This window comes from Thamnophis elegans, chromosome 1 (genome assembly GCF_009769535.1).
Source record: "Thamnophis elegans isolate rThaEle1 chromosome 1, rThaEle1.pri, whole genome shotgun sequence".
In the NCBI taxonomy this organism is placed as follows: Eukaryota; Metazoa; Chordata; class Lepidosauria; order Squamata; family Colubridae; genus Thamnophis; species Thamnophis elegans.
The window spans coordinates 176931550-176994830 of NC_045541.1; the positions used below are offsets into that span (position 1 = coordinate 176931550).

At 45.0% G+C, this 63281-nt stretch overlaps 1 protein-coding gene across 1 annotated transcript; it reads left to right on the plus strand.

Annotated features, from left to right (window-relative positions):
• The first annotated feature begins 10596 nt into the window (after window positions 1–10596).
• GNA11 (G protein subunit alpha 11) lies at window positions 10597–39676 on the plus strand. Its single transcript, XM_032226706.1, has 7 exons — window positions 10597–11108; window positions 20968–21152; window positions 22669–22823; window positions 24557–24685; window positions 29818–29947; window positions 32197–32350; window positions 35875–39676. Exons 1-7 carry the CDS (start codon window positions 10973–10975, stop codon window positions 36063–36065), a joined length of 1080 nt encoding a protein of 359 aa, XP_032082597.1. The 5' UTR covers window positions 10597–10972; the 3' UTR covers window positions 36066–39676.
• The last annotated feature ends 23605 nt before the right edge of the window (window positions 39677–63281 follow it).

Here is a 63281-nt window from a genome sequence, read left to right on the forward strand (position 1 = left end):
ATAGAATGGAATAGAATAAGGAATATGGAATGGAATGGAATGGAATAGAAGAATGGAATAAAATAAGGAATAAAGAATGGAATAAAATAAGGAATAAAGAATGGAATGTAATAGAATAAAATAGAATAGATTAGAATAGAATAAGGAATAAAGAATGTAATAGAATAGAATAGAATGAAATAGAATGGAATAGAATAAGGAATAAAGAATGTAATGGAATGGAATGTAATAGAATAGAATAGAATAAGGAATAAAGAATGTAATGGAATGGAATAGAATAAGGAATAAAGAATGGAATGGAATGGAATATAATAGAAGAGAATTAGAATAGAATAAGGAATAAAGAATAAAGAATGGAATAAAATAGAATAGAATAGAATAAGGAATAAAGAATAGAATAGGGAATAAAGAATGGAATGGAATAGAATAGAGAATGGAATGGAATAGAATAGAATAGAATAAGGAATAAAGAATGGAATAGAATAGAATAGAAAATGGAATGGAATAGAATAGAAAATAGAATATAATTGAGAATCGAGAATCAAATAGAATAAAATAGAACATAACAGAATATGGAAGGGACCTTGGAGGTCTTCTCGTCCAGCCCCCTGCTCAAGCAGGAGAACCTATACCATCTTAGATAACACCTCCTTTAGATCAGGGGTGTCAGTCTCAAGGTCTGGGGGCCGGATGCCGCCCACGGGGTGCTTAGATCTGGTCCGTGGGGCTGCTCTGTAAACAGCAAAGGACCAGCCCGCAGTGCCTCCGCCAGCAAAAAATGGAGCCCGAGAGCTCCGTTTCCGCTGGCACAGGGGGTTGCAGGAGGCTGTTGCAGGCCAAAAAAGAGCTCAGCAGCCTGTATTCACTGGCAGAGTGCTTGGGCCACCAAAGGCACCCCCAAGACGAGGGACGTCGAGCTGGGCATGAGTGAAATCGAGTTTGACACCCCTGGTCTAGACTCTTCTTAAAACCCTCCAGTGATGGAGCACCCAAAAACTTCTGGTGGCAAGCTGTTCCACTGGTTTACTGTCCTCGCGGTTAGGAAATTTCTCCTTAATTGCAGGTTGCTTCTCCCTTGGGTTAGTTTTATACCTCCTGGATTTCCGGTCCCAAGCAAAGGACCCAGGAGGAAACCTTTGGTGGAGAGGGTTTTCCGGCTTTGAAATTGGGGAGGGGTGGAGGGAACTAAGGAGAACTTGAAAGGAAAAGATGTGCCACCCAAACTAATTTGGGGCAGCCTTTTGCTGCACACAGCTGCTGAGTTAGCAAAAAAAAAAAAGGGGGGGGGGCTCTTATTTATTTACCGTGCTTAAAAAGCGATGCCCGGCAAGGCAATTTGTAGCTTAGCAAAAACAGTAAAATACAGACATCAGTAGAGGAAGTCCTTGACTTACAACCATTCATTTACTCAATGTTCGAAGTTAAAATGGCCCTAGGAATATCACATCCAATTTTCGTCGCCATGATATAGAGGAGAAGTTGAGACTCTAGAAAGAGTGCAGAGAAGAGCAACAAAGAGGATTAGGGAACTGGAGACTAAAACATATGAGGAACGGTTGCAGGAACTGGGTATGTCTAATGTTTAATGAAAAGAAGGACTAGGGGAGACATGATACCAGTCTTCTAATATCTCAGGGGCTGCCACAAAGAAGAGGGAGTCAAGCTCCCTCCCTCCCTCTCTCCCGGCAATAAGTGGCTGCTGTTGGGTGGGGCAAGGAATGGAGGCTTACTAGACTGGCTTGGAAACTGTCACAGAATATGGAAAACAAAGTTTACTTAACCACAGCAATAGCATAGCAGCACAGCAGCAGCCAATAGCACTGAAGCTGCCACAACTTTTTGGTCAGTTTTGGTCGCCACGCTGTAAAAAAGATGTGGAGACTCTAGAAAGAGTGCAGAAAAGAGCAACAAAGAGGATTAGAGGAGTGGAGACTAAAACATATGAAGAACAGTTGCAGGAACTGGGCATGTCTAGTTTAATAGAAAGAAGGACTAGGGGAGACATGATAGCAGCCTTCCGATATCTCAGGGGTTGCCACAAAGAAGAGGGAGTCAAACTATTCTCCAAGGCACCTGAGAAAAGGAGAAGCAGCAATGGGTGGAAACTAATCAAGGAGAGAAGCAACTTAGAACTGAGGAGAAATTTCCTGACAGTTAGAACAATTAACCAGTGGAACTACTTGCCTCCAGAAGTTGTAAATGCTCCAACACTGGACGTTTTTAAGGAGAGATTGGACAACAATTTGTCTGAAACGGTATAGGGTTCCCTGCCTAAGCAGGGGGTTGGACTAGAAGACCTCCAAGGTCCCTTCCGACTCTGTTATTCTTAGGCATGAAAGCTGGCTGGGTTACTTTGAGCCAGTTACTCTTTTTCAGCTCACCCCAAAGGATTGTTTATTGTTGTTGGGAGGGGGAGGAGGAGGGTATGGTGGATATGTTCACTACCTTGAGTTATTCATAAAAAACAATAAAAAGTGGGATAGAAATAAAATAAAAATTAACCAGTGGAACAGCTTGCCTTTGGACATTGTGGGTATTCCATCACTGGAGGTTTTTAAGAAGAGACTCAACAGTCGTCTGTCTGAAATAGTATAGGGCAGGGATGGCTAGCCTTTTTGGTGCTGAGTGCCCAAAGCGCATGCGCGCAAACCCCCCAAAATGCAATCCGTGCATCCTCCGCATGCACCCCAACCCACACGCATGCATGGCAGCGACCTGAAGACTATCTGGCTGATGGGAGGCACCAGGGGTGGGTTCCTGCCAGTTCTAGCCTCTTCTATAGAAAAGGTTCCACAAATCTACAGTGCCGTTTAGAACCGGTTCCAGCTCCCTCCCCTCGCCCATCCGCACATCATCAAGACGAAGAGCGAGAGGAGGAATTCTGGGAGTTGAAGTCCACAAGTCTTAAAGCTGTCAAGTTTGAACACCCCTAGTTTGTGCCAGTTTTTAAAACAACATGAATGCACTTGTATACTGTTGCCCTTTTTAAAAAATTTTTAGTATAAAATAAGAAGCTGAATATATCGATGAATAGTAGAAATACACCGAAGTGAGGAGCAGAGGGAAAGAAGAGGGAGGGGCAGAGAGGGAGTGAGAGAGGTATGGAAGGAGGGTGAGATGGAAGGGAGGGGGAGAAAGGAGTGTTAGAGGGGGAGAAAAAAAAAGTTTGAACACCCCTGGTTTTTTTTCCCCTAAAGGGTTAGGGGTGCAAGGGTCTTGTAACTTGACAGCTTTAATGCCAGAGTTCCTGAGCCAACATTTTGGTTGCTAAGCAAGAGCGTTGTTAAGTGAGTTTCACCACATTTTACAAGTTGGCCACGCCCACCCAGTCACATGACTGCCAAGCCACTCCCACTTGATCACATGGCTGGCAAGCCACTCCTACAAAGCAGACCACACCTACAGAAGAGATTCTAAAAAAAATTGAAACCCACCACTGGGAGGAACTCACTCATGTGCAGTGGGCTGGGCTGACGGCTGGCGTGCTCCCAGAGAGGGCTCTGCGTGCCACCTGTGGCCCGCATGCCAGAGGTTCGCCCTCAGGGGTATAGGGTCTCCTGCTTGAGGAGGGGGCTGCGCTAGAAGACCTCCAAGGTCTCTTCTGGACTACTGCAACGTGCTCTACATGGGGCAGCCCTTGAAGAGCATTCGGAGACTTCAGCTTGTCCAGAATGCAGCCGCGCGAGCGATCGTGGGTGCACCTCGGTTCACCCACGTAACACCTATCCTCCGCGAGCTGCACTGGCTGCCTATTGGTCTCCGGATACGCTTCAAGGCGCTAGTCGTCACTTATAAAGCCCTTCATGGTATTGGACCTGGGTACTTGAGAGACCGCCTGCTGCCAATTACCTCCAATAGACCGATTAGATCCCACAGATTAGGCCTCCTCCGAATTCCATCCGCCGGCCAATGCTGACTGGCGACTACCCGGAGGAGAGCCTTCTCTGTGGCTGCTCCGACCCTCTGGAACGAGCTCCCCGTGGAGATTCACACCCTCACCACCCTCCAGGCCTTCCGCAAAGCCCTCAAAACTTGGCTGTTCCGACAGGCCTGGGGCTAAAGAGCTGTTGCCCCCGTCTCAAATGGTATGACTGTTGTGAGTTTTAAATTATATATTGTTATGTTTGTTTTTTAAATTTTTGTCTGTATCCCCCTTCCCCGGTTCGAGTTGTGAGCCGCCCTGAGTCCCCCTTCAGGGGTAAAGGGCGGCATATAAATACAATAAACTGAACTGAACTGAACTTCCACCTCTGGTCTGATTCTGTGGAAGACCAAAGGACCCATGACTCAGAAGGGGTGGGCTCCCTTCTTCTGGGGAATTGATTCAACCAGAGCCTGGGTTTTTCAAAATCTTTCTGCCACAGAGAAGAATGTAGGGAAATGGTGTAACTGGTGCATTCTTCGGAAAAGCTGAAACAAACCCTGGTTTATGAAGGGCTGCTTTTGCAGAAGAACCACAGCGCCCTCTGCTGAGAAGAAAAGGCAATGGCGGGGGGAGAGCCAGGAGAGGGAATTGAGAATGGGAGGGGGGGATTGCTGAAGAAATGGGGGTATTTGGGGGTGGGGTGTGTGTGAACCTATTGGGAAGAACATCCCTTTGCTTTACTCCCTACTTGGGCTATGCAAAATACAATACAATACAATAGCAGAGTTGGAAGGGACCTTGGAGGTCTTCTAGTCCAACCCCCTGCCTAGGCAGGAAACCCTATACCGTTCCAGACAAATGGCTATCCAACATCTTCTTAAAGACTTCCAGTGTTAGGGCATTCACAACTTCTGGAAGCAAGCTGTTCCATTGGCTAATTGTTCTAACTCTCAGGAAATTTCTCCTCAGTTCTAAGTTGCTTCTCTCCTTCATTAGTTTCTACCCATTGCTTCTTGTTCTGCCCTCAGGTACCTTGGAGAATAGCTTGACTCCCACTTCTTCGTGGCAACCCCTGAGATATTGGAAGTCTGATATCATGACACCCCTGGTCCTTCTTTCTATTAAACTAGACATCCCCAGTTCCTGCAACCATTCTTCATATGTTTTAGTCTCCAGTCCCCTGATCATCTTTGTTGCTCTTCTCCACACTCTTTCCAGAGTCTCCACATCTTTTCTACATCGTGGGGACCAGAACTGAATGCCGTATTCCAAGCGTGGCCTTACCAAGGCATTATAAAGTGGTATTAACACTTCACGTGATCTTGATTCCATCCCTCTGTTTATGTAGCCTAGAACTGTGTTGGCTTTTTTGGCAGCTGCTGCACACGGCTGGCTCCTATTTAAATAGTTGTCCACTAGGACTCCAAGATCCCTCTCACAGTTACTACAAATACAGGTTTCTGGTTGCAATGTTACAAGAATGCGATAGGAACAGGAAGGGTGGGGGGAAAGAGATGTGGTTTTAAGAAAAAAAAAACTTTTTTGCAGCCAAATGATACTGATCTGTCCCCATTCATGCAAAAATGGCTCAAATAAAGACAGTGCTTTAAACAGAGGTGAGTTCCTACCAGTTCACACCTATTCGGTAGAACCGGTTTGTCAAATCTACCAAACCGGTTAAAAGAGGTTCCACCAGTGGACCCGGAAAGCAGGCCACACCTACAGAAGAGGTTCCAAAAATTTTTGAAACCCACCACACACATACACAGACAGAGACAGACAGGCAGACTGACAGAGAGAGAGAGAGAGAGAGAGAAAGAGAAAGAATAGAAGAAATAAATAAATAAAAAAGAAAGAAAAAGAGTGAGAGAGAGTTGAAAGAAAAAAAGGACAGAGAGACAAAAGGAAGAGAGAGAGAGAGAGAGAGAGAGAGAAAGGAAAGAAAGCACATGGCCGGCAAGCCACTCCTACCAGGTCACATGGCCGGTAAGCCACACCCACAAAGGAGGCCACACCCACAGAGTAGGTTCCAAAAAAATTAAAAACCCACCACTGGCTTTAAACAATCATTTGTTTAGTTCAATCGGTCCGAAGCGGCTGAATGCCACCTCTGGATTGATTGACTGATTCTGTATCATCAGGTTGGTGGCGATTCTTAGCGACAGAGGTGATCAATTCCCAAACTGGTCTTCCACCCATCACTGCTGTAACGGAGTCCATCTCCATGGATGCTGATCGTCCTCTTCTTCTCTTTTCTTCCACATTTCCCAGTATTAGAAACTTCTCAACAGACTGGGATATTCTTATTGATGGATAATGCGCTGTTCTTAGAAGCCACCTAGATAGACCTTCTCCAGGAAGATCCGTCCCAACATTCCTTCAGGTCTTGCTCTAAGTGACCGGATCCATCTTGAGCTGGGCTTTTGCATTACATGCCAACCCGTCAATGTCAACCTTTAGAGACCACATAGATTTTCTCTACGTCAATCTGTCTCCAATTTGATCCTTCCGTTCTTACATTGGTACCCATCACGGTGGTAACAGAGTCCATCCACCTTGATCCATCTTGAGCTGGGCTTTTGCATTACATGCCAACCAGTCAATGTCAACCTTTAGAGACCACATAGATTTTCTCTACGTCAATCTGTCTCCAATTTGATCCTTCCGTTCTTACATTGGTACCCATCACGGTGGTAACAGAGTCCATCCACCTTGATCCATCTTGAGCTGGGCTTTTGCATTACATGCCAACCAGTCAATGTCAACCTTTAGAGACCACATAGATTTTCTCTACGTCAATCTGTCTCCAATTTGATCCTTCCGTTCTTACATTGGTATCCATCACGGTGGTAACAGAGTCCATCCACCTTGCTTGTTGTGGCCTGCCAGCGGATCTGGCAGCAGATTTGGACAGTGAGGAGGTTGGGGAGGAACCTGGGCCAGTCCTGGAGTCTGGGGAAGACTCTGATGAGGGCTGTGTGGGAGGCAGAGAGGGAGGCAGGGCCGTCTGACAGTTATCACCTGCTTTCAGAGTCAGAGATCAGTGAGGCAGATGAACAGCTGGAGCCTGTTCCCAGTGTGCGCATGTACAGAGTGGCCAGAGGAAGGGAACAGCTAAAGAACAAGGGCCGACTTGGGAGTAAAGGCATAGGTGGACGGTGAATGTCCCCTCACATAGGGAATAAAGAGGAGCAAATGGGGAGTGGAGTTTGCAGGAGACAATTGGTTCAATTCCTTAGGGTGAAGATCTGTTCCTGACTTCTTGCCAAGTATTGTCTGCTACAGAGTGGCGTTTGGAAGATATTGGCCTGTTGTCATTTAACTCCTTGTGTAGGTGTGGGTCACCCATGGCCTAGTGCATAACAAGGCATGCGCAGCCACGCTGAACCACATAGGAAAAAACAAACTCCTAAAGAACATAACATCCTGATAGTTCGTAACATAACATCCTGATAATTCACTCTAGATGTGCCTTACCCAACGACGCCCAGGATTTGACCATATATAGACAGAACTTCCCTGAGCAGTAGATTAGCAATTGTAGTTTGACAGGCTGTCTTAAATCACATGCTGATTGCTCCTCCTGCCTTTGTCCTATCTCAATAAAAGGGGGTCCCAGACCCCAATCTGGGTCGTCCCATCCCGAGAAAGCTCGTGTCCGTGTCTTTTCTCAACATTGGCCTCATGGGCGAACCACGGGTACATCACATTGGCCTCGCCGCTCTCCAAGCCTGATCAAGGTCTGTAGTTGTGAAATCTCTTGAAAGACTCCTGGCCGGGACTTTGCTGGAGAGGAATTCCCTTTAAACTAAATAAAAGGGGTTTTATTGGGACGAGGAATCGGCTTTGTGCTTTTGGTAAGCCTAGGCCAGCCATCCACCTTGCTGTGTTAGTCCTCCCTCTTCTTCTCCTTCCTTCCACCATTCCCAGCATGAGAACCCCCTCAAGAGATGTTGGTCTTTACATCAACTATTAGAAGTAAGATAATTTTGAGCTTGGTCACCAACACCTTGAACAAGAACTTCGGGCTGACTTGTTTGAAGATCCATTTGTTTGTTTTTGTGGCTGTCCATGGTAGTCTCAGGAGTCCCTCCAGGTTCAGAGATAACAAGAGTCTTCCTCTAATGTTTCTTCAAAGTCCGAAGTAGGCTAAATTTGAGGCTGGACGTTGGTACCTCGAATGAAAACTTTGGCCTGACCAGTTTGCTTTCTTCACTGTCCACTACAACATCAGATTTTCATTTCAAATATCTTCTCTTGTGTTACACAAATCCAGCCCGTGGGGGTTAGTTTATCCTTCGGGATGTGAGGTAGACACTGAGCTGCTATGATAGCAGTGTTCCAATACCTCAGGAGCTGTCCCAAAGAAAAGGGAGTCAATTTATTCTCTACAGCCCCTGATGGCAGGACAAAAGCAATGGATGGAAACTAATCAAGCAGAGAAGCAATCTAGAACTAAGGAGAAACTTCCTGAGAGTGAGAACAATTATTCAGTGGAACAACACGCACGTGCCAGAAGTTGTAGGTGCTCCATCACTGGGAGCTTTTAAGAAGATATTGCTTGAGCAAGGGGTTGGACTAGAAGACCTCCAAGGTCCCTTCCAACTCTGTTATTCTGTTAGCTGAGTAACCAGGGCTCAGTGTCAGCTTCTGCTTTGCTATCGCTTCAGCTGCCATGAAACGGGGAGGGAGGGCATGGTATTTGGGAGGGGTTACTCATTGTGCTGGTGGAAGGTTCTGGAGTTCACCGATTGATCGGACTGCGCATGCATGGGTGTTTCCCGCCAGGTCTAACGGCACTGACATTCCATCTTCATGATGCCTTTTGAAGTTATCTTGCACCTGACATTTGGAAGACTTATGATTGGGCTGGGACTGTGATGCCAAGGGGTGGGGAATGGGCTATTCTATATATCAACTGCTTTCGCGCCTAATTAATCAGACTTCGCTATGCATTGCCTTTAACCATTATTAATTAGTAAAAGTACATTTGATTTCTACACATGGAGTCTCATGGTCTTTCTTTCCTAATTAACTAATGGAGAGGAGCTGACACTCAGCACCTCTGTGCGTGAATTCAGCTTTGGCTACTTCTGTCTCCACTTTGGTAGGAAAATGATGAAAACATTCGGATTTACACAGCATCCTTTGGCAGGTCCAGATCAGTGGTGGGTTGCAGGCGGTACGCCCCGGTACGGGCAAACTGGGGCCTGCCCAGAGCACTGGATACCATTCCGGTATGGTGCTCCAGAGGGCCCACCCGAGCTCCTTACCGGTCTTTTAAGTCTTCCACACATGCGAATGGTGTGTACAGCGCCTGCGCAACGCTCTGCTGAGCAGCTGGAGCGTCACAGAGGCACTAACACGCATGTGCGTGCTGTGCACATCCATGTGGAGACCGCCGGGCCCGTTCCAACCATACCGGAAACCATCACTGGTCCAGATCCTGAAGTTGCATTCATATGATATGTAAGGTCCCTCAGATGCAACCTTGGATACAGGTAATCCTCGACTTATTGATTCCCAAATTTCCATTGCTAAGCAAGACTGCTACATGAGTTTTGTCTTATTTTACCACTTTCTGGCCGCAGTTGTTAAGTGAATCATTGCAGTTAAGCTAGTAAAACACAGTTAAGTGAACCTGGCTTCCCCATTGATCAGGGCGCCAAAGGGGATTACATGACCCAGGGACACCACGACCGTCATAAATGTGAGTCAGTTGCCAAAGATATGATTTTTTTAAATCACGTGACCATGAGCATGCTGCAATGGTTGTACGTGTGAAAACGGACATAAATCCCTTTTTTTCAGTGGCGCTGTTAACTTTGAATAGTCACTAAACAAATAAGTTGTAAGTCGAGGACTACCTAAAGTCCATGATTTTAGCCTATTGTTTCCAAAGTTTCATGAAAACCCAGAGATTTGGCTTAAATCAGGGACCAAGCCAAGGATGCGCCCTTGAAAGGTACACTCATCAAGAAAACTGGATTCACACAACACCCTCAGGCACAAGTTAGGCCTTGTTGCAAAGGCGTCTGTCAAAGCCTTGTTGGGGGGGGGATTCTATTTAAAGTTTGAATTATTTCCCCGTTTGCAGCTGCATACGTATATATGTTGGCAAATCGGGACCGGGAAAAGTCAAGGAAGAGAGGGATCGTCACTCTGCACGTGCACAGAGGCACTATTTAAAAATACAAATAAAACAAAACGCTTGGGCTCCTCTAGCCCTTTCTACTCGATACCCCCAAGTCCTCCACCGGCCCATAATGCCGCGCGACCCATACTCGCCCCGCGCATGCGCATCCCCTACTTTACCCAAGCCCTCAGTCCGTATATATTCCCCACCCCTCCCCAAATCTCTTATCTAACAACCAACCTTGCTTAAAATAAAATTAAAAAAAACCTAAGGAAGAAAAAGGGCGGGTCCGACATAATAATTAAAAAACCCTCTCTGCCTCCTCACACGCCAGCAAGACCTCTCGGGCTTCTTCCCACCCCTCCCCCGCTCTCGGATTGGTCGTCGCGCGGCCGGCGGGGCCAATCCTTCCTTCGCTCAGCGGCGAGGGCCCGCCCGTCCCCACCTCCCGCCTGAGGGGGCTCGCTCGCCCATTGGGCGAGTTACGTCACGTCTCTCTCGCTCCCGCGCGGCCAATCAGGCCCTCCCGGTGTTTTCTGTCCGTCACTGTGTGGTGGTTGGAAGGGAGAGGCGGGGTGGGTAAGGGGGGGGGGGGAGAGCCGTTACGCACCCACCCACCCGCCCGCGCGCCCGCCTTCCTATTGGGCGCGGCCGCCGTCCGTCCCCGCTGGTGCCCGCAGGAAGGTTCGGTTGACCGCGTGTTGTGAGGCGAGCTGGGAAGTTGGGTTGGCGTCGCGGGGCTGGGTCGCCGTCGCTGAGGGGGCGGCGGAGTAACAGCAGTAGCCGCCGTTGCGGCCGGGCGGCCGGGAACACGAAGCCACCGCCGCCGCCGCCGCCACCTGAGCAGGCCGAGCCTCCCTTCCCTTCCTCATCCGTCGCCTCTTCCTCCTCGTCCGCCGCCGCCTCTTGTGGCGGCGGCTGCGGCGGCTCCGCCCGCGCCGGTGGCAGCAGCAGCAGCAGCCGCAGCAGCCATGACGCTGGAGTCCATGATGGCCTGTTGCCTCAGCGACGAGGTGAAAGAGTCGAAGCGCATCAACGCCGAGATCGAGAAGCAGCTGCGGAGGGACAAGCGCGACGCCCGCCGGGAGCTCAAGCTGCTCCTGCTCGGTCAGTTCGGTGGCGGGGAAGGGAGAGGCCGGGTGGGAGGGCCTGTCTCCCGGGGAGGAAAGGCGGAGGCGACGCTGCCTCGGCTGGGGAGGGAAGGCCCCATCTTTGCTCCCCCACCCCAAGCTCTCCGGAAAGGCCGGCTCCCCCCTCGGCTGTTCGGCCGGACTTATTTCTGCTGCGCATTTCCCTGCCTCGAGCGACGCCCGGCCGGAGGGTCTTCCTCCCGGGGGCCTGCGGTGCCCGCTGCTCCTCCGTAGTGTCGGGGGGGGGGGTTTGCTTTCCCCCCGGGTGGGTCCCTCGGAGGGCTAAGTCTGAACGTCTCCCCTGTGAATGGACCCGTGTGTCGGCTGGGTGACTTAAATGCGCCTGCAAAGGAGATAGGTGGGGGTATACTTGCATTCGTATGTATGGTCAGGTATGTGTGTGATATATACAGTTATATGTATGCATGTATGTCTGTGTGACATGGGCACACAATTATATGTATACATGTGTACAGGTCTGTGATATATACACACAATTGTAAGTTCCTGTGTGTGATCTATACAAACACGTATGTTTGCAATCATGTATATACAGGTGTGATATATATATACACACACATACATACATACATACATACATACATACATACATATATGCATACAGGTATGCATGTGATATATACATGGCTTATATGTGCATGCAATTATTTGTATACATGTGTATGTGACATATACACACAATTGTATGTATACATATTTACATGCCTGATATGTGCACACAATTATATGTACACGTGTGTATGATATACAAAGAAGTATATATGTTTGCAATCATGTATATACAGGTGTGTGTGTGATTATACAACTATATATACGTATGCATGTGCTATATGTATACTGATAGGCGCAAACAATTATTTTTATGTGTATATGATATATACAATTGTATATGTGCAATCATGTATAGATCTGTACAATCATGTATATGTGTGCAAATAGGTATATGAGTTGTATACATTATATATATATAATTATGCAATTTTTTATACACAGTTATAGATTAGTGTGATATGTGCAGTATTGTGTACATACACAGACATGCATCTGCCAATGTTTGCATGTATCTCTGTGTGCCTTTTTCATTACTCTACTTACTATTTCCTTTCTGGTAGATGTTTGTCTTCCTCACTTTCTCTGGGTCCTGCTGGTTTCAGTTGGCTTTTCTGCTTTTCTTATTGGTGTTTATGAGATAGATGCTTCTTTTTCTGTAGCCCTGCCTGCCTTTCTCTTTGCCTTCTATCTAACCCACCCTGCCCACCTCCCTGCTCGGGCTGAGTATCTCAAGGGCCTTTTCCCATTCTCTGCTTTTTCATCCTCACAAGAAAGAGAGCTAGGACAGTACTCAGAAGGGGTTCAAGGCTTCTTTGCTGTCCAGGTAGACCGTCCAGGTGCTCCTTTTCTTAAGGGGAACTTTTACATCCCTATTATATAGGGAGGGGATGGTTTCTTTTAGGCAACATCCTTCATCATCTTTGTGGGTCTTTAATATTCACAGCAGCCCTCTGAGGTAGGGTCAAAAAAAAAAGGGAAAATTTCATTTCCTCCCCAAAACTTCCCCAGAAATTTCTTGAAATGGAAATCTGTGCAAGGGCCTTTTTCTCTTCTTCCTGCATTTGTCATTCCTCCTTCCTCTGAATCCCATGTGATATTAGGGTGGGATTTATTTGGCTTCTATTTCCATCTCTCCCTCATTTCCTGACAGATCAGCTCAACGTATTCTGAGCATATATGATTGCTGGGCCTGTTTGATCATCAATTGTGTGATGTTTTACTGAAGCGACTGTAATTGGCAGCGGGAATAGTTTTCTAGGATTTATGTGCATTAAAATCTTGTTGATTTTTATGTCCTCATTTGCACTCTTTTTCAGTCTTTAACTTTCAATCCCTGTCATCCAATTTCTTCTTATATTATTTGTGAGGCTTTGCATCCTATTTCAACCACCCTTATTTCTGTCACTTTCCCAAGTCTTTTCTCTATTCCAATTCTGTGGTGGTCAGTTTTTAAAAAAAATAATATTATTGTCAATTTGTTTTGCACTTTGCCTTGCCTGACTCTTATTGGGTATACATATTCCAAAATATTGGAGTTTAGAAAAGAAGATTGAGAGGAGAGGAGAGGAGGTTACATTGATTAACATCAAACTCTTACAGGAAACTCTGCTTGTTCATTTGCACTCTGAGCAGGAGTTTTAGAATGTAAGGAACTGCAGTCAGTTTTATAAAAAAAAATTTTTTTTGCTTCAGTTTATTACCCATTAATTTGAGATTCATATTCCGCTATCTTCACACCTCTTAGAAATAATCCATGTTTGAGCATACACTTTTCTTGTTCATTCCATCTCTTCTTTCCATAGAAAGAATGGTAAAAAGTTCAAACATGCATAATTTGATAAGGCACAGAGAACCGGTTGATAGGATTATATGCAGGTTGAGGATGGCATTTCTCAAGCAGGACCTTTAAGAAACAGGAAAGAAGTTTTGAAGTAGCCAGGGTAATAATTATTAGATGCATGGTTAAAGTAATGGGAATTGGCTCATCCCAGTGGGAGAGGAACCGGATATCAAGAAGAGCAGGTACAATCAGAATCTTGATGGAGGCAGCTATAATTTCACTGAGGGACATTGTCTGATGTGGATGTGCTGGGATCCATATTCCCTAGCCAATAACTCTCTTGTTAGGGACTCTTCCTGACTACTAGCCAACTTCCTTTTATGTAAGTGTTGCATTCCCCTTCTCTCTAGTAAAAAAAATGCCCTTCCTATGTCAGACATAGATTATAAGATATCCGTCCTGTTGCCCATCCTCCTTTAACCTTGTTTGCAACCCTTTAGATTTCTTCCGTGTTGTTTTTCTATAATTTATATCCTGCTTCCTAGCTAAGCGGATCTCCCAGTGCCTGTTCTTTGCCCCCCCTCCCCCTGTTCCAAAGTCACCCCCTTCATAATTGTCTCCATCTGTAAGTGTGGAATGTTTGCCTTACTTTCAAAAAGCATGAAGTATAAAGCCTCTGTCCTCTTCTCCTCTCCACCCTCTCTGGTGACTTTTCTCTTCCTTTGGTACAGTGTCTGCCAGTGTTGTTTAGATGCATTACTTCCTCATACCTAGCAACCTTATTTTCAGTCTTCCATGCTTTCAAAGGAATTTGCTCTCCTTTCTTTTCTCTTGAGCTATTCCTTCTCCTCTATGTCATTTTTGACAGCTTTCATCACTGATGTTTGCAGTGATGCACTGAGCCCCCCCCCATACAGCTTTATGCAGTCTTTCTTTGGCTTCTCTTCTACCTGCCTACCTTGTGTCCCAAATGAAACCATACCCAGGTGAGCAAAAATATTTATGAACTTTAAAGCCTTAGCAACATTTTTAAAGATTTGGTTTTAAACTTTAACTTTCAATCCTAAATAAGGCTGAAAATAGGTCTGAGGAGGGTTGTGTTCTTGTTTGGGGGGCTTCTGCCTTGGAGGTTGGGTTTTTAAGTCTTTTAAGGCCTGCGTTGGGCAGCAGATGACTTGCTTAATTGTAAACTTCAGACTTTGCATTCTGGGTTCACAAAATGGTGAATTTTCTTTCAGTTGCACTAGTAATCCATTTCTTAGTTGACATAACCTTTTGGGGGAAATAAATCTCTGTCACTTCAGATCTTATAGGACCAAGATGTTGGTGGTGTTAGTAGAACATTTTTTTTTTTTTAAAAAAGTGAAGAACTGATTTGTAAATCTCTGGTGTTCCTAAGAGTGTTGGACTCAGATTTAACTCAGGCTGGTTTTCTGTTTTGAATTAGGGATGCAGTCAATCAGTCTCAGAATTAATTTTCAACTACATTGATGTTCTGTTTATACAGCCCAGAGCTAAAGGGAAAAAACCTATCAGTGGATTCAATATTTTACACTTTTTCAAAATCTAATGAATATTTTTTCCATGATAGTTTTTCCTTGTGAAAAGAGAAATTTTGAAATGCGGATCTTTGTTGCATCTTTGTTGTTATTATAGTTGTAGAACAGGAAATTTCCAGATACAATAACTACATCTTTTTTTATTAGTGTTTCTCAACCTTGGTAAGTTGTTGGTGAATGGACTTCAGTTCCCATCCGCCTTCAACTTGCCAAGATTTAGAAACATTGTTTTATATCATTAACAAGACATTATCAGTCTTCCCTATAATTAAACTTTGCCTTCTCATGTTTTGTTCCACAGTGTTTCTTGCCAGACTTTAGCCCTCATCTAAATGATTGTGGTGTTTCTGTTACCTCTAGTAATAACGATTAAAACAAATCTTTTGCAATTAGTTATTGCTGTGTAGCATGATATTAGTATTACTGTGTATTTTAAATGGATGGATCCAGAGGAAACATTCATTAAAAACATATCAATGATGACATTACTTTTGAAATATACCTACTTTGATAAGTATCTGATTCTGTGTTTGTAAGACAGTTTAAATTACAGGCATAGTTATTGGCGTGCTGACTTCAACTCCAGGTTTTATGTCAAAGAGCATAAAAAGTGGAACATGAAATAGGCAGTGAATAACTCTTCTCCATCTCTGGAAGACACAAGAATTTCAACCTCCCTGGCAAGGACACGTTATTAAAAATTTGGTCTCATATAATCAAGGTAGTTGGCTACAAAACAAATTTGCAGAGCAATATTTTTTTGAAATAGCTTATTAGATTATGGAAGAGGACTAATTGAAAGCAAGTGAACAAAAGGTTAATTGAATACACTGTTGTCTCCATAATGTAGACCTTTTATTCTATGATATTTCTTTGTATTCCTTAAAATTACATACACATTAATGAATGGTTACTGTTAGGCATTTTTCTAAAATGTTGAAAGAAATCCTACATCTTTTTACTTTGTTACTATTGCCAGCCAGAATGATCATGGAAATCCCCTCAGATCTTGTCTCACGAGTGTACACAAATTCTTGCACCCATATTATGTTAGATTATTTTGTGTTCTTTGGTGTTGTTGTTTTGCCCCTTATCCTTGTGATTGCATTTGTTAGTAACCCTTAAGTGACACGGTATGTATCTTTGCTCGGTTGGGATAGAAAACATTGTGCTGTTTTGTCAGGAAATAATGACCTTTTTTAAAACACATTCTTTTTTTAGCTAATAGTGTAATAGAAATATGATCTGACAATTGAAATGGATATAGGATTGAATCCTTGTAAATAAATTCACAGCAATTACCGACCTTAAGAATTGTTTACTTGACTAGTCTGAGATAGTGACATGGCTATTAGATTCTTAGCAAGTGAGCTAAGAGAATGCTTACAACTATCCAGGCCAAATCTCCAAACTTGGCAACTTTAAGACTTGTGGACTTCAACTCCTAGAATTCCCTAGCCAGCAGGGCCGGATGAGGAATTCTGAGAGTTGAAGCCCACAAGTCTGAAATTTTCCAAGTTTGGAGAGCCCCGAAATAGAGCACCTTGGTGTGTTATGCTGCTCTGTATGGAATTTCTAAGGTTAACTGAGTGGAAGTTTTTCTTGTCAGAATGGTATTTGTCAAATTTAATTTTTTTAAAGGTTTTATTTAGGTGATCTTCAGAAATACATTATCATGCACAGTTCTGAAGATAAGGCAAAATCTTTTCATTCATTTGCAGTATTTTACATAAAATAAAGGATGGCTAGGCAATGTAGCCCTTGTAAAACTTCTAAGGGATGGCTACACAAATTACCTTACAAATGGCTGAAGAGTTGCACAGTTTTCATTTTCTTGTCTGAAATCTCACAACACTTCAGAACTCTGTAGTGTTGTGGAATCTTGGGAATGAAATTGCTCCAGTCTTGGCAAGTTTGGGGCAATTTTTAAATGTTTGGACACCTACAAATTAATTGTAGGGGTTCCAATAGAAATAATTTCCATTTTTTTAAAAAAAAAATCATTTTTGTATATAACACGTGTTACTATTTCTGATTATTTAAAGCATAATTACTTTTAACTTTGAGAATTGTTCAGATATACTACATTATTTGTTTTTGTTTACTGAATATAGGAAGTCAAGTAGCAGCCTTTATTATGATTATGAACAACATTTAGAACTCCAATTGTTGGTCACTTTTATTAAATGTGCCCACATTTTATGTTTATGAGGAAAACTCCCAGCAGTGCCAATCTGTCACTGAGCAGTAGCATCATCTGGAGGAAGTTATGATGTGCATGGATTCCCTCCCAGTCCACTGGAGAATCCTTAAAATGTCATCATTTTAAAAAAGTTTTTTTCCCCTAAGTTGTCCAGACTTGCCAATGTTGATGTGTGTGCGTGAGAAGGAAAAGAAGGCCTTTCTAACTGAGCTGTCCTTCATTTGCCAAAGCAAAAATCGGCTCCTTATTCTGTGAGCATTTTTTTTAACACAACGTAAGCTGCTAATTTTTACCGCTCACTTTTACCCTGCCAAAAAAAGTGTGAGTGCTCATATAAAGTACTGCTGGTGTGTTTCCTTTAGAAGCGTTATCTTCTATTTGCATAGGAAGAAAATTGGTGAAGTCATGTAAACATATCCCAAAGTTGTTGGCTCTAGAAACTAGAGAGGAAACAGGTTGGCAAGAGACAACCTGGTGTGGATCTTGTCCAGTCCCTGGATCACCGCAATCAGTTGCTGGCTGCTGTTTTGGTTGGGTGAGGCAGGAAGAATTACTCTATTAATCACACAGGGATTAAAAGCTAGAGGTTCCTAGTATTTATACCAGATCTAGATAGTCCACAAACCTCACATTTCCTGCCATTCAGGGGCCAATGCCGGCCTCTGTGACTCCTCTATGTACCTGATGAAAACCCTAAAAAGCTGTGCATTCACAGGCCTTGTTTGTTATCACTTACTTTGCACATATTTGTCCTGTCATAATGTAATTGAAATTTAATAGTAGGAATTCTAGGTTTCTTGCCAGTTTAAAACTACCCTGGAGAGAACAGCCTTCGTAAAGTCTGGTGGCAACTAGCGGTTATTCAGAATTATTCTATCTTACACAAGAATGCATAATTGTGAAAAGAGAGATATAAGAAAGAAGATATTGCCTCCTAAAATTTTAATAGGGGATTTTGAAAATATTTTCCAGAGCCACATACATACGTAGGTACATATGGATTTATTGGCCCATTCAAAGTCTTGCCATTCCAGTAAAGTTTGTGAACGTATTTATTAGCCAATCCAGGAGCTTTTCAGTCAATCAGAATAGAACTGGAAGGGACCTTTGAGGTTTTCTAGTCCAACCCTCTGCTCAAGCAGGAAACCTGTACCATTTCAGACAAATGATTGTCCAATCTCTTCTTAAAAGCCTCCAATGAGGGAGCATCCACAACATCCGATGGATGAATGGAATGAGATGGAATAGAAATATCTTTCTACATGAAAGGACACAGCTGCTTTCAAAGGGTTTCATTCAAATAACACAGAAACATATAATTTAATATTTTCTCAGTTTCCGTCGCTGCTTGACCACTAGAAAAGGGCTCTATTTTAAATAGGCTGTGATAGTCAACTTGTATTTGCATAGGACTGAAGGTTTGGGGAAGTACTGCTAAATTGGAAGAGCTAACGTTTGGTCAGGAAAGATAAAAATCTTGAAAGAGAGCCCAGCAATGCAGAGCTTAAACAATGTCAAGGAGTGTAAACTGGATGTTGAAGGAATATTTTAAATATTCAGAGTACTATTGAGAAGCAACATATAAATATCTAAAATAAAGTGAGAGCATATCGGCTTCATTTAAATTACTGTACTCACTGTAGCACCTGAAAAATACATATCATACATACTCACACAATTCTCATAAGGGTAAACTATGGTTTGGAATTTCATTCCAAACCCCCTAATTTTTGAATGAGAAAAAGAAAAAAAATCACATTGCCAAAAACACCTTTGAGTAAAGAATTAGACTTACAAATCAACAGAATGTTGCAACCCCTCCTTTCTCACAACAAACCCAATTAAAAGACTGGCCAAAGGAGGCTAATTTTCAGGGCTTTATAGGGAGACATGTCACCTGGCTGCATCTGGGAATAAGGTGCGACTAGGAAGGAGCCAAACTATGCCAGAGTGACAAGAAAGTATCAGGTGATGTTGGGTTTTTTTGCGAATATTCAGAGAAAAATAAAATACTCCAAAGGAGATTATTTTAGGCAAAAAGCTTAGAAGAGCCTCTTCATTTTTCTAGATGACTAATCTCTGAGGTGTACAACAGCTTTTCTGGACAAAATGTTTGAGATGAAATTAAAATTTGGGATTGCACAATTAGCCAGTATACCAGCTTCTGCATGCTGGCTTTTCTTTTTGATGGAAACTCAATTTCATTGAGGGCTGCATCAGGGTTTTGTTGGACCTTGGTGGGGCATGGCCAGATCGACATCACTCATGTTGTGCACACCTGTGGTGGCCCGGGCGGGGCTGGGGGGGAAATCTTCCTGCATCCCTCTGCCAGTAAAAATGGAGCTCAGGAGGGCTGCGTGTGGCAGAGGGCTGCAGGAGGCCATTGCAGCCAAAAATGGAGCTTGGAAGGGCTGCGCATGGCCCTCCCAAGCTCTGTTTTGTCTGGTAGGATGGCCCTGCGGGCTAGATCTAAGCACCCCCTGGGCCGGATCCAGCCCTTGAGCCTTGAGTTTGATGCCCCTGTGCTAGAAGTTGTAATAAGCATGCTTCTTAAAAGCTTCCAACACAGCATGTTTTAAATGTTCCACTGTATTAAAATATGGTTTCCATCTTTGTGAAGAGTCAGCGAGGAAGAGTGGATTTTTGACAGTCAGATGGTTTGGGAGAAAGTTGTTTGAACTGAGCAACTGAGAAAAAGTGATCCCATAATTTGAATAGCTACCATATTACTAGATGGATACCTGTGCTTCGCTATGAAACTATGTGATCAGGCTTGGTTAATATAAAGCAACTGGGAAGTAAACTCCCAACCCACAGGCTGGATGAGTCATGCGCTGGTCAAACCCACTCCCGGTTTAGCGGAGGGGTAGCATCAGGGTGTGTTAATATAAGGCACCTGGCAGTTGGAACAGAGTTCTTTTCAGGTTGATAGGGGGAGTAGAACATCTAACTTCTTAGCATCAGAGTGTGTTAATATAATACTGTATAAAAAATACTAATGATTGGATGGTCATTTCGAAAAATCCTTTCTTACCTACTACTTGCCACATTTCAAGTTTGTAGGATTTACAGTTCTGGAGATTTGGCAATGAGTGAGTGATATTTGGCTTTTATATATATAGATTTATGAGAGCTTGTAATTTACCCAACTTTATAAATGCGATCAGGAACCAAGCCTGATAAATGCCATTTCTTGGCTCCAGAACTAGTTTCCATGGTAATGCTTGATCTCGCCGATCCCACTGTGCCTCAGTGCATGTACAGAATGCTTTTCTCCTATCACAGAAGTAATATAAAATCTGTTCCTGTCTCTGTGCTAAGCGTAGGTATGTTGTTTGTCTTCTTCATTCTGACTTTCTTCTTTCAGCGAAGACCATGCATAACAGAGCAGCTTTTCACTACAGATTGGGGCGACTTGAAGCTTTTTGGTCCTTCCATGGAAGGGTTGATGTGAGGCTCTTTTACCACTAGGATTGCAACATAGAATTAACCTTCCTTCTGTTTCGAAAAGAAGTGGCAGCTTCTATTATAAGCATACCATTTTATTTTACAAGGCTTTTTGTAGGCTTTATCCCCGTGTGGCCCGACTGGCTCTTAAAAACAAATTGTATCATAAAAATTCATGCCAGAAAATAAAGCAAGAGAAAATAAAACTTCCATTTAAAGTTGCTTTGTTTTAAAACCTATTTTATCCTATCCCGTCCCACATTTCTTTTTCCAGGCACAGGAGAGAGTGGGAAAAGTACCTTCATTAAACAGATGCGGATAATCCATGGCTCGGGCTACTCCGAAGAGGATAAAAAGGGTTTCACCAAACTGGTGTACCAGAATATCTTCACTGCCATGCAGTCAATGATCAGGGCTATGGAGACCTTAAAGATCCTATACAAATATGAGCAAAATAAGGTGAGGCTCATCGCTGCAGAGCAGTCTGCATTTCTCTGACCTTTCCCCCTCCTCCTCATTTAACTTTTTTTATTTGTTTATCAAAGTATAAAATACAAAGAAAAAAGAGCACGACAAAGTAAGAAGAGAGGGAGGGAAAAAGAAGGGATATAGTGTAATGGGAGAAAAAGAAAAAGGTACCGACTCCCGACTCTCTTCAGCACAATAGAAGGTAACAACATCACAACTACAACTTTTTGCTGCGGGTATTTTATGAGTATTCCTATAACAATAAGCCTGTCCGGTTTACAAAAACAACGGTCTGCGTTTCTTTGTCCTGTCCACTTTGCAGAGGTGGGCTGCGCAGCTTCCATAATTCATAAAGTTTCATAATCCAGAGGCCTCAAAGAGCAGTGCAAACTAGATCCAGAAGTTGGCTTTTGTAAGAATCGAAGTGAGGGTAGTCCTCGATTTAATGACCGCAATTAAGCCCAAAATGTATGTATGAAACATTTGTTAAGTGACTTTGCCCCATTTTACGACTTTTCTTGCCACAGCTGTTAAGTGAATCACTGCAGTTGTTAATTTAGTAACACGGTTAAGTGAATCTGGCTTCCTCATTGATTTTCCTTGTCAGAAGGTCGCAAAAGGGGATCGTGTGACCCCCAGGACACCGTCATTAATATGAACCAGTTGCCAAGCTTTTGAATTTTGATCACGTGACGGGGGATACTGCAATGGTCGTTAAGTATGAAAAATGGTCATAGGTCACTTTTTTCACTGCCGTAACTTTGATCGGTCACTAAATGAATGGTTGAAAGTCGAGGACTACTTGTATAATTGTCCCTGAGTAGTGAGGCAGAAACATTTTAAAATCTTTTTTATCTCAGTTTATTGGGTGCCATATTATTGGAGGGAGCATGGCCGATGGGTCTAAACCAGGGCTGTTCAATCTTGGCAAGTTTAAGACCTGTGGACTTCAATTCTCCAAATTCTTAGCCAGCCATGCTGGCTGGGGAATTCTGGAAGTTGAAGTCCATGGGTCTTACACTTGCCTAGACTGGATACCCCTGGTCTGGAGGAAAAGGTGCTTTTTATAGGCGGAAATGCTCTGAGAAACATCTGCGAGTTGACCACCAGCTGAATTTTGCACTGGATCCTCCTCTTGTTGTTAACATGAAGCTCCAGCAGTAGGATAGGAAAAGGAAATGAATAAATAAAAGTCCCAAAGGTGCTTTTTCAAGAGCAGAAGACTTTTCACTTCTCATCCAAGAAGCTTCTTCAGTTCTGAAACACTGAAGTTCTGAGAACAGAATTGAAGAAGCTTCTTGGATGAGAAGTGAAACGCCTTCAAAGAAAAACCAGGAAGTCCAGTTGCCTATTGGGGGAAAAAAAGCACCCTTGGGGACAACCGTGGGCTGGATGACTGAGAATCTCCATAGAGTAAATAAAAGCCAATTCCTGCTGAAAGGGCTGGGACAAGATCCGAGTAAGCCATTAACACCAGATTTGTTCTCTCCTCTCATCCTGAATGAAGGCCAATGCACTACTGATCCGAGAAGTGGATGTAGAAAAGGTTTCATCCTTTGAACAACCCTATGTAAGTGCAATTAAGACATTGTGGAATGACCCAGGAATCCAAGAATGTTATGACCGGCGGCGAGAATACCAACTCTCTGACTCCGCTAAATAGTAAGCCAACTTACTGTCACTTTTTTTATGTCTTCCCTTCCTGAAAACTTTAAAAGGAAGAGGAACTTCGGGAAGTTCCTCTTGTTGAGTAGCCTGAACTCTCTTCTGGGTACTTTTAATCCATTGGTTTGTTTCTTTCCTCTGGAACTACAGAAACCAATTCCTAGTATGTAACAAGCTCCTACATTATTACAGTATTACGTATTTGAAGAGTCATGGTGGCTCAGTGGCTAAGAAATTGAGCTTGTTGTCGGCAGTTCAGCGGTTCGAATCCTAATGGAGTGAGCTCCCGTTACTTGTCCCAGCTTCTGCCAACCTAGCAGTTCGAAAGCATGTAAAAATAGTGACCACCTTTGGTGGGAAGGTAACAGCGTTCCGTGCGCCTTCGGCGTTTAGTCATGCCGGCCACATGACCACGGAGATGTCTTCAGACAGCGCTGGCTCTTTGGCTTAGAAACGGAGATGAGTACCGCCCCCTAGAGTTGGGAACGACTAGCACATATATGCGAGAGGAACCTTTACCTTTCTCTTAAGTATTTGACAATGTTATATCTGCTTTCAGTTGTGCCTTCTTCAGGCTAGGCATACCTGAATCATTCTGCATAGGGCTTGGTTTCCAGTCTCCTTTCCATCTTGCTAGCTGTCCTCTGAATCTGATCCAAATGTGTTCCTGCTCCTTTTGAATGGTGGTGCTCAGAATTAGAGAAATAGGGCAAAATAGAGTAGATAAATGCTTTCCGTGTTTTGGGCATTCTAGCTCCCAGGATAATAAAGCTCCTTGATCTTAGATTGGAGTTAAAGTGGTAAGGAGAAGTTGGTGTTGAGGCAACGTTGGTGGAGAGGAAGAAAATATTGAAGGAGCTACGTAGCATACCTCTGGTGATGGTCCTTCCCTCTTGATCTTATGTTGTGGCCCGAGTAAGGCCATAGTTTTGCTGTTTGTATTGCTCAAGATTTCTTTTGAAATCTGAGAAGCCTCAGGATCTCATGTTCATTTCTGCATTGGTGTTTTCATGTTGTGCCTCTGAGTAGCATCCAAGTTAGATTCCTTGGTCTATGCATCAAGTTGTGTAGATGGGAAGCCCAATTGTGTGGAATTCTTAATATCTCTGGACTGGAGACATTTGGCAAAAAGAAAAATATGAAATGTACCACCAAACTCTTTCTGCACACCTAAAGAATAGCCACTGAGGGAGGAAAGCTTTCTTATTGTATAGACTTGCAACTCTCAGTCCTGTTTCAACAACTTCCACCAATCTAGGGAACATTCATCCAGGTTAGTAACAGGAATAGGGGTGTTAAATCACCTCTGTCTCTTCAGAAGGAAGCAGCTGATACTGTAATTCAGAGGTCTCCAAAGCTTGGCCACTTTAAGACATGTGAACTTTAACTCCCAGGTTGCCCCAGTCATGTTGGTTAAGAAATCCTTTGCCTTGTTTTTCTGTCTTTAGGTGAATTGTAACCAGGAGAACGCCTATCTTTGTAAGTGATGGGAAGTTAGATAAAAGGTTTAGGAGTATTTGTGCCTTGCTACAAGCAGAGGATATAAATTCTATATTCTTGGATGTGGGATATTGTTGGAAACCAGCCTTGAATGTTTGAGAAACCGAGCAGCCTTTCTGTATCGGAGCTCTTTTATCATTCTCCGTTATAATCTTCTCTCTTCAAAGGCATTTAATGTGGCTGCCAAACTTAAGCCTCTTTAATCTTTCCCTCATATATTCTTTTTGCAGCTACCTTACCGATGTGGATCGTATTGCCACCCCAGGGTACCTCCCAACCCAACAAGACGTCCTGCGGGTCAGAGTCCCAACAACTGGGATCATAGAATACCCCTTTGATCTCGAGAACATTATATTCAGGTAACTTTCTTTCATGGACATCTGATATTTACAGGTGCTTTATATAAAAGCATAATATGATGACATGTGTCTCTGGAGTTTGGGGAAACAAATGCCTTTCTCTTGCCATGTTTCTCTGTGTCTTGTTGATATGTCTTGTTGATAAATGAAGCCTTCCCAAGAGATTGTCACTTTAATGTGGTGGAAGAGCTGTCTAGCTTTTATGACCCTGATCACAATGTCATCAGAAATATCCTTCATAACATTATCTCATATGGGGGCCAGCTTGGTATAGTGGTCAAGGCATTGTCCAGAAACCAGGGCAGGAAACTTTAAACACGAAAAGGACAAGAAAAGAAAATGTGCAGCCAAGATAAAACTCCTCAAGAATAATTAAGGAAAGGACTTAATACAGGCCTATTAGAAGGAAGATGGAGAAACTATACAGAAACCTGTAGTGGGAAACAGGATTATAAAACCACAGAAACATTTACAGAGAAATTAAATTTGACATCACCGGAAAGTGAGATATGACAGGCAGTAAAGTAAGACAATACAGGAACAGCTGTAATGCCCATTTAAATGTCAGGAGAAGAGCTAGAGAGTTAGAGTAACGACAAACAAATGTGTTGTCAAATATGTTATCCAAAAATATGGAACAAAATAGTGTGACCATAGAGTTTGGGATATCCCTCCCTCCCTCCATATATATGTATGTATGTATGTATGTATGTACGTATGTATGTACGTATGTACGTACGTACGTACGTACATACATACATACATACATACATACACACATACATAAATAACAGAAGGAGGGAGAAATGCCAAATGAGCCAAGACCAGCTTTCTAACAAACGATACACAACACAGGATGGCTTATTTTGTTTATTGATTATATGATTGCTTAATTTATGCTATAATGTAGAAGACATTAAGGCTAATTGTGAATCAAAGCACTTGGTTGTTGTAGTACCATTAGGACAGGATATCCAACTTTGCCAGCTTTAGGACCTGTGGACTTCAACTCCCAGAATTCCCATCTAGCTGGCTAGCTAAGCTGCCAAGGTTGGACACCCCTGCTTTAGAGGAACTAGAAGCTGCTGAATTTTGAGTACTTCAGAACAGGAAAGGGAGCAAGGCAGAGATTCATGTTATTACCCCTCTCTGTAAATTACAGTGAGTTCTAAGAATGGCAGGATTAGAAAAGTGGGAATAAACCATTATTGTGGCAGCGTTGCTTAACGCAGGTTATACGCAGGTTACACTCGCAGAAAGTAAAGAAGAGCTAGAAACCTAATTATAAAAACAACAATGGGAAGTGACTAATCTGAGTTAATGTTAAATATTAAAAAAGATAAAACCAACTTGAATTTGCTGTGGCAGAAATGAAGGAAGATCGGGGGATGTATTTGTTTTCTTGGGCTCAGGAATAGATAAACATGGTAGAGCTTGCTGGAGGCATAAATAGGAGATCTATCTTAGGAGGGAAAGCAATGACAAACAGAGATAAGATTAGGAAGGATTTCTATGACAACAACGATCATAACAATAAAGCAGCAGTTTTCCCAATGGTAATATAGGGCTATTAAACCTAGAGCTTTAAAAAAGAACGAGAGAAAGAAAAAAAAAAGGCACTTTTAAATTACGGATTTTGAGATGGTTACTGGGTATGGTGCTTGTATTTTGAATAGCAAGAATTAGTCATTCAGTCCTGGGCCTGCCTTTTGTCTGCCTGCCTGCCTGTCTCTTATATTTGTTAAACCCCTCAGTCAAAAAACTCTGGGCAATGGACTACAGAGTAATAACAAACCAAATCTTTTTAACCAATAAAATAACCAGTTAAAGGTAAAAACAAAAGCATACAGGTATAGCGGAAGTGCCTTATGCTGATCAGCTGGAGCTAAAAAAAAACTTCATTGAAAAAAGGAAGGTTTTCATTCATAATCCTCCTAAAGAGAAATGGAGGTGCCTTCTCAACTTCTTTTTGGGAGGTGCGTTCAAATCTGGATTCCTGATGCTTGTTTGGACTAGTCCCCACTGTTTTGCAAGGCTTGCCAAGACCTCCTTTTTGATGCGAAAGAGAGATCACCTGGGTCAAAGTTACCCAGCTTGACTTTACGCACGGGGACCAGAGAGAAATGAGACTGGGAGAGGAGACTAGGACTCATAGATTCCTGGTTTCTAGCTCAGTGTTTTTAACCCACTATACCAAACTGATGCTCTTTGAGCCTCTAGAGCAGTGATGGCTAACCTTTTTGTCATCGTGGGCGGAAAGCGTGTCCGTGCATGTGACAAAGCGTGCTCATGTACACACACCCATGTGACACCCGCCCCCCGTAGAGCCAAGGTGGCGCAGTGGTTAAAATGCAGCACTGCAGGCTACTGCTAGATCAGCAGGTCAGCGGTTCAAATCTCACCGGCTCAGGGTTGACTCAGCCTTCCATCCTTCCGAGGTGGGTAAAATGAGGACCCAGATTGTTGGGGGCAATATGCTGACTCTCTGTAAACCGCTTAGAGAGGCCTGAAAGGCCTATGAAGCGGTATATAAGTCTACTGCTATTGCTATTGCTATATTGCCCCTCATGCATGTGTGCACAAAACCCATCCCCCGTGTTCCCCCATGCTCACATAACCCCCCCCCCCCGGCCTGTTTTGGGTCTAGCAGGCCTCCCTGAAGCCTCCTGGGACCAAAAACGGGGCATGGGGGGGAGCACCGCACCTCCCTGCACGCTTTCTCCTGCCCCCTCCCACATGTGGGTGTGACTAATCCACCCCTGTGCATGGCCATGTGTCTTCCGCATACATGTCTCCCGCCACACATGCGTGGTAGAGATCCCAAAACCCGCTGGCTGGTGGGAGGCCTGCGCACATGAGCTGGGGCGACAGCTCACATGCCCGCAGAGAGGGCTCCATGTGCCACCGGTTCTCTATCACGGCTCTAGGATAAGGTATTCAACAACATGAGGACCTGATCCAAGTTTCATGATCCTTGCAAGGATGAGAGGCTCCTTGGAGTCTTTTCTGACATGCTCAGAGTGAATGAATGGCATCAGGCTAGAAACCAGGAGTCTAGCCCCACCTTAGGCACGAAAGCCAGCTGTGCCAGTCACCAGGGGATTGTGAGTTCTAGTCCTGGCTTAGGCATGAAAAGTTGGCTGAGTGGTAATTTGAGCCAATCGCCAAGAGATGGTAAATCTTAGTCCCAGTTTAGGCATGAAAACTGGCTGGGTGACTTTGGGACATTCACCAGGTTGTGAGCTCTAGTCCTACCTTAGGCAGTAAAGCCAGCTGGGTAACCTTGGTCCAGGGTTCTTTCTCTGAACCCGACTCACCTCACAGGGTTGTTGCTGTGGAGAAACAACAGGAGGAAGAAGGAGTATTGTGTCTTCAATTGTTTTTTGAAAACAATAAAGCCAGGATGTATGTAAATAGATAAACAAACCAAAAACGACATGTTACATGAGCACAAGGGATAGTTTAGGAAAAAAGGGTGGAAGAGGAGGAGTCCGAAACTCCCTTCTGCTCCTGAGTCTGGAAAACTGCGACCCATCAAGGTAGGGAGGAGATGTTCACTCCCCTGGGGTTAGGTCTGATCACTGAAAGTCACTCCTTTAAAACCAATGAAACTATTGAGATGTGGCTGCCCAGCCTCTTCTTAAAACCTTCAACGATGACCAACTCACAAGGCAGATTGTTCTACTATTGTCGAGACCTTACCAGGACATTTTTTCCTGATATTTTCTGGGTCGTTGTAACTGATACCTATTATTTCTGGTTGTTGTCATGAAAAAGAGTTCCTGCCCATTTTTCCTGTTGCTTCCCTTTATGTACTCAGAACACATGGACTGAGCCCCCATATCATTCTTGATGCTCTCCTAGGGGTGTATGGCCAGCAGCCTTCTGGGCCTGGATAGTCTAGGTGGAGGGGGAGTGGAGGGGGTCAAGCTATTCTCCAAAGCACCTGAAGGCCAGAGGAGGAATAATGGATGGAAATTGGTCAAGGAGAGACTCAACCTAGAAATAAGGATAAATTTTCTGACAGTGAGAACAATCAACCAGTGGAACAGAAGTTGCCTTCGGAAGTTGTGAGAGCTTTCAAGAAGAGAATGGTCTGCCATCTGTCAGAAATGGTATAGTGCTGTGGTGGCGAACTTATGACACACCTGCTGGAAGTGGCACCCAGAACCATCTCTACGGGCACGTGAGCTGTTGCCCGTTGCTCTTCCGGGTTCCAGTGTGCCGGCCAGCTGCTCTTCACATTCACGGGATCGCCAGAAATTGGAAGAACAACTGCCTGGTGCACATTCGTACACTGGGAAGGTAATCTGGTTTCCGGTGTACGCATGTGTGTTGGCCACCTGGTCTTCCTGTTTCTGGTGTGCATGCGCATGAGAAGACCAGCTGGCTGGTGCGCTGGAACCCCAAAGAGCAACGGGTGACGGCTCGTGTATCCAAAGACCGGGAGAGGGCATCCTGGGGGTTGCTTCCTAGGGGAGCAGAGCTGTCGGCCAGGACTTGGTGCTGAAAAGGTTTGCTTTGAAAAGGTGTCTCCTGCTTTAGCAAGGGGTTGGACTAAATGACCTACAAGGTCCCTTCCAACACTGATATTCTACTCTAATGACCTCAGATTAGTTACCTACAGCGAGGATGTCCAGCCTTGGCAACTTTATGACTTGTGGACTTCCACTCTCAGAATTCCTTAGCCAGCCCTGTTGAAGTCCATAAGTTGCAAAGTTGCCAAGGTTGGAAATCTCTGATATACAGCAGCACCTCAAGCTTGTTGTCACTAATTCAGAGTGGAGTGCTTCCTGACTCTTTGGTACAATGATATTGGGGAAGACCTTTTGGGTAAAAGCTGGACACATAAGAGATCAGTTGCCCATCCTTTCATCTAGTGGCAGCCTAATAGCATGTTAGACTAGAAGCCTTCAGGAAAAAGATGGATTGTAGCAGGGAATCTAAAGGAAATAACACCACTACACAGATTATCATTCTCACACCAGGCTTGCTGTTCTCCAACAATTCTGCTGTTGCAAACGTATTGGATACTCCATATTTTTTTTTGGGGGGGGGGGAGACTTGGGGATTGGGAACATTGACCGATCGATGGGCATTCACTGTTGTTTCTCCTCCCCCCCCCTCTTCAGAATGGTGGATGTTGGTGGGCAAAGGTCAGAAAGGAGGAAGTGGATACACTGCTTTGAAAATGTAACTTCCATCATGTTCTTAGTAGCTCTTAGTGAATACGACCAAGTACTGGTGGAGTCTGATAATGAGGTAAGCAAAATGACTGGTGGTCAGCCTTGGCGTGCGGTGCTTGTATATAGAATGCGAAGGATATGTGTTTTTGTTTTATTTGCATAGTTTTCTTATGTCTGATGTACACTGAAGATGCAAGTTTAATGTTGTTGTCCGAGGTGCAATGACAATAAAGTAAACTTAACTCTTGGCTCTGCTGTTGATGGCAGAGTGCCCGGACTACTTGTAGCTTACTCCAGGGGTCCCCATGAGCTGTTTACAACCTGGGTTGCGGAAATTGCAGGCAAGCATGTACATGTGCATCCCCCACTTGTGCGAGTGGCAGGCGAGTGTACATGCACACACACTCCATTGGTGTGAGGGGTGGGATTGCACGGAAATATTCCCTCCACTGCCTGTCCGCAAAGCTGGAAATATTGGGGAACTGTTGGTTTACTTGGTCAGTTGCTGACCCTGCAGCCACTTTCCTCTGACCATTTATTATGTACATTTATTTATACACTAACTGATAACCTGGCGTTGTCTGGGTATTTATTTATAGGGGGAAAAATTGTTTGGATCAAATGTAATTTCTGATGTTGGATTTTCCCCCTTACCAGAGGGAGCCCCCTTGTGGAGTACCGTGAAGCCGGTACCATGGCAACTCCATTGTGCTGTACAGTAGAAGCATTTTATGGCAGTACAGTAGAAGCCACTTGAAGGCACAACAGGCTGTATCATAACAGAACACACACACCGAGGGCTGTTAGGGATGTCTTACCCCCCACAGTATTTGTTTCTAGAGATTAAGTCATCAGTGTGCCAATTTGGTTGAAATTGCTTGAGGCGTTCCAGAGTTATGCTGGAACATACACAAACAATAAGTTTGTCTAAAGTCATCCTCAGGGAGGAATAGGTTGGGCAGAGGAGCTTTTCACAGGCAGCCCTGTCCCTGGAGCAGCTTCGTTTCTTCATCCAGTCCCTCAGAATAGCAGCCTTATCTCAGCAACCACCAAATTCTTTGAAGCGCCTGTCCTGTTTCCCATGTGGTATTTCTTGGCTCAAGATTTTTATTTATCTATTTATTTTAAATGGAGGTCATATAGAAGGGCTGCCATAGAGGAAAGACTGGGGTGTTCCTTCAATTCTCTTAGCCAAGAATGACCCATAAAATATGGGTGGGGTTCCAAGATTGTTACTTGGCATTTGAAGTGATCATTTGTGCCCTGCCAGGTTCTTTGCTGGGTGTTGGGCCGTGAGGACCTGGTGGATGCCGAGGTTGTATTCCCCCCACCTGAATAAATAGAAAATCAACAAACATTTGCCTTTTTTGCCCCCAAACCTTGAAGTCTGTTCTCCCCTCACATGAAAGCAATTAGGAGACAGGTCTGGGTACTCTCCTCCTCTTCCTCCTCCTCCCCCCTCCTCCTTTATATATATTTGGGGCATACCAGATGCCTTGACAAAATATCTAATCATTCCCTTGGTTCAGCTGATAAGGGAGGAGAGTTTGTGGCTTAGAGGTTATTATAACTGCCTAACATGTAAAATAGAAAAAGTTCAAATCCCAGTAAGGGTATGGCTAGCTGATGAGAGCTAAATAGCTTGAAATAGATCTATACTAGTCTCCCTTCATTTATTTATCAGCAAAAAAAAAGTGTGTGTGTGTGTGTGTAAGATATATGGACTCCAACTCCCATAATGCCTCAGCCCACATGCACATATTTTAAAGGTTTCTGAGGTTGAGAGACACTGAATTAAGGTATTGTTGAAAATGGTTGTGGCAAAACTTTTATGAGACAACAGGGGACAGATGTACAGGTGGCCCTTGACTTACAACGGTTCATTTAGTGACTGTTCGAAGTAACGGCACTGTAAAAAGGGACATGACCATTTTTCATACTTATAACAGTTGCAGCATCCCCACAATCATGTGATCAAAATTCCGAAACTTGGCAACTGACTCACATATATGACGGTTGCATGTCCCGGGGGTCACGTGATCACCTTTTACGACCTTCTGACAAGCGAAGTCAAAGGAGAAGCCGGATTCGCCACAGCTGGGTTACTATCTTAACAACTTCAGTGATTCACCTAACAAGTGTGGCAAGAAAGGTTGTAAAATGGGGCGAAATTCACTTAACTCTTTTTCTTAGCAACAGAAATTTTGGGCTCAATTGCGGTTATAAGTCAAGGACGATCAGTACAAGGCTTGTCCAAAACGATGTAATCTTTGTTTACCTGTTTATTTATTATGGATCTAAAAAAAAACCTGCTTTTCCTTATAGAACCGCATGGAGGAGAGCAAAGCCCTTTTCCGGACCATAATTACCTATCCCTGGTTCCAGAATTCCTCCGTCATCCTCTTTCTTAATAAGAAAGATCTCTTGGAAGACAAGATCATGTACTCTCACCTTGTGGATTACTTTCCAGAGTTCGATGGTAAGCAGTTGACTTTTCAGGAATTAAAACGGAGGATCAGCCCTGCTAACTTTGGAGGCCACGTCCAGTAGGAGCAAGCCCTTCTGTTTGAGGGCAGCGTCAGCAAAGTGTAGGAGGCACTTCTGCTTCAAATGTTTACATCGGCCTGCTAGTTTGTAGAGGTGGATTCAAGAGGTGATTGCAGTAGAAATCAACTTTTCCTGAGCATTCCCTCTTTCTTGAATCCCCTGAGGGAGGCAGCAGAGTCCCAGGAAATGTGGTTGGTTATCTATCTATCTATCTATCTATCTATCTATCTATCTATCTATCTATCTATCTATCTATCTATCTATCTATCTCATCTATCTATCATCTATCTATCTCTCTATCCATCCATCCATCCATCCATCCATCCATCCATCCATCCATCCATCCATCCATCCATCCATCCATCCATCTATCTATCTATCTATCTATCTATCTATCTATCTATCTATCTATCTATCATCTTTATTTTGATGCAGCCTTCCATCTTTCCGGTGTCAGTAAAATGAGGATCCAGATTGTAGAGGGCCACAGGCTGACACTGTAAACCACTTAGGACTGTAAATCACTGTGAAGCGGTATATACAGTAGTGGCCAAAATTTGGGGAGTAGTACCATAAAATTATATATCAATAGAAAAATAATTTAATCAAGAATGCAATGCAATAACTTTTATGAAGCATCGGCTATTAGAATAGGAGTTATAAAGAAGAAAAGTGAAACACGTAGGAAAAACGAGACATACAAAAATTATCACCGTGTCAGTTAATACTTGGTTGCGTCACCTGATTGGCTCATTGCCAAAACAAGATGACACCTGATTGGCTCTCTAACACTCATGCTCATTGGCTACAATCAGAAAGCTAACTGATATCAACCTAAGTAAGTTGTGCTTCCTTTTTCTGGTTATTTGGCTATAACTTTTCATAGAACACAGATAATTGAACAAACAGTGTTGCATTACATTCTTGATTAAATTATCTTTAATATATATAACTCTGGTACTACTGCCAAACAAAATGGTGTTATTAGCCATCAAACCTCAAAAATACATTTTCCCCAAAAGGTTTCCACAATTTTGGCCACTACTGTAAGTCTGTCAGGGGCATCAAACTCAATTTCATTTGAGGGCTGCAACGGCTGTGGTTGACTTGGGGAGGGATGGGGAGTGGGGGAGATGTGGCTGACTGGGTGGGTTAGGTGTGGCTGACGGTGGGCGTGGCCAGCTTGACACCACTCCCCAAACTGCTGACATGTTTCCCCTTCGCATTGGGTAGACTGGGATGAAGCGACGCGGGCCAGCCCCTTACATTTTGCAGGATAGCCCTGCGGGATGGCTCCGACCACATCCCGGCCCTTGAGTTTGACACCCCTGCTCTAAGTGGTATTGCTATTTTTGAACCTTTCCTCCCAACTCTGGAAGCTAGCATTTAGGATGGACAGGCAGGAAGCAACTCGACCTCTAACAAGAGGCTAAAACTTTGACAAATGGCGAGGTTAGCCTGTTTGTCAGAGATTCTTCTGCATTGTTGATAGTGCCCCATCCATTTCTAGTAAAGGAGAGGAGACTTGCTTGCCTCCCCAGAGTAAGGCTGGGGAATTAATTTTCTGAAGAGGCCAGAGGAGAAACGGGGGCAGGTGTGGAAGGCCGAACCAATATAGCTATGAAGGTGCATAGACACGCACATAAGCATATACGTAAATATAAAAAAAAATAGTTGCCTTCAAAATAAAAGCAATGCAGTTGTTCTGGACTTACATCCGTTCATTTAGTGACCATTCAAAGTTACAACGGCACTGAAAAAAGTGACTTACAACGGATGGTTGCAGCATCCCCGGTCAGGTGATCAAAATTCAGGCGCTTGGCTACTGATTCATCTTTATGACGGTTGCAGTGCCCCGGGGTCATGTGATCGTCTTTCTGACAAGCAAAATCTACGGGGAAGCCAGATTCACTTAGCAACCTTGTTACTAACTCAGCCGCTCCAGTGATTCACTTAACAGCTGTGGCGAGAAAGGTCGTAAAATGGGGCAAAATGCAACAAATGTCTCTCAGTAACAGAAATTTTGGGCTCAGTTGTGGCCGTAAGTTGAGGACTACCTGTACTGTATGGAGTACACGTATTTATATTTGATTTCTAATTTCCGATCGACCTGACATAGGCCAGTAAAATGCCCAAGTCTATCCTAGAGGAGACAATGATATTTGGGAAGAGTGAGAATGAGCTCCATCCTTCTGAGGTCAAGAATTGGAGAATACAGGTTGTCCTCAACTTATGACCACAATTGAGCCCAAAATTTATGCTGCTAAGTGAGAAATTTGTTGTGAGTTTGCGCCATTTTACCACTATTCTCGCCACATTTGTTAAGTGACTCACTGCAGTTCTTAAATTAGTGACACGGTTGTTAAGTGAACCTGATTTCCCCATTGATTTTTGCTGGTCAGAAGGTTGCAAAAGGGGATCACGTGACCCTGGGACTCTCCAACCGTCACAAACGTGAGTCAATCAAGCATCTGAATGTAAATCACGTGACTCTGGGGAGGATGCAACAGTTATAAGTGTGAAAAATGGGAATAAGTGACTTTTTCAGTACCATTGTAATTTGGGTCACTAAATGAACTGTTACAAGTCAAGGACTACTTGCAGCCTGCTCTTAATCAGAGAGGTTTCTCCTTCCAGCCAGATCTGATGGTCCATGAGAAAATTTTGGTGGTCTGCAGAAAAATTATTTGCATTTTTTATAGTGCACTAAATCAGGGGTCCTCAAACTACGGCCGATGGGACGGATACGTACAATGAACGCTTGTGTTGCTGCAGAGAGTCTCCCCCTTTGGGGTCTTTTTGTGGGGGTCGGAGGGCAGGCAGAAATTCTGACTTGGGGTCTGCTTCAGCCTCCTGGTGGGGGGCTTTGGACAAAGGCTGGAGGGAAGCACCGCTGGTGGCAAAGAGCCGGAGGGCCTCGTTCCAGTGGGACTGCATCATGGCCTGGAACTGGCAGACCATCTCAGCCCACTGAGCCTCTAGGTGCCGGTACCTGGCCTTGTACTCCCGCAGGTCTTCCCTCTGCTTGGAAAGCCTATGCTCCTAGTCCTCAGTGAGGTGCTTCTGCTGAGCCTCCTTCTCAGTCAGATCCAATTTGAACTGAGCTGTTTTGCCAACTCTTTCTCATGGGGGCTGCTTAGCTCCAGCAACTGCTTCCTGTTGGGGCCCTAAGGACCCCGGGCGGGCAGGCGAGGAGTAGCTGGGAGGGGAGGAGTGAGTAGAGGCTGGCGAAGCGCCCCTCGGCGTGAGTGACAATGAGTTGGGCACGCCCACCCAGTCACATGCCCACCTGGCCACGCCCACCCACCCAGTCACTAGGCAGATCATATTAGTGGTCCACGGGATTTAAAATTATGAATTTAGTGGTCCCTGAGGTCTGAAAAGTTGGTGACCCCTGAGTCAGATAGTCTTTTCCTCTTCATTATAAATCCTGGTTCTCTTCCGTTCTCTCTCCAGGCCCGCAGAGAGACGCTCAAGCAGCCCGGGAATTTATCCTCAAAATGTTTGTGGATCTCAACCCCGACAGCGATAAGATTATCTACTCTCACTTCACCTGTGCCACAGATACGGAAAATATCCGGTTTGTCTTTGCTGCCGTCAAGGACACCATCCTGCAACTCAACTTGAAGGAATATAACCTAGTCTGACCTTGAATGAATCTATCCTCTTCTCCCACCCACCCAATCCGCCCCCCCTCCCTTTAATCTCCTTGGGAGACCTTTTGTCGTGAAGAAAAGTAAGACAAACGAATCCCACGAATTTAAACCAACAGGAAAACAATCTTGATTTTTAATGATGTCATGATTGCAAATTGTCTGATCTGTGGAGTGGCAATGGTTTTTTTTTCCTTTTTCTTTTTTCCTTTTTTTTTAAGCACACCATTACCTTCGGTTTCGTGTCTGCCCCACAGAATAGCTGATTTCCCCCACCTTTTTTTTTAAATAGCTTTTATTTCACAGTTTAAAAACTGTGGGGGACATGCTCCACTCTTTTTCTCTCTCTGGCACCTTGTTAATTTCCTGCTTTGTTGCCAGCAGTCCAGGCGGTTTCCTTTCAGACTTTGTACGTTGCATTAGTAAATTCTTTTTTTTTTTTTTTCCTGTCTGATCTGGCGATAAACGTGTCCCAGACCATCAAGCCAAACTAAGGAGCTTTATATTCGGCTGTGGGAGTATAAGATGCAGCTTGGACCTTCAGCTTGTGCCATATAATGCCTCTGGTGTGAGTCCTCCCTCCCTCTCCTCCCCGTACATCTTGACTGTAAGGATATGTCCCGAAATGGGTTTACCCTAGATGACATCGTAAAGAGGAAAACCCAGTTTATTTTGCCCACAGCGCGAAACAAGCCGTCCTTTGGTTCCCGCTTTCCTTTGTTGCTTTTTACTCTCGCTTTCGTTTTCTTCCCTCCACCAATTACGGGAGTTCTATTGACTGTGATTATTATTGTTTTTTAAATTATTGTTTTACACCTAGTTTGCTACATGTGCTATACTTTTGTTTCTTGACTACCAACCAAGCAATAGCTATCAAGCCTGAGGGAAGTGCCTGATTGCGGGTTTTTTGTTTTGTTTTGTTTTGTTACCTTTTTTGTTTTCTAATTTAGCGTTTAAGGAAAAAAAAAGAAAGAAAGAAAGAAAGAGAAAGAAAGAAAGAAGAAAGTTAAACTTGCTTCTCACCCAACGTGAGAAAATCCCTTTGGTGGAAATCCGAAATCTGCACCAGATTTTGGGCCGGAAGGAAGATTTGAGGTTTTGACTCATTCACTTGGATCTTGTGTGTGTGTGTGTGTGTGTGTGTATGTGTGTGTGTTTTGCAAATTAACCCTTTCGGGTCAGGGGAAAATCCTGACCCCATGTTTGGGTGGGTTGGGTTGGGGTTAAGATGGTGTCTGCATTCTGAGTCAAATTGAAGCAACCTTTGGCCTTGTTGGTCCTAAAAAGTATTGGGAAGGTCTGTTAGCTCTTGGCATGGTTGCAGCCAAATCAGAGAGGGCCTTTGAATGACGTTGCCAAGGCTGGTGTGATTGGCAGCTGCTGCCGCCATCCATCCTCCCATCTCTTGACCCGTTCTCTCGGAAGCCAGCTCACTCTGGGGGTGCCCATTGAGCGTGCATGAAAGAAGCCCAGCACAAGGGATCTGTGGAATGGAGGTGGTTTACAGGTGTAAGCTTTGAAGTGGACCAGGTGAGAGAGAGGTCCCTTTCCGGAGACCGAGTGCCAAATGTGTGCCCTGCTCAAAGTCAGTGCCAAACCCCAAACTTTTGCCAGTCTTTTTGGAAGGCAGATTGCCACAGGACCCAGCTAGGGATTCTAGTGAAATGAAACAGTCTCTCTCCGCTTCCTCCGGAGACCCTGGGTAGCAGTAACACAGTATGTGTCTCGCAACTGCCAACCGTCACATTTACAAATGCCACAAGAAACAGCCTTTTTCACGAACAGGACAATGGGCCGATCCCCGTAACGTGGGTGGGGGAGGGTGGGTGGAAAAGGATGGCAGTGTCCAATGTGCTTTTTTTTAAAAACGCTTTTTGTCATGTTGCAACGGGCAACACTAGTGGACTTCCTCGCACGAGATGTTAATGAAGGGTTGGGGGGGGGGACGTGTTTTGCTTCGACACAACAACACTAATTTAGCATGAACATTTGCAGCATTCCAGCGGGGTGGGAGGGGGCGGGAGAGGGTGTTGCCTTTGGCTTTCTGGGACCGCCCCTTTTTTGTGGAACACTACAGAAAGAAGCCATGGTGCAGGGAGAGCTGCATTTTTGGGGGGGGGGCGTGAGGAGTCCCTCCCGCTTACCGTTGCATTGTATCGACAACACACCGTGAATGAGAAGTTGTTAAAATTGGGAGAAAGTAATCTACAGTTACGTCAGAGTAACTACACAAAAGGGCTTGTTGGGTTGATGGGGGGGGAGGGGTGGGGAGAAATGGAGCTATTTTCCAACATCACCAACATTCCTGAGTTTTTGTTAATTGTTTTGATCTAAATGTTTTTTGGGGAGGGTTGTGTTTTGGGAAAGAGGGTGGGGCGAATGAATTCCCCCTCGATAGGCCGAGGAATAGCTACATGTCGAATTTGTCTTCTCGCCCAAAGACCCAGACTTTCTTTCTACAAGGGGGAACTCTGTTCTTGCAAAGGTGCCATGACTTTAACTCTCGAAGCCCCTCGCCGGAAGTGTTTTCCTGGATGGCGTGAGCCCCTTGCCTCTGCTGCAGGCTTTCACCGTGGCCCTTGGACCTGGAACTTGGATTGGGAGCACCTGGCCCATCTCTCTCTCTCTCTCGCATCGCCTTTCCAGGAAACAGGCCTCCATCCCGGACCGCTGTGCCTGCCAAGTGGACCCTTCGTCCCCACACAGCCTGCGAACCGTTGGGGGGAGGCAGCGTGGAGACGCGTGAAGGGGGGTTATCCCTCTTCTTTTCTCGCGAAGCCGCACTACGTGGACCAGCCGTCGGGATGGATGTCCCACCCGGGGGTTTCTGCTCAGGAGCGTGCCAACTTTCTTCGACCATTGAAGCGTTCCTCCCTTCCCCTTCTGTTGGGCTGATGGGAACTGGTCGAGGTTCCAAGACGATCCCGAAAGAAAGACGCCGGGGTTCTTGAAGCCGGGCCTCCCGCACGGCGGAGGCAGCCAAAGTTAAGACAGGAGAGAGCAGTCTGACCATGTTCTGTTCACAGTGCACTTTATATGAAGAAAAAAAAAAAGGAAGGAAAAAAAGTAGAATCCTACTGAAGACGCACTAACCTGCTCGCACACTTCGTCGGACTGTAGGCGGAAAGAGGATTGCCAAAACACACCATTCCATCCCCTTCGGCCGGGGGAGGACGACTTTGCGACGGTGGGCCCACCCGACCGGCAGCTGCCTCCCCCCCCCTTCAACGGTCTCCCCTTGGGATCGAATTCTCCACCTGCTTTTTGCCTTTTATCGTGTGTTTCCCTCCCTCCCAAACACATTTTATGGCTACTTTGGGGGAGGGGGGGAAGGGTGTGCTGGCCGTAGGATCGGAAAGGAAGGCCGAGTTCACCATCCGAGGTTTCAAGTCTGTAATTCAGTACTCTGTGTGTGCGTGTGCGTATGTTGTATACTTTTTTTTTTAATTTTAAAGAAGAAGAAAAAAGCATTACATGGTTTTGTGCCAATGCCCGTTCTTTTCTTTAGTACCAGAGACTCTTTTACAAGTACCAGTGTGGTGAAAAAAAAAAAATTTTGGTTATACTAGTATATTATAATAAGAGAACCTGATTTAAAAAAAAAAGAATAACATTTAAACATCCTATTTAAAAAAAGAAAACCTATATATATGTATAATATAAATGCATATATATATATATATATATAAATGCTGTTTTTAAAAACCTTTTTTTTGTCATTTTGAACTTGCATGTGGTGTTAACACGTGGGGGTGGGGTGGGCAAAGGAGGGGATTGGAATTTCGTGGCCCGGGATTGGTATTTTTTCCCACCGTGTTCCTGTCTCGTCCCCCCCCCCCCCAACGGTGAGGAGGAGGCAGAGACTGGGTTTCTCGGAACACTTGAATTCGTTCATCTGCTGGGTGCTGACCCTCCTTATTTTAGAAGTACCTGATGGAAAAATTGATTTTTCATAGCTTTCTCCTGAATAAATTGTTTGAAATTGGAATAAAATTCATTCCTTACAAAAAAAAACCCCCATCCTCTGTCGTCTTTCTTCTCTTGTGTGCTTTAAAAAAATATATATTGAAGAATTATAAGTACTCCTTAACTTACAAAGTTCCACTTAGTGTAGGAGTCAGCAACCGTAAACACTCAAAGAGCCACAAAAGTCATGAATGGATACCCCCCCTCCCTCCTCCGGTTCCCTCACCATAGAGGCGCCACCTAGCACGGCTTCTTTTTTCCTCTACCTGTCCTAACCGAATGCCCTATCAATTGTGGAGCCGACCGGCCTACAGGGAGCCGCAGCAGAGGGATGAAAGAGCCACATGTGGCTCCAGAGCTGCAAGTTGCTAAACTCTGGCTTAGTGTCATTTTGAAGTTACAACATCGCTGGAAAAAGTGAACATTTTTCATGCTTAACAACGGTTACAGCATCCCCATGGTCCCATGAACAAAATTTAGATACTTGACTCCTATTTATGATGGTTGCGTTGTCCCGGATCATGTGCTCTCCTTTTGCAACCATCTGACAAGCAAAGTCAATGGGAAGTAGACAAAACACAACCGTGCCACTAATGTAACCACTGCAATGTCAAAGCTGTGGCAAAAAAGTTACAAAATGAGGCAAAACTGACAAAACTGTTTTGCTTACACCATAAATGTTGGGCTCAATTGTGGTCGCAAGTTGAGGACTACCTGTTAACTGGATGTAAATTAAATTGGAAAATAGCTTATTGGCCCCAATATATAGTTGCTCTGGATAGCAAAGTGGCCGGCATACAAAATCAATAAATTTTGGAGCAGCGGTCGCCAACTGTGGTCCGTGGACCACTGGTGGTCTGCGAGAAAATGTTGGTGGTCTGCAGAAAAATGATTTGCATTTTTTATATTGCACTAAATCAGGGGTCCTCAAACTCCACCCCCTGGGCCGGATATGTGCAATGAATGCTTGTGTTGCTGCAGAGAGTCTCCCCCTTCGGGGTCTTTTTGTGCAGGTCGGAGGGGGACAGAAATTCCGACTTGGGGTCTGCTTCAACCTCCTGGTGGGGGGCTTTGGGTGAAGGCCAGGGGGAAGCACCGCTGGTGACGAAGACCCGGAGGGCCTCGTTCCAGTGGGACTGCATCATGGCCTGGAACTGGCTTGATTGATTTAATTGATTGATTACATTTATATGCTGACCATCTCAGCCCACTGGGCCTCCAGGCGCCCATACCTGACCTTGCATTCCCGCAGGTCTTCCCTCTGCTTGGAAAGCCTATGCTCCTAGTCCTCAGTGAGGTGCTTCTGCTGAGCCTCCTCCTCGGTCAGATCCAATTTGAACTGAGCTGCTTTGCCAATTCTTTTTTATGGGGGCTGCTTAGCTCCAACAACTGCTTCCTGTTGGGGCCCTAAGGAGTGGCGAGTGGAGGCCACCGAGGCGCCCCTTGATGTGGAGTGACATTGAGTTGGCCACGCCCACCCAGTCACATGGCCACCTAGCCACGCCCACCCATCCGGTCATTAGGCAGATCATATTATTAGCCCAGGAGCAGCCGGTCTTCCATGCTCAAATAAGAGAGAATTCTTTTCCTAATATTGATAGAACACAAACAGTTTAAGGAAGATAGGCTTAAACCATAAAGCAAGATTAATCCACTATGGGCGGTCCTTGACTTAACAACAGTTCACTTAGTGACCGTTCAAAGTTTATAATGGCACTGAAAAAAACCGACTAGTACTCTCCATAGTCACGTGATCCAAATTTGGATGCTTGGCAACCGATTCCCATCTAGGGCAACTGCAGCCCCCCCCTCCCCAGATCCCGGGATCCCCCCTTTTTTGTGACTACCTTACAAGCAAAGTCAATGGGGAAACCAGATTCACTTAACAATCCTGTTAGTAACTTCACCGCTGCAGAGATTCACTTAAGAACGGTGGCACGAAAGGCCCTAAAATGGAACAAAATTTGATTAGGAAATGTTTCACTTAGCAACAAAACATTGGGGCTGTATTGTAGGTCGTTATGTTGAGGACGTACTATATTCTATGCAATTCTGGGGGATTCTGGGAGTTGAAGTCCACAGGACGTAAAAGTCGCCAAGGTTGTGAAATTTCTTTCAAACGTATCCGGAGCTTTTGAGAAATCTGAATGAGGCCTACTGGTTGGGGAATTCTGGGAACTGAAGTCCATAAGTCTTAAAAGTGCCAAAGTTGAACACTCCTGACTTAAATAGAGGAATCTCCATCCTCTGGAGAGCCCACAATGGAGTTACTGATTCCGCTGTTGAATGGATCTTTGTGTTTTGTTTTAAACATCCTATTGGGAAGTTTCTTCCCTGAAAATTCCCACCGTTGCTGCTAAACCAAAGTAGCTGGTCGTATGCTCATTTTTAACCGTGCCGGTTGCACAGAATATGAGCACGTCCTCAGCATAACGACCTACGATACAGCCCCAATGTCTTGTTGCTAAGTGAAACATTTCCTAATCAAATTTTGTTCCTGGGCAGACGACCAGTTACATTGGTTTAGCAGCGTTTGGGTGTAGGCACATCGAGCTTCAGCTCACACTGGGCCTCTGGTGTGCCTAGGCCAGTGTTTCAACCTTGGCGACTTTTAAGTTCTGTGGACTTCAACTCCCAGAATCCCCCAGCTGTCCTCCACTCTGGAACAGCGATAGTTCCTATGCGACATTGTTCTGGTAATTGGAAAAGAGCAATCATTTCGTTCGTCAGGCCTAAAACTCCAACTTCAGTCGTTGCAGAACTTGGCTTAGAGTCCTCTGATCAACCGCAACCTTTGAATCCTTCAAGGATCATCTTTTAATGACCCCCATAATTCTTTGCAACCCCATCATCCTTTGCGGGTTGGAGTCTGGGCAACTGAGTAGAGCTAGAAGACTGTTTCCTGGCCAGATGCCCTTCCTGTTGCCAGTGCAGAGTTTTGTTCAGCAGATACATTCTCATTGTGCCCAGAGAGAGAGAAATATCTGCCTCTACCTAGGATCGAACTCACAGCCTCTTGATTGTGAGGCGAGAGCGCCACCTCTAGGCCACCCCACCACTTTCTGAATCCTTCAAGGACGATGCCTAGAAATGGACCTACCCCTCTAACTGGGGTCTCTGTCCAAGCCAGGCTAAAGGTGAGCCATAAAACTTGCCTTGATATTCAAAATTGCCTTTTGCTTTTTGCAGTCTTTGCCCAAAGCACAAAATTAATTCTGGATTTTAATTTGGCCTCTTTGGGTATAATCTCCCTTCCCTCCCCAGCCCCCCCCTTTTTTCCCTTTGACAATTTGCAAACTTTCCTTGCGGCACTTGTAGTCTGTCATTTTTATTTTATTTTAAAGTGAAAGTCTGGATACTTTGCGCCTCTTTCCAATTTGAAGAGAAACATCTGTAGAGATTCTCAGTCATCCAGGTCATGGTTGCCCCAAAGGTGCTTTTTGTTGTGGTCCGCCAGTGGCCAGCAGATCTGGCAACCGAGTCAGTCAGTGAGGAGGTTGGGGAGGAACCTGGGCCAGTCCTGGGGGTTGGGGAAGGGTCGGACGAGGGGTCTGCATCAGAGGCAGAGAGGGGGCTGAGGCTGTCTGGCAGAGATCAGGTGCCTATGGAGCGAGACAGCAGTGAGGCAGAGGAACAGCTGGAGCCTGTTCCCAGTGTGCGCATGGGCAGAGCTGCCAGAAGAAAAGAACAACTCAGAAATCAGAGTCGACTTGGGAGTAAAGCCACAGGTGGAAGGTGATTGGCTCCCTCCCATAGGAAACAAAAGAGGAGCGAAAGGGGAGGGGGCTTTTGCAGGAAACAATTCATTCGTTCAGGCATTAGATTTGTTTCAGGAGTGTGAAGATCTGTCCATGAATCTCAGAGACTCTGTGCCCAGCCTTTCCTTGCACAGCACTTCATTCGGGAAAATATTTACATGGCAGCTTTCCAAGATAGAAAAGGTCTGTGGTCATAACTTCATCTTTAAAAGACCATTTACCAGGCCTTGCTGAATGTGAAGGAGAGGAATTCACATTTGTTTAATAAAGGGTTTTTTGTCGGGACCAGGACTCTGCCTCATGCTTTTTGGGGAAGCCTAGGTCAGAACACCTCTGAATGATCTATTTGGCAACTTGAAGATGGGTGGACTTCAACTCCCAGAATTCTCCAGCCAGCAAAGAATTCTGGGATTTGAAGTCCACACATCTTCAAATGGCCAGCATTCCAAGTATCATGTAGAATTAAATCAGAGTCCAAGGCAAAACCATCCTTAAAGTTCCAATTTAATAAGTCAGACATCTTAGCACATCTGTGGAATCCCAATTCTGGGTGTTACATCAGATTCCCACCCAGTTGAAAGTTCATGATCTTGTCCCCACACCCATAAATCCATCACATGGTCCAATCTTCTTCCACTCTGGCATCTCCACCCAGCTGATTCCAGTCAGGTGCCAAGGTGCGGAGACAAAGGATGACCTTGGCTTCTAGTAAAGAATGACAACAAAACATTCCACAATCCTACTCCTTTCTATTCCCCCCTCCCCTCAACTATACTAATGAAACAGCATAATGAAATAAGAGAAAGTGTGGCAGGCCAAAATTCTAAAAGGAATATAATTGCAGGCCTGACACACTTAAGTGAATGGTTGTTAAGAACGACCTGGCGAGAACAATTAACCAGTGGAACGAATGCCTTGCCTCCTGACATTGTGAGTCATCATCATCATCAGAGGCTTTTAAAAAGAGACTGGACAGAAATGGGATGGGGTCTCCTGGCCCAGCAGGGGGTTGGACTAGAAGACCTCCATGGTCCCTTCCAACTCTGTTATACTATCAAACAATCCTTATTCGTACGATCTTCCTTCATTCCACCTCTCTGCGTTTCTACACATCTCTGTTTTTTCCCCCCTATTCAATCCACGTTCAATAAACCTCATTTGGATATCTTGTTTGCGTAACCACACCCACGCACAAAACCACACCCACTGCTATCTCACTCCGGCCACTGCGGCGTTGTCGCCACACTGGAGGGCTGCTCATGTGTCCTTGCCTAATCAAAAGGAAAACACCAGACAAAATTCCTCGGGATGAGCTAAGCTTCGAATGAACATCGAAGGGCTCTTTTATTAGAAAAAGTTAGTTACAGCGTCATCAAAAAGGAGCGTATCAAAAGGCAGATATAATCACACATGGTACAAGTAAACTAATGAAAAATCACAGCATTCTACAAATAAACCAATAGAAAATCACATCATGGCAAAGGGTGGGCAAAGGGGGAATAGAAAGTTACAAGCTGCATGGCATTGGGAGGGGGAGAGGGGGAATAGAAAGTTACAGCACAGCATAGGGGGGGAGAAAGGGCAGGTGTGGGAGTAACTGGTTCGCATAGTTCTTGTTACATGAGGCTGCATAGTGAGTCCTGACCGTTAGGCCAGAAAGATGTTTCTGGTGCGATGTTTTTGCATCCCTGTGTATGTGTGTTTCAGGCAGCAGAAACTGCCCTGCACACAAACACCCAGAATGAATTCCAACAGGCCACTTTCGCCATGTTTTGAGAGGTTAATTCTCACTTCTGAAATGGCCAGAAGCCCAATCTTACATACCTCTATCTTCGCTTCTCTTGGCAGATGTTGGTTCCTTACAACACGCCCCATTCTGTAGTTTCTCTCCGCAGGAGCCTTTGTATGCCTGAGGTTCTCTCGCTCTCCCTGCCTTTAGTAAACATTCCACCGAGATGCACGTGCTCCTCTCTATGTTCTCAATTCCCCCCATCTCTATATGCCAGTTGTGTTTCCTCCTTTTCCCCTCGATTCTCAATACATTAGGGGACTGGAGGTTTAAAACACATGAAGAATGGTTGCAGGAACCGGGGATGTCTAGTTTAATGAAAAGAAGGACCAGGGGAGACATGATAGCAGTCTTCCAATATCTCAGGGGTTGCCACAAAGAAGAGGAAGTCAAACTATTCTCCAAAGCACCTGAGGGCAGAACAAGAAGCAATGGATGGAAACTTATCAAGGGAAGAAGCAGAACTGAGGAGGAATTTCCGGACAGTTAGAACAATTAATCAGTGGAACAGAAATTGCCTCCAGAAGTTGTGGATGCCCCAACACTGGAAGTCTTTAAGAAGATGTTGGATAATCATTTGTCTGAAGTGGTGTAGGGTTTCCTGCCTAGGCAGGGGGTTGGACTAGAAGACCCCCCAAGATCTCTTCCAATTCTGTTATTCTATTCTGTTTTGTCCTGTCCTGCTGTGCTCTATTCTATTCTATTCTATTCTATTCTAATCCATTCCATTCCCTTCTTTAGTCCTTATTATATTCTGTTCTCTCCTCTTCTCTCCTCTTCCATTCCATTCTCTATTCTCTATTCTCCTCTATTCTCTATTCTCCTCTATTTTCTATTTTCTATTCTCTATTCTCTATTCTCTATTCTCTATTCTCTATTCTCTATTCTCTATTCTCTATTCTCTATTCTCTATTCTCTATTCTCTATTCTCTATTCTCTATTCTCTATTCTCTATTCTCTATTCTCTATTCTCTATTCTATTCCTTATTCCTTATTCCAGTCCACTCTATATTCTATTCTATTCTATTCTATTCCTTATTCCTTATTCCTTATTCCTTATTCCTTATTCCTTATTCCTTATTCCTTATTCCTTATTCCTTATTCCTTATTCCTTATTCCTTATTCCTTATTCCTTATTCCTTATTCCAGTCAACTCTATATTCTATTCTATTCTATTCTGTTCTGTTCCATTCCATTCCCTTCTTTATTTCTTATTCTGCTCTGTTTTGTTCTCTCCTCTCCTCTTCCATTCCATTCTCTCTTCTCCCTTCTCCCTTCTCCCTTCTCCCTTCTCCCTTCTCTCTTCTCTTCTCTTCTCTTCCATTCCATTCCATTCGATTCCTGATTCCTGATTCCTGATTCCTGATTCCTGATTCCTGATTCCTGATTCCTGATTCCTTGTTCTGTTCTCTGTATTTAGATAAATAGGCAATTCCAGGTCTTCAAAGATGGTAAGAAAGTATTTGGGGGATGAATGATACCAAGTTGAAAAGTCACTTGACAGAGAGAGGGATTTTATGATTCACTCAAACTTATCACATGAAGATCTTTATCTTTCAGACTTGGAAACTAGCTTTGTATAAACCAATGCATAGTTAATCCACTAATTTCTGCACAGTTTTCTTGCCAGCACTATATTGTCAGATTCAATAAGTTCAAATTTTCTTTATTACAGGATGTGCTTTTCCTTCATTTGAAGAACTAATGCTTTAAATAAATGTCACCTTTTTCATTCCATTCCATATTCTCTATTCTATTCTATTCTATTCTATTCTATTCTATTCCATTCCATTCCATTCCATTCCATTCCATTCCATTCCATTCTACATTCATTTTCAAGAATTCTTCGTTGCATAGTACAATTTGCTGCAAACTGTTAAGTTCCTCCCCCCCAAACAATATGGTATCCTTTGAATAATACAGGTGGTCCTTGACGTAAGTTCATTTAGTGACAGGTCGAAGTAACAGCAGCACTGGAAAAAGGGCCTGACCATTTTTCACACTTACAACTGTCGCAGTATCTCCATGGTCATGGGATCAAAATGCAAATGCTTTGCAACTGACTCGTGTTTATGACGGCTTGCATTGTCCTGGGGGGTCACGTCATCCCCTTTTGTGGCCTTCTGACAAGTGAAGTTGGTGGGGAAGCCAGATTCCCTTCACAATCGTGTCCCTAACTTAATGACCGGAGTGTTTCATTTAACAAGTACGGCAAGGAAGGTCGTAAAATGGGACAAAAAGGCACTTCACAAATATCTCAGCAAGAGAAATTTTGGGGTCAATTGTGGTCGTAAGTCGAGGATTTACTTGCAAATTACTTATCTCAACAGATAAAAGTGCTGGGGGCTACATTCAAAAGGGGAAGCTGGTCGATGCCCCTGTCTTGAATAAGAATAAATGACTCTATTGTCACTTTGAATGCACCCTAATCAGCAGACATTAAAATGACATTTCGTCGCCTACAGCTCTCAAAGGGGCACCACTTCCAATATACACTACATAAACATGACAAACAAGTGCCATATTTTTTGGCGTCTAAGACACTCCGGAGTATAAGATGCACATTAGTTTTTGGGGAGGAAAGCAAGAAAAAAAAACCCTGCCTCTGCCTACCAGCATCCGTCGGTATTCCTCTGGCTAGTGTCTTTGTAGCAAACGGTTCCACCACAAAACCGCGTTCGACTAAAGGGCACTCAACAAAACCGCGTAGCTGACGTCATCACAGGGTGACAATAGCGCGGAGAAAAAAGCACGCTGTAAACGCTAAACCTAAAATTAACCCCTAAACCTAATCCTAACCCCCCTAAACCTAACCCTAAACCTAACCCTTAACCTAACCCTAACCCTTAACCTAACCCTAACCCTTAACCTAACCCTAAACCTAACCCTTAACCTAACGCTAACCCTTAACCTAACCCTAAACCTAACCCTAACCCTAACCCTTAACTAACCCTAAACCTAACCCTAAACCTAACCCTAAACCTAACCCTAAACCTAACCCTTACCTTAACTTGAATCGGCTTGCTTTCAAAGCGCTATTTAAAGCGCCCTTCTTTCTCCGCGCTCGCTGTTGTCACCCTGCTGATGACATCAGCGACGTGGTTTAATCGGGCGCGCTTTAGGCGAGCGCGGTTTTGTCGTGCCACGGTAGCAAACAGCCTGGTCAGCTTCAGCATGTTATTGCAGCCTGATTTAGCACCAACAGCTGATTGGCGGCTGGATCGGCCTCCCGGAATACTGCCGATCAGCTGTTCCAGGATGCAGGCATCAACAGAGCCCATTGCCGCCTCCGCGCGTCACGTTTTTGGCCACTGCGCGTTGGGTTTTGGACAGTTCCAGGCAGCAGGGATTGGCAGCGGCAGCAGCAATCCCCGCTGCCTGGAACAAACTGAAAATGCGATGCATGGAGGCCAAAAACGTGACGCGCGGAGGCGGCAATGGACTCCGGCGATCCTGGCAGCCTGGAATGGGTCTAAAATGGAGTGTCTGGAGACCAAAAACATGACAACCGGAGGCCAAAAACGTGCCGCACGGAGGCGGCAATGGGCTCTGGTGATCCTGGCAACCTTGCATGGGTCTAAAACAGAGCGTGTGGAGGCCAAAAATGTGACACTGAGGGTGGGGGCCAGCAGGTGGCTTTGGCAACATTTGGTGTATAAGACGCACCACAATTTTCACCCACTTTTAGGGGAGGGGAAAGTGTGTCTTATACTCCGAAAAGTACGGTAAATACAAAATTATGCACATACCCACCAGGGGTGGGTTCTGGCCGGCACTACTGCTGGTTCGCTTGTGCGCACACTTTGCCTGCACATGCTGGATGCGCACTGTGCACGCACGCGCAATTCAATTGAAATTGTCCTGCGCATGCACAGAACTGAAAAACGGGGAACCGGTTCGGGGGCGTGGTAGGCCTGGGTTGCTGTTGGTTCCAGTGACTCAGGCCGCCACCTCACTACCTTATGTATACTGTTCTAAAAAGTGTTAACAGAATAACAGACTTGGAAGGGACCTTGGAGGTTTTCTAGTCCAACCCCCTGCTCAGGCAGGAGACCCCATCCCCGTGATGGTGAACCTATGGCACATGTGCCACAGGTGGTATGCAGAGCCATATTTGCCGGCACGGCAGCCCTTGGCAGCCCTCAGCTCCGGTGCACATGTGCGTGCCGGCCAGCTGATTTTCGGCCTTCCGGAGGCCTGGGGAGGCCGTTTTCGCCCCCACCCCACTTCAGGAAAGCCTCCGGAGCCTGGAGAGGGCGATAATTCTCCCCCTGCGTGGGGTGTGTGTCTCGTGCATGTGCGGGGAATGGGTCACTCGTGCATGTGGGTGGACACGCACACTTGTGTGATAGTACGCGCACACACATTTTTGGCACCCCTGTAGAAAAAGGTTAGCCACCACTGCCCTATACTATTCCGGACCAACGTCTCTCCAATCTCTCCTTGAAAACCTCTATTATTGAAGCGCCCAAAACTTCTGAAGGCAAGCTACTTCATTGGTCGATCGCTCTCGCCGATCAACCAATGAAACCAACTAAAGAGAAGTTTCTCTTTAGGTGGCTTCTATCCTCCTTGATGTCACTCTGAAATGTTTTGAATTAGCCACTAGGTGTCACTAAGGAACTGTATAGTAAAGTGTAAAGAGTTGCAAAACAATAAAAAAAGGCATTGTGAAGTCAATTCAGGGATCTGTGGTGCCTTTTGAGATAAACATCAGTTCCAGATTGAATGGAGTGAAATAAATGATGTCTGAGGAATTCACTTATTAGATATTTTTACCCCATCTTTGTTGTTTTTATAAATAATAATAATAACAATAACAGTAGACTTATATACCGCTTCATAGGGCTTTCAGCCCTCTCTAAGCGGTTTACAGAGTCAGCATATTGCCCCCAACAACAATCCGGGTCCTCATTTTACCCACCTCGGAAGGATGGAAGGCTGAGTCAACCCTGAGCCGGTGAGATTTGAACCGCTGAACTGCTGATCTAGCAGTCAGCCTGCAGTGCTGCATTTAACCACCGCACCACCTTGGCTCTTAAATAACTTAGTGGCAAATGTGTCTAATTTTCCTTCCTCTTCCTCTTTTCTCCACCACCACCACCCTATGAGGTGGGTTGGGTTGAGACAGAGGGACTGGCCCAAAGTCACCCAGCTGGCTTTCGTGCCTAAGGCAAGACTAGAACTCACCGTCTCCTAGTGAATTGGCCCAAAGTCACCCAGATGGTTTTTGTGCCCAAGACAGTACTAGAACTCACCGTCTCCGGGCGATTGGCCCAAAGTCACTGAGCTGGCTTTAGTGCCTAAAGTAAGACTAGAACTCACCATCTCCTAGTGAACTGGCCCAAAGTCACCCAGCTGGCTTTAGTGCCTAAGGCAAGACTAGAACTCACCATCTAGTGAATTGTCCCAAAGTCACCCAGCTGCCTTTAGTGCCTCAGGCGGGACTAAAACTCACTATCTCTGGGTGATTGGTCTAAGGTCACCCAGTCGCCTTTGGTTCTTAAGGCAGGACTAGAACTCACTGTCTTCTGGTTTCAAACCGTTTTCTTTAGAGGCTTCTCAAACCGGCAGCCCGTGGGCCGGATGTGTCACGCATAGGCCACACCCACTCCAGCTCTGCAAACGCAAAAAAACCCCATCACAATATGTCACAATACGTTGTCACATGACACAATCGAGTCTGACACCCGTCAAACAGTGAAGACAAAACTTACGATACGAAACTGGAATGATGGATCCACCTCTGTTGCCCTCCCTGGTTCCTTTCAGGGCTTGCATGAAGAAAGAGGGGAGCAGCCAGGGTTAAAAAAAAAGAAAGCCAAGATGTAGCCATGATGGCTGGAGGTATGGCCTGGCGGGATAGCTGCCACTAAGAAAATGGTTAATTGAAAGAAACCTGAGATTGGGGAAGAATGGGACAATACTTTCAGGCACAGGGGTGGGTTTCTCGCCCCGATACAACCGGTTTGGTTGGAACGGGGCCGGCGGCATCTTCGTGCACGCGCGCGGTGCACGCATGCGTACTAGCGTCTGCGCGACGCTCCAGCTGCTCCTGGAGGATCGTGCAGGCGCTGTATGCGTCCTGCGCATGCGTGGAAGCGCAGAACTCGTCAAAACCGGGTAAGGACCGCGGGCGGGCGAGCGGGCCCTTCGCCGTTCCCGGAAGTTACTTACTTCCGGGTTCGCCGACCAACCGGTTCGCAGGGACCGCCGCGAACCGGTTGAAACCCACCCCTGTTTCAGCACCATCCAACATCCACCTCTGCCCAGCCCAGGTCCTTAGGAAGAACTTGATAGGTGGGGGAAAAAAGGCCAAATCCAGTCTAAACATCTGGCTGACTTTGCTAGAACAAAGCATACAGATTTGCGTTATTTAAATGTACGGGAGAATATTAAAAATAAGCTAATGGAATTAACATACTGTATGTCAGAGGATAATATAGCCGACCATTTCACAAAGGCTTAGAGTGAGGTTAAAAAAAGTTGTGAATGATATGGACTAAAATTGTAAATACATATTGGCTACCCAAAGGGGAGAATGTTGGGAGTATACTCCTAGTGTTGAGTAGGCAATATATATCTATATACAATAACAAATGGTCGTTGTTGCTTTAAATGAGTGGATGTACTTAACAGCTGTAATTAACTTCACTATAAGAAAGAGTCGAGAGAGCTCACACTCTCTCTCCGCTTGTCCTATGCTTGATGACTGGAATGTGAACTATGACAGTAAGCAATTGTTTGTTCTTTGAATTGTGTTTGGACTAATATCTACTATCACTGCTTGTGAAGCAATTATCAGTAGTAAAGCTACTTGTTTTTACTAGCAGTGTCTGAAACTCTATTCGTGTGTTTTTCTACTAGCAACATTCTTTCTCTCTAGTTGTACATTCCGCTGCACTACTTTCTGTCTCCCAACGGAGATACCCCTAACACGACCAATAATAACATAACCCATATTTCTGTCTGAAAAGCATTCAGTGGTTGGAGGTCAAGGAAATGCATATTTGGCTTAGCCAAACTAGTAGCTGGATACCCGTGCTTTGTGACGAAACTATGTGATTGGGCTGTGTAGGAGAAATCAGTTTCACAATCGGTTGGCTCAGTGGTGGTCGGTGATTGAAACACATAAGGGAATATCACTCCCGCCACCTTGAGTCCGGAAGCAGGTCCATAGGTGGAAGGCATAGACATTTTGGTGAGGTACCAATGTTTAGTACTATAAGAAACCCCAGACCACTCCTGAGTGAAAGAGAACATCTGCCAGGTTGAACTGAGGTAATGGAATGTGAGGCAACTGGCAGTTGGAACAGAGTTCTTTTCAGGTGGGGAGGGGGAGTAGAACTCCTTAGCATCAGAATGTGTTAATTACTGTATACGAATTACTAATGATCTGATGGTCATTTTGAAAAATCCTTTCTTAGCGAGCACCTAGAAGCCGAGAGGAAGATAGGTGCCAAATTTCAAGTTTGTAGGCTTTACGGTTCTGGAGATTTCTTGATGAGTGAGCGATACTTGGCTTATATACTTTTATACTTCTCCAGTTTATGGCTTAGAGAGGATTTATCTAAGGATGTTATTTATGTGTACACACATGCATAAAGACGTATACACCGTGGCAAACTTTTGAAATATGGATTTAAATTCTTCATTTAAAAAGACGAACAGGCATAAATGAAAGCACCTGACTCGGTCTTTGAAAGATCGGGCAATGGAAAGGCACACAAGGCTAAAGGCAACAACAGCTCTTTATTAAAGTACAACAAGTAAGAACAATCCAGCGAAGGTTGAGTCTGACAGCAGCCCTTTTATAGGGAGCTGTCAGACCCTTCGACCAATGAGATTAAACTTCTGTCCCCCCCCCCCCCAGGACAGAGGACTTTGGTGGAAACCACTATAGCTGAAGCAAATATCTAACACCTCTCCTCTCTTAGATGGTTGCCTCAGGGAAGCCTGCTGGGAGCAAAAACAGACCCCCCGTTTTTGGCCTATCAGGCCTCAGGGAAGCCTGCTGGGAGCAAAAACAGACCCCCGTTTTTGGCCTAGCAGGCCTCAGGGAAGCCTGCTGGGAGCAAAAACAGACACCCCCTGTTTTGGCCCAGCAGGCCTCAGGGAAGCCTGCTGGGAGCAAAAACAGATCCCCGTTTTTGGCCTAGCAGGCCTCAGGGAAGCCTGCTGGGAGCAAAAACAGACTCCCGTTTTGGCCTAGCAGGCCTCAGGGAAGCCTGCTGGGAGCAAAAACAGACCCCCCCTGTTTTGGCCCAGCAGGCCTCAGGGAAGCCTGCTGGGAGCAAAAACAGATCCCCGTTTTTGGCCTATCAGGCCTCAGGGAAGCCTGCTGGGAGCAAAAACAGATCCCCGTTTTTGGCCTAGCAGGCCTCAGGGAAGCCTGCTGGGAGCAAAAACAGACTCCCGTTTTTGGCCTAGCAGGCCTCAGGGAAGCCTGCTGGGAGCAAAAACAGACCCCCCCTGTTTTGGCCCAGCAGGCCTCAGGGAAGCCTGCTGGGAGCAAAAACAGATCCCCGTTTTTGGCCTATCAGGCCTCAGGGAAGCCTGCTGGGAGCAAAAACAGACCCCCGTTTTTGGCCTAGCAGGCCTCAGGGAAGCCTGCTGGGAGCAAAAACAGACACCCCCTGTTTTGGCCCAGCAGGCCTCAGGGAAGCCTGCTGGGAGCAAAAACAGATCCCCGTTTTTGGCCTAGCAGGCCTCAGGGAAGCCTGCTGGGAGCAAAAACAGACTCCCGTTTTTGGCCTAGCAGGCCTCAGGGAAGCCTGCTGGGAGCAAAAACAGACCCCCCCTGTTTTGGCCCAGCAGGCCTCAGGGAAGCCTGCTGGGAGCAAAAACAGATCAGATCCCCGTTTTTGGCCTAGCAGGCCTCAGGGAAGCCTGCTGGGAGCAAAAACAGACTCCCGTTTTTGGCCTAGCAGGCCTCAGGGAAGCCTGCTGGGAGCAAAAACAGACCCCCGTTTTTGGCCTAGCAGGCCTCAGGGAAGCCTGCTGGGAGCAAAAACAGAGCTCCCACCGCCCACAGTTTTGAGTTGTGCAACATGCATTTCACTCCTGGACCAACCAGAGGTGGTATCTGCTGGTTCTCTTAAACTACTCAAAATTTCCGCTACTGATTTACCCAAACCGATCCGAAGGCTGAATGCCTCCGAGGTCTCTTCCAACTTTATTATTCTCTGTTCAATGTTCAGTTACCACCTCAGTTAAGACTAGAATTTCAAGTGCTAAGCAAGGCGGACTCTCAGTGACTTGTGCCTGATTTCATGACCTTTTTCAATAAGGCAGTCACGAAAATTGCTGCAGTTGTTAAGTGAACTGTGTAGTTGTTCAGCAAGTTCAGCTTCCCCCTTTGACTTTGCTTGTTGGCGGGGGGGCGGGGGGCTCAACTGGGAAGGTTGCAAATGGGGATCACGTAAACCGGAGATCCTGCAACAATCAAAAATACATGCTGGTTGTCAAGCCCTTGAATTTTGAACCCCTGACCATGGGAATGCTAACAACAGTTGTTAAGTGCAAAAATTGCTCATAAGTCACTTTTTCCAGTGTCGTTATGACTTTGTAAGACAGGGATTACTTGTAGTTATTTGTAACCAGGAGTGGGATTCAGCTGGTTTGCTCCGGTTCGGGAGAACTGGATGCTAATTTGACATCTGGTTCGCCGAACCGGCAATTACAAGGACTGGCTGGCCCTGCCCAATCTACACCCCCCCCCCCGCAGTGGTCTCCACGTGGCCCGTTTTGGATGGCAGGTAAGTGCAGGGCCTGTGCGGAGGCTCTGGGAGGGTGAAAAATGGGCCTCCTGGAAGTCTGAAAACAGGCCCGTTTCTGGCCTCCGGAGGGCCTCCAGAGCCCGGGGAAGGCCATTTTCGCCCTCCCGGAGGCTCGAAAAGAGCCTCCAGAGCCTGGGGAGGGCAAAAACACCCAACCCCCCCCCATCGTGCTGGAGGCTGAGTAGGCCACGCCCACTATGGCCACACCCACCCAGCAACCGGGCAGAGAACTGGTTGCGAAAAACTTTGAATCCCACCCCTTTTTGTAACTTCACTTATGCATAACTGGCTGGGAATTCTGGGAATTGAAAGTCTACACACCTTAAAGTTGGCTGGGGATTTCTAGGAGTTGATGTCCATCACCTTAAAGTTTCTAAGGTTGAGAAATACTAGTTTATATGCCAGCTGGGGAATTCTGTGTATCGAAGTCCACAAAATGCTGGCTGAGGAATTCTGGGAGTTGAAGTCCACACACCTTAAAGGGAACAAGGTTGAGAAACACTGTGTCAGGCCTGCAATTATATTCCTTTTAGAATTTTGGCCTGCCACACTTTCTCTTATTTCATTATGCTGTTTCATTAGTATAGTTGATGGGAGGGGGGAATAGAAAGGAGTAGGATTATGGAATGTGTTGTTGTCATTCTTTTCTAGAAGACCAAGGTCATCTTTTGTCTCCGCACTTTTACACCTGACCGGAAGCAGCTGGGTGGAGATGACAGTGTGGAAGAAGAAGATTGGACCATGTGATGGATTTGTGGGTGTGGGGACAAGATCATGAACTTTTAACTGGGTGGAATCCCAGGAAGCTCTTTAGAATTGGGATTTCACAGATGTGCTAAGATGTCTGCTTTATTAAATTGGAACTTTAAGGATCATTTTGCCTTGGACTCTGATTTAATTCTACATGATACTTGGAATGCTGACACACTGATCTAGAGGCTGGCTGGGAAATTCTGGGAATTGAAGTCCACAAGTCTTCCAGATGCTGAGAAACACTGAACTGGAGGACAGCCAGAGTTAAATCTAACCAATAGATAAACAGATTTTTAAAAAGGGACCGATTAATAAAGCAAATTGTATTATAGTCACATAACATATTTAAATATACTTGATGATGATGATGAAGTTTGCCACTCAGTCATGTCCGAGTCTTGGCGATTCTATGGGCCAGGTCTCTCCACATCTTCTGATCTTGCACTACTTTAAATACAGGTAGTCCTCAACTTACGACAGCAATTGAGCCCAACGTTTATGTCGCTAAGTGAGACATTTCTTTCTTTTTTATTAAAAGTTTTAATGAGTTTTACAATTATATACCTTTCCCCTTCCCTCCCTCCCCCTCCAATCCCACATCCCCTCCCACCCTCCCCCGCCCCCAACCTCCCAGAGCAAATACAGGGTATAAACATTTAGCAACCATACACTAAAATAAACTAACTTTAACATCGTCCCTCACTTGTACTTTAACTCCCCTTTTGTAAAGCTAACTTTAGATAAGTTGTAACATTCCTTGTTAGTTCAGCTAAGTGAGACATTTCTTAAGTAAGTTTTGCCCCGTTTTACAACTTTTCTTGCTACAGTTGTTAAGTGAATCACTGCAGTTGTTAAGTTAGTAACTCGGTTGTTAAGGGAATCTGGCTTCTCCCTTGACGTGGCTTGTCAGAAGGTTGCAAAAGGAGATCAGCACCAGAGGTGGTATTCAACTGGTTCGGACCGGTTTGCCCGAACCGGTAGCGGAAATCGCGGTTGGCCACGCCCACCCGCCCCATCTCTCTGCCGTCCTATTTAGGCACGTTTTTTTGAGCCTGGTCACATGTGCGGAAGGTCCTTGTGCAAGCAAAGCGCATGCGTGGAAGGGGCCCGTGCGCCCGCAGATCAGTGGTAACAAAATATGAAGCCCACCGCTGCCCAGCACACTGCAATCGTCATAAATATGAACCAATTACCAAGCATCTGAAATTTGATCACATGACCACGGGGAACGCTGCGACGGTTATAAGTGTGTGAAAAATGGTCACAGCTCATCTTTTTCAGTGCCGTTGTCACTAAAGGAACTGAACTGTTGGAATCCAGGGATTACCTGTATATTTACATTATTGAAAGCCAACAATATATTGGAGTCTTTTTCCTCTCCCACAGGAAGATGCGATATCTGCAATAATCCCATTGTACGGTTTTATATATATTTAGAGGGGCAGGGGAAAAACAGTATTGCAGGACCTGGACATATATAGGCAAAAAATTACGAGTCATCTCCCGTTTACGAGCCGAGGTTACAAGCGGTGATTGGCTCTGTAAATGCTCTTAAGATGAATTGCAGGGTGGGTGAAGGAATGTTTGAAGTACATTGTCCGCCTCGGAGGTTTGTAGAAAAATAAACGTTAAAGCAGGGAAGGAGAGAGGCGGCGTTCGGGATTAAAATTTGGGGTCGACAGAGGAAGCTGGCAGGGTAGGAAAACCCGAGGAAATGCAACCCCTTTGCTCTTGGTCTAGATTAGAATATAGAATAACAGAGTTGGAAGGGACCTTGGAGGTCTTCTAGTCCAACCCCCTGTTTGAGCAAGAGACCCATTTCAGACAAACTCTTCGTAAAATCTTCAGTGTTGGAGCATCCACAACTTCTGGAGGCAAATTGTTCCACTGGTTAATTGTTCTCAGAGTTAGGAAATTTCTCCTTAGTTCTAGATTGCTTCTCTCCTTGGTTAGTTTCTGTAGGAAGAAATAACCATCTGGTTCAGCTGATACCCAAAATCCAATGCCCCCTCCTCCCGAGGCCCTGCCCCCTGTGCGTGCATGCCCTCTCTCCCGTGCCTGCACATGCATTCCCCCACACATGCACATCAGTGGTGGGTTTCAAAATTTTTAGAACCTCTTCTGTAGGTGTGGCCTGCTTTGTGGGAGTGACTTGCCGGCCATGTGACTGAGTGGGAGTGGCTTGCCAGCCATGTGACTGGGTGGGTGTGGTCAACTTGTAAAATGTGTTGAAACTCACTTAACAACGTTCTTGCCTAGCAACCAAAATGTTGGCTCAGAAACTCTGGCATTGAAGTGTGCAAGTCTTAAAGCTGTCAAGTTACAACACCTTTGTACCCCTAACCCTTTAGAAAAAAACCCCAGGGGTGTTCAAACTTGACAGCTTTAAGACTTGTGGACTTCAACTCCCAGAATTCCTCCTCTCACTCTTCATCTTGATGATGTGCGGACGGGGGGAGGGGGAGGGAGCTGGAACTGGTTCTAAATGGCACTGTAGATTTGTGGAACCTCTTTTATAGAAGAGGTTAGAACTGGCAGGAACCCACCCCTGATGCATATGCAATGCTTATTTGGGTGCTAGCAGCCTCCCTGAAGAATCCTGGAACGAAAAACGGGGCACAGAGGGGGGGAGCATCACCTCCCCCACTCCACCACGCATGTGCATGCGCACGCAACTTCTTACTTCCCATGAATGCGCGCATGACCTCCCCACCCCTGTGTCTGCATGTGTGTCTCCCAGCAGAGACCCAAGAATATGCTGACCAGTGGGGAGCATGTGCAAATGCGCAGTGGAGCTGATCTGTGCGGCAGCTCATGTGCCCACAGAGATGGCTCTGCCATTCAGCATCACAGTTATATGGGAATCATTTTCTCGATTGTTAAAGAATAAATATAAGAATTAGAAAGAATTAGAAATAAAAGCAGAGGAAATGTAGAAAAATGTATTAAGAGAGTCAATAGGGTTAATATAAATTAAGAAGAGGATTATTATAGTATTAGGCACTGTTGTGGCCCAGCAGGAGCCGTTGGAGCTGCAAACAGACTCCGATAGCGAGGGACTCTATGAGTCGGCTCTGGAAGATGTGGAAGACCCTGGACAGAGTTCAGACTCCGAGCAGGGACCTGAGAGTCTAGTTGGCCACCAGGAGGCGCCTGAGGCATGGAGCAGGAGTGAAAGCCGTTTGTCCCTGACGTCAGGCCCTGGAGCAGTGGGGAGGAGCTAAGGGAGTTGGTCCCGGACGCCAGGCAAAGACAGGCAGATAAGCGCCGACAGCAACTACGGAGATACAAAAGATAATTGGGGCCAGGTGGTTGTGATTAGGCTCCTCCCAAGAGAGTATATAAGAAGATACTTTGGGAGGAGGCTGTTTGCAGGACTCAACTATTATACTAAAGCTGGAGAAGCTCTTGTGCGTATTTCTTATCTGTGGAAGTCTGGGTTGCTGCCAAAGTCTTGTCGGTGTGTTAATTTACTGTGAATAAATTGTCTAGCAGTAATCTCGTGTCGGCGTGGTTCACTGTACGGAGAGGGGTCAGAACAAGACACTATAGGAGAGTGAGGAGTATTCATAACTTCTCTTGGGCTTTGCACTTGAGCTTCCTGTTCCCTGTGCAAGAACATGTATTCTATTGGCTGTTGTCAGACTTCCACAGGGCCATGTACCAATCCTAGGAATTTGTCTGAACTACGTTTGGTTGAAGTTTGAACTGCTGGGGGCTGAAGGGGCTTTGGGCAATTCCTATTGGGGCTGAGGGCTAATCCTATCTTTGTTGGATCTTGAGTGAGGGCATTTGCTTATGAATAGACCTAGCTCTCTCCTTTATCTCTTAAGTGCTGACATCTGTTGTGGGCTGTTAAGAAAAGGTGGGGGCTGCTTCCTCCCTCGAAAAAACACGTTTCTCCATTTCTCATGCAGGGAAATACGATATTCTGCATATGCTCTCAGTGTGCATAAAAAATACAAGATACTTGTGTAATGATTGTGGAAGAAACGCACGAAATGTGTTTGTAACCAATCGACACGCTTTCTACAAGATGTAATGAAGGATGATTCTTTTTTTCGTGTTTTTTGTTCAATTAAAACAATAAAAAAACTTTTTAAAAAAAATACAAGAAACTTGACAAATATATCTTGTCTTTTTATGTACACTGAAAGCATCTGCACCAAAGACAAATTCCTTGTATGTCCAATCACACTTGGCCAACAAAGAATTCTATTCTGTTGTGTTCTGTTCTATTCTATTGTATTATTCTGCCTTTTTAATATTTCTGATCATTTTTCATTCTTCTAGGAGAAGAGTGGGATGCTAACTTTCTACATTTCAATCCATTGCTTCTTGTCCTGCCTTCTGGTGCTTTGGAAAAATAGGTTGGCACTCCCCTCCCCTCTTTTTTGGGGGGCAGCCCCTCAAATATTGGAACGGCTGCATAATTCAAAGGATTCCTGACTTCCCTCCATAAAGATGTGGGTGGCCAGAGCTGGGGCTGCCTGCCAGCCCGGCGTTCGGGAACCTAGGCGCTTGTGATAAATTGCACATCCTGCTTTTCCTCGGTGGTCCCCCCCATGCTCCGGTCTCCGCTTTGCTGTTGTCCATCAAGAATGCCAGTTCTCTAAACATTCTCTTTATAAACAGTCCAAGAAAAAGAGAGCAGCGGCTCACGTGGAGATTAAATGGGCAACTTCCAGCCCGACCTTGTTCGCATCACGAAGAAATACCCTGTTTTCCTGAAAATAAGCCCTCCCCAGATAATAAGCCCTCCCCGAAAATATTGCAACACAGCAGCAGCCATGTGGTGATCACGCTCGCTGTCTCCTGCAACCTCAAAAATAATGAGATCTCCCCGAAAATAAGGCCAAATGCTTATTTTTTTTGGGGGGGGGGTCAAAAGAAAACAAGACCCTGTCTTATTTTGGGGGAAACACGGTATCTCTCGCAGTTTGCGTTCACCAAAGGCTTTGGTTGGAGAAGATAGGCTCCAGATCCAGATGAATTTTGACAGAGTTGAACCCTGGGCCCTATTGAACAAAATGAAATTCAATGTAGAGAAAAGTAAAGTCTTACACTTAGGAAAGAAAAACCAAAAGGACACATATAGACTGGGTGAAACCAGGATTAATAGCAGTGACTGGGAGAGGGATCTCGGAGTCTTAATGGACAACCAGCCAAATATGAGGCAGCAGCCGTGTACCACGGCAGCCAAAAATGCCAATGCAATCTTAAATTGCATTAACAGAGGGATACAATCAAGATCAAGGGAGGTACTAATACCACTACAGAAAGCCCTAATAAGACCACACCTACAGTACTGCATCCAGTTTTGGCCACCACATTAAAAAACGATGTTGAGACTCTGGAGAAAGTGCAGAGGAGAGCAACCAGGATTATTCGAGGACTGGAGACTAAAACATGCGAAGAACGGTTACAGGAACTGGGCAGGGCTAGCCTAGTGAAGAGAAGGACCAGGGGAGACAGGATAGCAGTCTTCCAATATTTGAGGGGCTGCCACAGAGAGGAGGGGGGCAAGCTATTCTCCAAAGCATCCGAAGGCCAGACAAGGAATAATGGATGGAAACTGAATGTGAGACTCAACCTAGAAATAAAGAGGAACTTTCTGACAGTGAGAGCAATCAGCCAGTGGAACAGAAGTTGCCATCGGAAGTTGTGGGAGCTTCATCACTTGATACTTTCAAGAAGAAACTGGACTCCCATTTGTCAGAAATGGTGTACGGTTTCCTGCTTGGGTGGGGGAGGGGGTTGGACTAGATGTCCCATAAGGTCCCTTCCAACTCTGCTAATCTAATAATCTATTTAAAAAAAGGCGGACTTAAAACTCCCAGAATTCCCCAGCCAGCATTTGTGAACTTCAACTCCCAGAATTCTTCAGTCAGAAATCTTTATCTGGCAAGAAGTTCAATTTATCAGCTCCATTTCACCTTAGCATGTCCAAGCTTCCATAGATAAGATAAGTTAAGATGATAGTATGGTATGTGTTCTGACCCCCTCCTCCATCCAGTAATGAAAGCCGAGACACGCTTAATGAGAATGTTCTTTAATAACAAGACCAGACTCTCGGTGTCTGAAAGCCAAGTAAACAAACAGATAAGGACCTTGGCAGCAAGAGCGACAAACCTTGGCAGCAATTCAGACAAACTTTGGCAGCAATCCAGCCTGCCAAGTTTATTTCTCTTTAGTCAAAGTGTTGACTTCTGAAAGAAGGGCGTGGCACAAGCAGTCTCTTTTATAGTCTGGAGAGGAGCTTAATGACCATCAGCTGAGTGTAATTACCTCCTGTAATTACGTAGTTGTTCTTGAGAGAATGATCTTCCTAGACTTTTCCATGTATTAATGCGGCTGAGATATTTTTAACTCCCTGCTTTCTTCTTCTTCTCTTGTCCTTCTCCCTTCTATCCTTCTCCACCACTCCTTCTCCTCTTCCTTCTCCTTTCCTCCACCTCTCTTCCATCCTTCTCCTCAACTCCTCCTCCTCCCATCCCTTTCCTCCTCAACTCCTTTTCCTTTCCATCTTTCTCCTCTTCCTTCTCCCTTCCTCCTTCTCCCTTTCATCATTCTGTACAATTCCTTTTCTTTCCCCCTTTCATTCTTCTCTCTTCCATCCTTCTCCTTCTCCCTTTTATCCTTCTTGTCCTCCTCATTCTCTCTTCCATCCTTTTCTTCTCAACTCCTTCTCCTTCTCCCTTCCATCCTCCCTCCCTCACTTCTCCTTATCCCTTTAATCCTTCTTCTGCCCAATTCCTTTTCCCTTTCATTCTTCTTTCTTCCATCCTTCTCCTTCTCTTTATCCTCCTTCCTTCTTCTCCTCCTCCTTCTCTCTTCCATCCTTTTCTTCTCAACTCCTTCTCCTTTTCCTTTCCATCCTTCTCCTCTTCCTTCTCCCTTCCATCCTCCCTCCCTCACTTCTCCTTGTCCCTTTAATCCTTCTTCTGCCCAATTCCTTTTCCCTTTCATTCTTCTTTCTTCCATCCTTCTCCTTCTCTTTATCCTCCTTCCTTCTTCTCCTCCTCCTTCTCTCTTCCATCCTTTTTCTTCTCAACTCCTTCTTTTCCTTTCCATCCTTCTCTTCTTCCTTCTCCCTTCCATCCTCCCTCCCTCACTTCTCCTTGTCCCTTTAATCCTTCTTCTGCCCAATTCCATTTCCCTTTCA

Excerpts from the sequence above, each read along its gene's own strand:
- GNA11 (XM_032226706.1), top strand. The coding sequence starts at position 10,973 with ATGACGCTGGAGTCCATGATGGCCTGTTGCCTCAGCGACGAGGTGAAA. Across the intron at positions 29,948-32,196 it reads TGGTGGAGTCTGATAATGAG|AACCGCATGGAGGAGAGCAA; the intron begins GTAAGCAAAATG and ends TTTTCCTTATAG. Across the intron at positions 32,351-35,874 it reads TTACTTTCCAGAGTTCGATG|GCCCGCAGAGAGACGCTCAA; the intron begins GTAAGCAGTTGA and ends TTCTCTCTCCAG.